The sequence below is a fragment of the Coregonus lavaretus genome, assembly GCF_964263955.1.
Source record: "Coregonus lavaretus genome assembly, chromosome: 9".
NCBI classification, from domain to species: Eukaryota; Metazoa; Chordata; class Actinopteri; order Salmoniformes; family Salmonidae; genus Coregonus; species Coregonus lavaretus.
In genome coordinates, this window is record NC_139996.1 from 15,933,482 (window position 1) to 16,005,570 (window position 72,089).

The 72,089-nt window shown below is 43.1% G+C and overlaps 2 protein-coding genes and 1 pseudogene across 3 annotated transcripts; all 3 read left to right on the forward strand.

Annotated features, from left to right (window-relative positions):
• The first annotated feature begins 5,439 nt into the window (after nucleotides 1-5,439).
• On the forward strand, nucleotides 5,440-25,581 carry LOC311135244 (dual specificity tyrosine-phosphorylation-regulated kinase 4-like). The gene is made up of 13 exons (XM_084169183.1): nucleotides 5,440-5,562; nucleotides 8,280-8,354; nucleotides 10,141-10,293; nucleotides 10,559-10,873; nucleotides 17,394-17,530; nucleotides 18,098-18,238; nucleotides 19,967-20,105; nucleotides 20,298-20,379; nucleotides 20,903-21,075; nucleotides 21,210-21,270; nucleotides 24,394-24,523; nucleotides 24,753-24,934; nucleotides 25,034-25,581. Exons 1-13 carry the CDS (start codon nucleotides 5,539-5,541, stop codon nucleotides 25,297-25,299), a joined length of 1,878 nt encoding a protein of 625 aa, XP_084025309.1. The 5' UTR covers nucleotides 5,440-5,538; the 3' UTR covers nucleotides 25,300-25,581.
• Nucleotides 25,582-31,760: 6,179 nt separating this feature from the next.
• On the forward strand, nucleotides 31,761-35,893 carry LOC311134619 (NADH dehydrogenase [ubiquinone] 1 alpha subcomplex subunit 9, mitochondrial-like). Its single transcript, XM_084168354.1, has 11 exons — nucleotides 31,761-32,039; nucleotides 32,633-32,803; nucleotides 33,033-33,130; nucleotides 33,281-33,372; nucleotides 33,651-33,792; nucleotides 33,908-34,010; nucleotides 34,367-34,437; nucleotides 34,508-34,584; nucleotides 34,981-35,076; nucleotides 35,335-35,401; nucleotides 35,593-35,893. The coding sequence occupies exons 1-11, from the start codon at nucleotides 31,985-31,987 to the stop codon at nucleotides 35,761-35,763; spliced, it is 1,143 nt and encodes a 380-aa protein (XP_084024480.1). The 5' UTR covers nucleotides 31,761-31,984; the 3' UTR covers nucleotides 35,764-35,893.
• A 699-nt stretch (nucleotides 35,894-36,592) lies between these two features.
• On the forward strand, nucleotides 36,593-43,893 carry LOC311134875 (putative polypeptide N-acetylgalactosaminyltransferase 8; annotated as a pseudogene). The gene is made up of 11 exons: nucleotides 36,593-36,898; nucleotides 38,808-39,054; nucleotides 39,289-39,455; nucleotides 39,571-39,754; nucleotides 39,852-40,049; nucleotides 41,627-41,741; nucleotides 41,928-42,113; nucleotides 42,290-42,427; nucleotides 43,042-43,137; nucleotides 43,233-43,400; nucleotides 43,759-43,893. The product of its transcript is annotated as a putative polypeptide N-acetylgalactosaminyltransferase 8 (transcript).
• The last annotated feature ends 28,196 nt before the right edge of the window (nucleotides 43,894-72,089 follow it).

Here is a 72,089-nt window from a genome sequence, read left to right on the forward strand (position 1 = left end):
CTGTGTGTTGGTAGCCTAGACCAGTCGGCTGGCACTGATATCACACATTATTGACGCTACAGTGAGTGACTAGGCCACTGGTCCACTCCCACCCCCGTTATGGAGCACTTAAACACCTGCAGTAATTATTATAGGCCTAAACAGTCAGACAGAGTTTATATCATTGATTATTATATTTTTTCATAGTTAATTGTTTGATGGCTTTGTTTGTGAGATTACTTAAATTGTATTTACTTAACTCACAGTTTACAGTACTTATTTATCTGTCATCAAAAGCACAAAGCTGCGTATGTATCTGTTAGCTCCCATACAGTGTCTTTCTCCTTTAATACATTATCCTATTTCCCTCCAATTTGGTCTGTTTGGGTGAAACTTTAGTTTTTGCTAGGAGACCAGCTTTGGCTTTCCCTGCCAGTACTGTGAAAGGCCCTTCACATGGCTAATGGGATTTGGCTTGGCTTGACCTGAGCCTGATTATTCTACAGATCTATGTCCCCAGCTACTCTGACACACGACTCTTGGCCACGGGGCCACATTGGTTTTATGGACATGAATAAAACTGACCTATAAATAGAGGGTATGGTGATTATGGTAACTAATCCTCACACGGGCACCATAAACGTATCATCACACGGGGCAACCTTATCATCACCTGTAAATGTGACCCACATCTCTCCCCGAGCTGTGCTGTCGCTTTGCTCGCTGACTAAACTGCAGATGCTGCGGCGTGCCTGCCAGCCAAGTCATTACCCTGACTCCTGCCTCTGCCAAGCGTCAGGAGACACTGATACTGTCTGTGCTGTGTCTCCTGGCGGCGCCTGGCTTCTGTTAGGGAGCCACAACAGGCTGCAGGCTGCCGGTTAGGGCCTCTGGCTCTGAGTCTGAGAGGAGGTTTGGCCAACTAGGCCCTCCCTGCCTGCTGTTCACTCCCTCCCCTCCCATGAATCCCATCCCTGCTTGATTTACTGGCTGACTAACTGATTGACTGACTGACTGACTGACTTGTGAGCTCCCACCTATAAGCCCCAGAGATCTGGGGGCCCTAGGAGTCCAGCAGTCTGTTCAAGTGTTCCTGTTTTAGTAAAGCTGTATGAGGCTGTGTGAGGAGGAAACAAAGACTGAGTGGCAGCCTTGGGTGACACTTCGGCAATGCTCCAGTAAGCCTGATGACGTTAATAGAGAATAGCAGCTTTTTCATGCAACAATAAACAATAGCTATGGTTTGATTGACATTGCCACAGACGTGCAGTACATTTTGACCATGGTAGACACATTGCTCATTGCAAGTGCGTATTGAGTACGCAGAGACCAAATAGAACAAGATAGATCTGTTTAGGTCTGCTCCTTTGCGAGGCAAGCTGTCATGTTGAGAGACCCACACACAGCACAGCATGCTGAAACAACTGCTAACTAAAGTGACGCCTGTATTTCAGGCCTTAGAAGTGATATGGTAAAAGTTATTCACACAGAGTTTCTCACCTGACCTGTAGGCCTATTGACCATCTTCTGTAACATTAAATGGGGGGTTGGTTTAGGCCTATTGCCTCTAACCTCCTATCTTTCCAAAGCACCGTCAGAGTCATCCTCTGAGTGTTCCTCTGTGGTCTGTCCTGGTATGGACTGTGCAGCCTCCAGCTGCTGCAGTGGAGGCTGGCAGCGTGGCAGGCACCAGGATAATATTTCATCTCTGCGCTGTTTGTCAGCAAGGCGGAAGCGTCCCGTGGGGCTTGCAGAAGAGCAGGTGGTAGATGGGGGGAATAGGACAGCTCTAGTGGTTCTGTCTCCAGGAGGAGGCAGAAGGCGTCAGCCAGGCCAACTGGGAGCCCTATTAGTACTCTTCCTCCGCCACATAAAGAGCCCACCTGGGAGGGAGAGGGGCCTGTCACCTGCACTCCTCCTCCCCAAGAGGCCCCTCACAGGAAGCCAGCACCAGGCCCCTGCTGCTGCATCTCCGGTTCAGAATGTGTCCCTCGTTGAGCCCTCTCCACACGTCAGCGTCCTCCTCCCTCACCAAGCACAGCAGCAGCCTCCCCTCCCTGCCTGCCTGCCTGTCTCCTGGACCAGAGAGAAGCAGGTGAGAAATTGACGAGGAAGCCCAGGGCTGATACAGATGATACAGGGAACCACCCTTCTCAGTCCAGCTTCTGTTCGACCAGTTCCACCATGTGAACTACCACAGGAAGTCTTATTAAGGAGTGCTTCAAGAACATCTACATTACCAGTGTGGCGAAGATAAGGAAGGTTTTTGTAAAACGGACAGCATCCTCCCTCTGCTCTATGGTGATCTGACCCTAATCTCTAAAAGAGCCCTCTCCAGTTGGGTGTGGTGGGTTTTAGGTGTGGCGTGGGCGTGGCAGCATGGAGGAGCTTCATAATGGGGGGAGACAGGACCTCGCCTGCCTGCTGTGGCTTTAACCTCCTTCAGGGCTGCTGGGGCAGCCAGGGACGCAGGAACAGGAGGGTCCAGCCTGAGGTACATGAGGTAATTGATGGCACAGAGGGCGTTACATAGGTGGGTTTACTGTAGAGGGTAAACTGAGGCTCTCTTATCCTCAATCACCATCTTTATCACTCTATCTCTTCTCTCTCGCTTGCTCTCTGTTTTGATATGGAGCTATTTTCAGTCTAGGCACTGTTGGTCATTTGATTAGCAACAAAAGTAAATTAAACTCTGGTAAATGTTAATGATATGTTATGTTATACATCTGGTGAATTTCCAGTGATTATGACAGGTAAATGCAGATTCCAGGAAATTGCACAGTTCTGCTTCAGCTAGCTATACATCAGTAAACTATGCTTAATCACCTGGGTGATAGAAGACACACAGCATAATGACTGTGTCTGTCTCCCTTGTGAACTCTGGCAGCTCTGTGGCTTATTTACTTGGTGTTTGATCATTAACAACATCCTCTCTGTTACTATCTGAGACATTAACAGACTCGTCTGTTGTTCAGTGGATTTTTTTCACGTTGTTGAGCAATACATGGCATTTTTAGTTTTATTACTAGACCATTGTAACGATTCAGCTCTAAACATTGCAAATTAACCGTAGTTTATAATTTGACTTCCTTTATGGACTACATTTCTCTACTAATTGTCAAGCAATGTAAATAAGGATTTTATGAACTGGGCAAAGGAAGAGATTTTAGGAAGAGGCTGAGCTGATGAGGGGGATGGGGGCGAGTGTTGATGGTCAGAAGTGCTTGAACAGGGGTGTTTAATTACAGGAGATAACAACCACAGTGCTGAAGTAGTAGGAGACACTGCTGCCTTGGTTTAGCTTATCTCATCATTATCTGCCAGTGTGGATTTTTTGTGCTCTGCTGTGATTCAAGTATTGTTTTATTATTTGGTTGACACAGAGAGCTGTGCAAGGATCTTGGTCAAATGATTATTGTCTGATGTGTAATCTAATTATAACCAATATAAATCTGTCTCATCATAAGCAATATGTGAGATTTATACTTTCCAGTCCTATTGATCAGATAACTGTGCTGTTATAAGGTGTTCTACTGATAGGAGATGAACGTTTAGTTTTAGATGTCTAGGAAGCATATTTTGACAGAACAGTAGTAATATCTCTGGAGGACAAGATTTCTGGGACTATTCTGGCGTACTCAGGGGGAAGTCACTCCTACTGCCTTAGGATGGGAGAAACCATACATTGGGATTTGAATATCAAATCAAATCAAATCAAATCAAATCAAATTTTATTGGTCACATGCGCCGAATACAACAGGTGCAGACATTACAGTGAAATGCTTACTTACAGCCCTTAACCAACAGTGCATTTATTTTAAACAAAAAAAGTAAGAATAAAACAACAACAAAAAAAGTGTTGAGAAAAAAAGAGCAGAAGTAAAAATAAAGTGACAGTAGGGAGGCTATATATACAATAGAATAAAGTGACAGTAGGGAGGCTATATATACAGGGGGGTACCGTTGCATAGTCAATGTGATAATAGATGTACATGTAAAAAAAAAAAGGATACTGGAAAAGCAACCACCAACGACAACATCCCAAATTAACCCCTGATCAATTTGCATTATTTTAAGTCCCTCACTCTCCACTTAAACCTTATTGTTTAGGACCAGAATTGATCATCCTTGGCTCAATTAAATGTTCTCCACTGTAAATTAAGCCTGGGTATGCCGAGCACGATGGCTCTGGAAGTTTTAAATCAGGAGGGACTTGAGAGCTGCCCGGTTCCAACAGGTCTGACTAAGGGTACAGGGGACTGAGTAGTAGACCTACGACATCACTGAGCCCATTGTGCTGAAGGTCGGAGCACTCTCCAGCAGGGACAGATCATCCTCTTAGCCCTGTCTGATTACTGGAGAGCCCTTGTGTTGTATAACATCTACAATCATATTCATCTGCAGCTTTCCTCATTGTGTAAGGGGATGGATTTGGTTTTGACCTGCCTCACCCCGTCTGTGATTAGTCACTCAGTCTTGGCCCCATGTCACAATGGAAAAACATCTTACACTTACATCATTGATGTTTGGGTGTGAAGGACGCCGGGTTTTGTTGTCTCCCATTACGCCAATGAAACATGCTGTTTCTAGGGTCAGCATTAGAGATGGGGTGATTTGATTGTGCACCTACAAGCCTTTATGTGCTGGTACATAATACGCCTCCATTGCAGTTCATTTCCAGCATAGGACAACTCATACTGATTATTATATATATATATATATATATATAATAATTTACTGTTGTTTGTGTCTGTCAGTGCAAACCTACAATTTCATCAAACCTTTAACACATGTGAGGGTTGAAGGGGACAAAGCTTCATGGGGGTTAATGTATGATTCAGTGTTTACAAAAAGAGTGTCTGCCCCATCTCGGGTCAACTGTGTTTATGCCTCAGTACAGAGTTTTTATTGCAATAGTCCGACCCAATAAATGTTGTAGCAATGTGTGAAAGGGTCTGTGTATGGTAAATTGGGAGGTGAGAAAAATTTGAGAGACAGCAGCATCTCTGAACACTGCAATGTGAGAAGCTCAGTAGCCTACAGCGACTGTCTGTGTAGGCTATCCACAGGGATGCAGCCTCTGCAGTAGGCTATTGGCTACTGTGCGCGCAATGGCGCACACTCACCGGGCACTACTGGATTTTAGGAGTGTTAGTCCAATGTACGTGACGATACGCAGCCTAAGCGGAAAAAAAAACATATATATCGGGGAGACCCAGCTGTCAGCTGCAGAAACCTAAACAGGTGGCCTCTTCAAAGACTCGCGCGTCAAGGCGAAAAGACTAACAGTTTACAGCTTGCTTCTTTCTCTAATCTCCTGCTGACGACAGCAATACTGACCCTATGTTTAGAAATATGACGGTTGCAGTTTGAGTTTCAGGACCCGATCAGTTTGTGTTGATTCAAGAGACAATCGCTCCTCGGTTTGACTTGGGCTGCTGAATTTTAAGAGAATCTGAACGTGACAAGCCGTCTGGACTTTTGAAGATGTGCTCGCGACTTGCATTTACCTGGAGTTTACTGTAGTTACTTTCACTCGTAAGCTACATTCAAAGCGGCATGTTTCCCGAAATTAATAACAAGGTGAGGTCAATAATCAATTTTGAGTATATATATCCATGAATCCGTTATTTATTTCAATCTTTAGGCTACAGATGTTGACAATGCAGTTTTTACAGCATTTATTTTTTCTCTCTTCTCTTGTCTTTTATTTTATCGTTTGCTTGAACATCAGAAAATTATGTATTTTTATGTCACTGAAGTCTGAAAGAACATTCATTTTGTAGTTGAAATTGTGTGGAGATTCACTTTTCTTTTCCACTTACCCACTGATTTCATATACAGAATATTATGATATGTGTTATAAAGTAAACAGTAGTAGGGGCTAAATATTATGACCCATTTAGTAGTTTGCTTATGGGTTCTCATGATTATCCGAGAAGGTATTCAAGATAAACATGATCCATGGCTATTTTAGTCTACACATGGTTAGATTCATGGTGTTGACAGAAGCTCTATAGCTTTACCATAAACAGTATCACACATGACCAAGGATAGGAAAACAGCAACTCTTTCATCCACTTTTTACAAAGAATATTAGCCTTGTTGACATCTGTCATTTATTATTTGCAACATCATTGTCACATTGATCAGCAGCCATCTATAAATCAGTCAGTGTATTTTCTCTGAATCAAGTAATAATTTGAGACTCTCAATCAGCTTTTCTTGGTGGGATTGATGCTCTCCTTTTCATGAGCAAAAATGTGTACATTTCTGTATAGCTACTAAAACTTAATCTGTTTTTGATGCTTATCAACTCAGACAGTTGTTGTTTCCATTCACTGCCAATTCAATATTTGCAATACATTCATTACCATTGGCGTTGAAGCTTTACTTTCCTCATGTTTTCTGTAACTGGTTTCATGTGAGTCTCAGAAAATACATATTAGGAATACTGTGGTCCCTTTCAAGGACCTGCATGATGTAAAAAATCCAAAAGCTCTTTCCAGTATCCAGTGAGATGTGCACTGCAACTATTGGCAGCTTCTTTGTTGCTCTGGGCATCATTGCTCTACTGACCCACCCAGACCCTGTTGACAGGTCAGGGGATGACCCCATCCCCAGCACACCTCCCTCTCGTGACCACAACCCAAGTGGAAATACAGGGTAACACATATAACACTACAAGTGACCTCAGACAAGTATTGCATGCTTAGAATGGGTGGCAGCTAGCCAAGCGTTTAAGAGCTTTGGGCCAGTAACTGAAAGGTCGCTGGTTTGAATACCTGTCTGCTGTCGGCTGAGTGCCCATTTCAAACGGATGAGCGGTTTTGTGGGATTGTATCTGCTTACAGTAAGCAGACGTACAGTACCTGTTTAGTTTAGTGCCCTACCACAGTGGCACACATCGCAGTACAACCCTCACTCTCACAATCCTCCCAGGGGGCAGCCAAGGTTGTGTTACACGTGAATCCTGCAGATTCCAAACATAGCCAATGGTGAAGGCAATCCTAGGTGGGCACTGGTGTTCTACTCCTCTAAGTCTTCTAATACAATACCATGCCATATCTTTTTATACATTGCCCTGGGTATGAATGGGAATCAAATACAGTCATATTCTCGCCAAGGAACCCATATGGGTCAGTAAGATGCAATTGGCCATTTCATAAAGAATATGGAGCATATGGATGAAAGAGATGTCTATTTAGTGAACTCATGATCTTTTAATCCAATTGTGTTATTTAGGTCAAGTCCATTCTCAATCTGCTCTGCTAACCAGCCAGCCATTGCCTAACCGTCTCTGTCTCTCTGAGTTTTACCTGTGCTCATCTGGGCTGGATGTTTCAGTCCACCCATATGGTGTCTCTCATTCAACACACTGTGTTAGTTGACACACTCCCCTCTGAGTAAGGCATGTGTAAGTCTGGCTATTCTGCCACAGTGGCACCAGAGATAATATAATCTCAGCGGCTCATATGACCCCATATAGCCCTGCATCAGACTGAATTGGGCTTTGTGAAATGAAGTGAAGGATCTCTCTGGTGCCAGGCTAAAACAGCCCTCTGCTCTCTCCATCAACACCATCATCACCACAGCCTTACACTCTTCATAGAACATCAGAGGTTAACAAGCCTATGCTCCAGTAAAGAAATGCAGCTTGTGGAAAGACTGAGGATAACGAGACCATTGTTACTGTGGTAGTTAATTGCATAAGATACTCTAATTTTGGAGAGTGTGCATCATCTTTGCTTGCATGGTAGTAATCCTACTTCACTGCCCACAGGCTGTATCTATCTGTGAGACCCACCACTGTGCTGGGCTTGAAACACCCACCAGCAACAATCAGGCTATTTATTCTCCTCATTCACAGAGATACTTTGAAGTTCATCAGTTTCGGTTACTAAAAATATGTGGTTCATAATTCAGATTCAGACCTCAATCACTTGTTATGAGTCATATTTAATCTATTTAACAAAACGTAATCTATGCAGGTGTTTATTTTAATTTTTTAATTTTACCATTATTTAACTAGGCAAGTCAGCTAAGAACAAATTCTTATTTACAATGACGGCCTACAACGGCCAAACCTGGACGACACTGGGCCAATTGTGCGTCGCCCTATGGGACTCCCAATCACGGCCGGTTGTGATACAGCCTGGAATCGAACCAGGGGGTCTGTAGTGACGCCTCAAGCACTGAGATGCAGTGCCTTAGAACGTTGCGCCACTCGGGAGGTGTAGAGAAGTTCTGTGTGTAAATGTAATGTTAAGTGAAGTCTCCCATATTCCTTTCCTCCACAGTCTTCTAGACCAGAGGCCTTCCCCCACTCACACAGACTCCAGACCCAACAGGCAACCAACCGACCCTATTCACAGGTGAGCCTTTACTCACTGGTGACCCCTGACCTGTAGAACATTTGAGCCCCTACAGACCCACTCTTTTTCAATCCTGTATCTTTCTGTCTATGCAGTGCCCTCCCCCTTCACTCCACCAAAACTCACTACCCTAGCTAACTCATGCTATTGGGAGTAAATGTTTAATGTTGTTAGTGAATGACAATTCCAGGGGATAACTTTGGCCTTCCATTTACAGTGATGAACTTAAAGCAGTCCTCACTGTCAATAGACCAGGATGTGTTTAAGAACACAGTATAGTAGCCTACACTCTTAGAAAAAGGGTTCCAAAAGGGTTCTTTGGCTGTCCCAAGAGGATAACCTTTTTTGGTTCCTGGTAGAACTATTTTGGGTTCCATGTAGAACGGATTCTGTGGAAAGGATTCTACATGGAACGCAAAAGGGTTTTACCTGGAACCAAAAAGGGTTATTCAAAGGGGACACCCGAAGAACCCTTTTAGGTTCTAGATAGCACCTTTTTTTCTAAGAGTGTACCTAATCAGCCTGCTGCTCATCTGTTGGTCTTTACAAATGCTGTTTTGAATTAAATAAAATTGTACCTACACACTGAAGAAGGCTGTAAACTCGAAACGTCTGTGTAGTAAACGTCAGTGTAGTAAACGTCTGTGTAGTAAACGTCTGTGTAGTAAACGTCTGTGTAGTAAACGTCTGTGTAGTAAACGTCTGTGTAGTAAAAAAATTAAAACATTGAATAATGAAGTAAGCTTTATGTGACATCTTTTTGAGTGCGAACCCATTACACCCCTTTGTTTGTCTGAATTTGCAGGTTTTACGCTCCAGCCAAGCTTCTGGGAGAGCACCATGGTTCTCTTTTCATTACCTAGTCAGCCTGCCCTGACTCCAGTTGTGTGCAGGCATGATACTGTATTTACCATTTGCTTGTTGTAGCAGGTGCTTGGAACTATATTTAGCCTGTGTCTCTATGCGTCATAACCAAGTTGGAAGCTACTGCAGCAGCCTGTGCACGTGTGATTAAATATCACCGCTATGTATAGACTGGGTTGGTGTTTTGGGCTGCTGTGCTTGCTGTAACCAAAGCAAACGGATAAAGAGCTACTGGTTCCACTTTACAATAACTGGCCCTAATAATACCTTTGTATTTACATGTTAGTTATATAGGCAGATACATTGCCATTGCCATGTAGGAAGTCATTAAATCTGTTACTGGCATGTACAATTTTTTAAAAATTCTTAATAAACTCATGATCCCTGTCGTAGCCTAGGTAAGAGGTCTCCTTTCCCCCATCATTAGTTTAGCTATGCCTGCAAGGCAGCCAGTGACATATGTAAACGTGCTCCTACTGCAAGCAGGATGGCAGCTAGAGAAAGGCCTGCTCCAGTTCAGGTCCCCCTCAGCAGCAGCTAGCACTGACAGACTGTCAGGGCTCAGTCTCCAGGCTTTTGTCCCGGCCTCACTCTCACCCTGCTGAGTAATTCCACCCTCAACCCTGGGGGTCCTGGTTACCCTCGCCACCACAATTAGAACGGATGTAGCACTCTCTACCTCCCTTTATTTCTCCCTCCAATTCCCCCTCTCCCTCCTTTTTCCCATCTTGTCCGTAAAATATGTGATCACATAGTCTCTTCCAACAGCCGCTGTAACTCTGACACAACTGGGGTTAGAGCACCATGAGTCTGGCAAGCGAGACTAGTTATGACGATACAATATGTTATTACACTTTTAATGTTTTCATCTGCATATTTTAAAAATCCTTTTTTTATTTGAACCCTTCTCTCTCTCTTGTAGAAGTTGAACTCGGGCATAGGGACCTTGCCCCAGCTGGAGCCCCCGGTTATACAGGTGGTTGTCAGCAATGCCAAACTCCACCACCAGCAGTCCGATAGCATCCTGCCCCACATCGCCAACAAGGAGCTGCAGAACAGCTACCAGACACACCAGGTGAGGCTACATTTCACACTGTGTCACACTATACTGTTGGCGTCCAAAAGTAGTTCACTTGACTCTAGTTGTCTATTGTAAATGCACATGATAGTAAGTCCTTGATAGTTTATACATCTTCAAGTGAAACCGCTCAGCTGACATGCAATATCCCAGTAATGTAAAAGGAAGTGAGAGCCGTTTCATCAGGGTTACGCTTAGTGACAGAGCCTAAGTGTTGAGAGGACAGATCAACTGACCTCTTGATCCCTTTTGTGATTGGCAGGATGAGAGACCAAAGCCCTCCTCCCAGTTCTCCACATGGTTCGGCTCCTCAGTGGAGAACCTGGCTGACTCTATCACCACCAAGGGTCTCAGCAACAAGCTGGAGGAGACAAAGCTTTATGAGGGACTGAGGCTGCCCATGTCTCCCACAGAGGCACTGAGGCACTTCCAGGGGCGTCTGACAGAGTTTGAGCAGGAGGAGATCATGGACTACTCAGAGATCTGGTTCCTGGGTCTGGAGACTAAGAAGATCGAGGCCTCTCACGGAATTCCTCAGAATGCAGGCTACGACGACGAGCACGGCAGCTACAACAAGGTACAGTTACATCAATGATTTGAATAGAAATGTGTCATTATTCTTGTGGTTCCTTGGGTTAAGGTGTAAGAGGATTTGTTTGTTTGTTTGCTGTGATATAACCAGTCAGACCATCAAACTGACCTCTCTCTCAACTTCACAATAAACTGCAGTGAAATTATGCTAAGGCACAAGAACAGAAGTCCCATGCACGCTAGCCAAACTGCCATGTGAGCCTAACTGACTATCCACAGGCAGTTAGTGTCTTATTCCATTCTGTATGAATGTGCTGTCACAGGGAGACTGACTGTGAACATTATTTAGACTCATGGCCCTATGCCCCCATTCATGGTAACCTCTAGGTCACACAGAACTAGTCAAGTCATGACAGATGCTCAGCTAAATAACCAAATGAAACAACACAGGAGCAGTATTATTATGAACTAACTTTTAACTAACTAACTTTTCCTAACTTTAACTAACTTTTAACTAACTAACTTGACCTAACTTTAACTAACTTGTAACTAACTAACTTCACCTAACTTTTAACTAACTAACTTTAACTAACTTTTTAACTACCTTTTAACTAACTAACTTTAACTAACTTTTTAACTAACTTTACCTGGTTTTAATTAACTTTTTAACTAACTAACTTTTCCTACTAGCACTGACTTTGCTGATAACTACTTTATTGAGGGAAAATGTACTTGCTACGACTGTGATATACTGTCTCACCTAGCGATCTTAAGATGAATGCACTAACTGTAAGTCACTCTGGATAAGAGCATCTGCTAAATGACTAAAATGTAAATGTCAATGAACTAGTGTTTGGCACTGGAAGTAGGGCAAATGTGCCTTACAGTGAGGGAAAAAAGTATTTGATCACCTGCTGATTTTGTACGTTTGCCCACTGACAAACAAATGATAATTTTCTATAATTTTAATGGTAGGTTTATTTGAACAGTGAGAGACAGAATAACAACAAAAGAATCCAGAAAAACGCATGTCACAAATGTTATAAATTGATTTGCATTTTAATTAGGGAAATAAGTATTTGACCCCCTCTCAATCAGAAAGATTTCTGGCTCCCAGGTGTCTTTTATACAGGTAACGAGCTGAGATTAGGAGCACACTCTTAAAGGGAGTGCTCCTAATCTCATCTTGTTACCTGTATAAAAGACACCTGTCCACAGAAGCAATCAATCAATCAGATTCCAAACTCTCCACCATGGCCAAGACCAAAGAGCTCTCCAAGGATGTCAGGGACAAGATTGTAGACCTACACAAGGCTGGAATGGGCTACAAGACCATCGCCAAGCAGCTTGGTGAGAAGGTGACAACAGTTGGTGCGATTATTCACAAATGGAATGGAAGAAACACAAAATAACTGTCAATCTCCCTCGGCCTGGGGCTCCATGCAAGATCTCACCTCGTGGAGTTACATTTTACATTTACGTCATTTAGCAGACGCTCTTATCCAGAGCGACTTACAAATAGGTGCATTCACCTTATAGCCAGTGGGATCACCACTATACAATGTTTTTTTTAATATTTTTTTTCTTTATGTATTTTATAGTTTTTTTATCTATATATATATTTTTTTTTATATAATTTTTTTTTTGGGGGGTTGGGGTTTGGGTTGGGTTGGGGTAAGGGGGGGGTAGAAGGATTACTTTATCCTATCCCAGGTATTCCTTAAAGAGGTGGGGTTTCAAATGTCTCCTGAAGGTGGTGAGTGACTCCGCTGTCCTGGTGTCGTGAGGGAGCTTGTTCCACCATTGGGGTGCCAGAGCAGCGAACAGTTTTGACTGGGCTGAGCGGGAACTATGCTTCCACAGAGGTAGGGGAGCCAGCAGGCCAGAGGTAGATGAACGCAATGCCCTCGTTTGGGTGTAGGGACTGATCAGAGCCTGAAGGTACGGAGGTGCCGTTCCCCTCACAGCTCCGTAGGCAAGCACCATGGTCTTGTAGCAGATGCGAGCTTCAACTGGAAGCCAGTGGAGTGTGCGGAGGAGCGGGGTGACGTGAGAGAACTTGGGAAGGTTGAACACCAGACGGGCTGCGGCATTCTGGATGAGTTGTAGGGGTTTAATGGCACAGGCAGGGAGCCCAGCCAACAGCGAGTTGCAGTAATCCAGACGGGAGATGACAAGTGCCTGGATTAGGACCTGTGCCGCTTCCTGTGTAAGGTAGGGTCGTACTCTCCGAATGTTGTAGAGCATGAACCTACAGGATCGGGTCACCGCCTTGATGTTAGCGGAGAACGACAGGGTGTTGTCCAGGGTCACGCCAAGGCTCTTCGCACTCTGGGAGGAGGACACAACGGAGTTGTCAACCGTGATGGCGAGATCATGGAACAGGCAGTCCTTCCCCGGGAGGAAGAGCAGCTCCGTCTTGCCAAGGTTCAGCTTGAGGTGGTGATCCGTCATCCATACTGATATGTCTGCCAGACATGCAGAGATGCGATTCGCCACCTGGTTGTGACTTGGTGTATAGGGAGAATAGGAGAGGGCCTAGAACTGAGCCCTGGGGGACACCAGTGGTGAGAGCACGTGGTGCGGAGACAGCTTCTCGCCACGCCACTTGGTAGGAGCGACCGGTCAGGTAGGACGCAATCCAAGAGTGAGCCGCGCCGGAGATGCCCAGCTCGGAGAGGGTGGAGAGGAGGATCTGATGGTTCACAGTATCAAAGGCAGCAGACAGGTCTAGAAGGACAAGAGCAGAGGAGAGAGAGTTAGCTTTAGCAGTGCGGAGAGCCTCCGTGACACAGAGAAGAGCAGTCTCAGTTGAATGACCAGTCTTGAAACCTGACTGGTTTGGATCAAGAAGGTCATTCTGAGAGAGATAGCAAGAGAGTTGGCTAAAGACGGCACGCTCAATAATTTTGGAGAGAAAAGAAAGAAGGGATACTGGTCTGTAGTTGTTGACATCAGAGGGATCGAGTGTTGGTTTTTTGAGAAGGGATGCAACTCTCGCTCTCTTGAAGACGGAAGGGACATAGCCAGCGGTCAAGGATGAGTTGATCAGCGAGGTGAGGTAAGGGAGAAGGTCACCGGAGATGGTCTGGAGAAGAGAGGAGGGGATAGGGTCAAGCGGGCAGGTTGTTGGGCAGCCTGCCGTCACAAGTCGCAAGATTTTATCTGGAGAGAGAGGGGAGAAAGAAGTCAAAGCATAGGGTAGGGCAGTGTGAGCAGGACTAACAGTGTCATTTGACTTAACAAACGAGGATCGGATGTCGTCAACCTTCTTTTCAAAATGGTTGACGAAGTCATCCACAGAGAGGGAGGAGGGGGGGGGGGGGGGGATTCAGCGGGGAGGAGAATGTGGCAAAGAGCTTCCTAGGGTTAGAGGCAGATGCTTGGAATTTAGAGTGGTAGAAAGTGGCCTTAGCAGCAGAAACAGATTAAGAAAATGTAGAGAGGAGGGAGTGAAAAGATGCCAGGTCCGCAGGGAGTCTAGTTTTCTTCCATTTCCGCTCAGCTGCCCGGAGCTCTGTTCTGTGAGCTCGCAATGAGTCATCAAGCCACGGAGCTGGAGGGGAGGACCGAGCCGGCCGGGAGGATAGGGGACATAGAGAGTCAAAGGATGCAGAAAGGGAGGAGAGGAGGGTTGAGGAGGCAGAATCAGGAGATTGGAGGGAGAAGGATTGAGCAGAGGGAAGAGATGATAGGATGGAAGAGGAGAGAGTAGCGGGAGAGAGAGAGCGAAGGTTGCGACGGCGCATTACCATCTGTGCAGGGGCAGAGTGAGTAGTGTTGGAGGAGAGCGAGAGAGAAAAGGATACAAAGTAGTGGTCGGAGACATGGAGGGGAGTTGCAGTGAGATTAGTAGAAGAACAGCATCTAGTAAAGATGAGGTCAAGCGTATTGCCTGCCTTGTGAGTAGGGGGGGACGGTGAGAGGGTGAGGTCAAAAGAGGAGAGGAGTGGAAAGAAGGAGGCAGAGAGAAATGAGTCAAATGTAGACGTAGGGAGGTTGAAATCCCCCAGAACTGTGAGGGGTGAGCCATCCTCAGGAAAGGAACTTATCAAGGCGTCAAGCTCATTGATGAACTCTCCAAGGTAACCTGGAGGGCGATAGATGACAAGGATATTCAGCTTAAATGGGCTAGTGACTGTGACAGCATGGAATTCAAATGAGGAGATAGACAGATGGGTCAGGGGAAAAATTGAGAATGTCCACTTGGGAGAGATGAGGATTTCTGTGCCACCACCCCGCTGACCAGATGCTCTCGGGGTATGCGAGAACACATGGTCAGACGAGGAGAGAGCAGTAGGAGTAGCAGTGTTTTCAGTGGTAATCCATGTTTCCGTCAGCGCCAAGAAGTCGAGGGACTGGAGGGTAGCATAGGCTGAGATGAACTCTGCCTTGTTGGCAGCAGAACGGCAGTTCCAGAGGCTGCCTGAGACCTGGAACTCCACGTGGGTGGTGCGTGCAGGGACCACCAGGTTAGAGAGGCAGCAGCCATGCGGTGTGAGGCGTTTGTGTAGCCTGTGCGGAGAGGAGAGAACAGGGATAGGCAGAGGCATAGTTGACAGGCTGCAGCAGATGGCTACAATAATGCAGAGGAGATCGGAATGAAATGAACTAAACATCTGGGAAAGGAGAGAGCGGGGCCTCCCTCACCACAACTCCCAAATATAACTCTCCCAACTTCCACCTCAGAAACTATAATTGTTGTAAACTACAGCGGTTCAATGTTTTCTAGGAATAGACTAACTTAGTTTATTCAGCTAGCTAACTAGGTGCAGTATTATTCCGTGAAAATCGTCCGGGCACTTAGTCATAAGACGCCACAGCCAGCTAGCATGCCGGACTCCAACAACACAGTTTAGCGCCAATACTCGGCCACAACAAACCACCAGTGTATCAACAGGCAAGCAGATCGTTCGTGTCCGTGTCTAACGTTGTGGGTTAGTCCCGACAGCTTGAGCGAGTCCGTCGTCAACTTATTCATCCAGTTAGTTAGCTAGAATAGTTAGCAAACTAGCTAGCCATTGCTTTCAGACAAAGAAGAACCCCTCCTTTCACGGCACGAACACACAGAGAGAGCCAAACTAACGTTAACTAGTCACCCATGTTCCGAATTCCTTGAACGACTCGGGCTATCAATATGTAAAAAACAAAACACAAATGTAGGTTATGACTTACCCCTAGCAGCTACTGTTAGCTAGCCAAGTGCAAAGCTAGCCACTGAATTGACTCAGCCAGTTCGCGTCTGTTCGCTCGGTCGTTCCAGCTATTGTTTACAGACGTACATAATTGAGGTGTAACATATGAAACCTTATCTAGGCACCTGTGCTTTACCCGTGTCACTCATTGTCATTTCAGACATCCCTTCTTCTACTATAGGCTGCCGCTTCTCTCTAGTTCTTTCAGTCACTCCCAACATTTGTTTCCTGGAGAAGTAGCTCTGATCATGAGTTGCAATGATCATGAAAACGGTGAGGAATCAGCCCAGAACTACACGGGAGGATCTTGTCAATGATCTCAAGGCAGCTGGGACCATAGTCACCAAGAAAACAATTGGTAACACACTACGCCGTGAAGGACTGAAATCCTGCAGCGCCCACAAGGTCCCCCTGCTCAAGAAAGCACATATACATGCCCATCTGAAGTTTGCCAATGAACATCTGAATGATTCAGAGGAGAACTGGGTGAAAGTGTTGTGGTCAGATGAGACCAAAATGGAGCTCTTTGGCATCAACTCAACTCACCGTGTTTGGAGGAGGAGGAATGCTGCCTATGACCCCAAGAACACCTTCCCCACCGTCAAACATGGAGGTGAAAACATTATGCTTTGGGGGTGTTTTTCTGCTAAGGTGGACGGTGGACGGGCCATGTATCGTCAAATCTTGGGTGAGAACCTCCTTCCCTCAGCCAGGGCATTGAAAATGGGTCGTGGATTGGTATTCTAGCATAACAATGACCCAAAACACACGGCCAAGGCAACAAAGGAGTGGCTCAAGAAGAGGCACATTAAGGTCCTGGAGTGGCCTAGCCAGTCTCCAGACCTTAATCCCATAGAAAATCTGTGGAGGGAGCTGAAGGTTCAAGTTGCCAAACGTCAGCCTCGAAACCTTAATGACTCGAAGAAGATCTGCAAAGAGGAGTGGGACAAAATCCCAAATCCCAAACCTGGTGGCCAACTACAAGAAACGTCTGACCTCTGTGATTGCCAACAAGGGTTTTGCCACCAAGTACTAAGTCATGTTTTGTAGAGGGGTCAAATACTTATTTATCTCATGAAAATTGTTGTTGTTATTCTGTCTCTCACTGTTCAAATAAACCTACCATTAAAATTATAGACTGATCATTTCTTTGTCAGTGGGCAAACGTACAAAATCAGCAGGGGATCAAATACTTTTTTCCCTCACTGTATGTAGTCATTATAAAAAAACATCAGGAAGGATGTCATTGTATCATGAGCTACCAGTTAAGTACATGCAGTGAGGCTCTTGTATTTAAAATTATTGTCCAACATACCATACACACAGTACACAAAAATATCCTATTGAATGTTCTGTCTGTTCCGTATCCAGGTTCTGCACGACCACATTGGCTTCCGCTTCGAGGTGCTGGAGGTGATTGGGAAAGGATCCTTTGGACAGGTCCTGAAATGTCTGGACCACAAGACCCACGAGCTGGTCGCCATCAAGGTCATTCGCAATAAGAAAAGGTACAAACAAAACATTTTGCTACATGCACTTGAATACGCATCCAGTGCTCAAAGACTCTGAAACAGACCTTCTTGTGTGAGGTCAGTACCGTCAGGTGACGTCAGGTCAGTTATCCAAAGGAGTTACCTCGGTATTGCTTTACCTGTCCTCTCTCAGGTGATCCAATGCAGTCTGTGTGTCAATGGAACTCCGCCTCCTCCTCTTTGACTTTGATTGATGCAGATGCCATCAGTTCTTACTGCCCTTCAATAATGCAGAAAACAAAATGGGCGCTTACCGCCTTAGGGCTGTCTTGGTCTCGCCACTGGGACCTTGTCTTGAACTAAGCCCTCTCAAAGATCCTGTTTCTCCTGGGAGAGGAGATTCTCCCTTCTTTGCAGCTGTCATAATTTTTCACATCAAAGGAAATTAAAACTGGAATTTAAAAATATTAGCTAGGAGATGTTCCATGGTCACTGCAAAACTAAAGCTTGTCAATCAAAATCAGTCACGTTTTTTTATTTTGAATGGTTAAATCCAGAATGGAGCCGTGACTGACTCTAACTAACTCTTACATTGGACTGTAGGTTTCACCACCAGGCCCTAGTGGAACTGAAGATCCTGGATGCTGTGAGGAGGAAAGACAGGGAAAACTGCCACAATGTCATCCATATGAAAGAATATTTCTACTTCCGCAACCATCTCTGCATCTCCTTCGAGCTGCTAGGGTGAGTGTAGTGTGTTGTCAAATCAAATCAAATCAAAACAAATGTTATTGGCCACATGCGCCGAATACAACAGGTGCAGACATTACAGTGAAATGCTTACTTACAGCCCTTAACCAACAGTGCATTTATTTTTAACAAAAAATTAAAAAAATAAACAACAACAAAAAAAGTGTTGAGAAAAAAAGAGCAGAAGTAAAATAAAATAACAGTAGGGAGGCTATATATACAGGGGGGTGCCGGTGCAGAGTCAATGTGCGGGGGCACCGGCTAGTTGAGGTAGTTGAAGTAATATGTACATGTGGGCAGAGTTAAAGTGACTATGCATAAATAATTAACAGAGTAGCAGCAGCATAAAAGGATTGGGTGGGGGGGCAGTGCAAATAGTCTGGGTAGCCATGATTAGCTGTTCAGGAGTCTTATGGCTTGGGGGTAGAAGCTGTTGAGAAGTCTTTTAGACCTAGACTTGGCACTCCGGTAATGCTTGCCGTGCGGTAGCAGAGAGAACAGTCTATGACTAGGGTGGCTGGAGTCTTTGACAATTTTGAGGGCTTTCCTCTGACACCGCCTGGTATAGAGGTCCTGGATGGCAGGAAGCTTGGCCCCAGTGATGTACTGGGCCGTACGCACTACCCTCTGTAGTGCCTTGCGGTCGGAGGCCAAGCAGTTGCCATACCAGGCGGTGATGCAACCAGTCAGGATGCTCTCGATGGTGCAGCTGTAGAATTTTTTGAGGATCTGAGGACCCATGCCAAATCTTTTCAGTCTCCTGAGGGGGAATAGGCTTTGTCGTGCCCTCTTCACGACTGTCTTGGTGTGTTTGGACCATGATAGTTCGTTGGTGATGTGGACACCAAGGAACTTGAAGCTCTGTATGTATAACACTATTATAAGACACCTGAAATGATGATTAAAGCAATCACACGCACAAACATACAAACATGCACACACACACACACAAACAAAATAGTCCCGGTAGAAGATAAATGGAACCCTGAGTAATTCATGTGTTAATCAAAGGTATTCAAGGTTAGGCACCTCTCCTGAGGTACAGCAACAGGACTTAAGCCCTGAACTCCCCTATTACATACACAGCTTGCTTATCACTAGTCACTTAAAATGCTACACTACTTGAGCAAAGTGAGCGTCCTACCTAGAACAATCTGCCTCAACTAGCTTTAGGTTCCCTCTGAGACAAGATCATCTTCTATACCAGGCTTGCTGACCTTTAGTAGACGTCTTGGACTGCCACCTTGCCCTGTCTAACATTACCGTCACCCAATCCCTTAGTTAATGGCTTGGTTAGAGCTCTATCTCTTTCCTCTGCCTGCTCGCGGTGTGAAGTCTCTGGTTACACCAGCCAGAGAAGTTTGTACTTCCCAGATGTATTGAGAAATACAAAGAATAACTCTCAGAGAGTCTCTCTTCTTAATGTTAAGACATTCAAGACTGTTAAGTAATCTGATTTAGCATGCAATATAATGGTGTTCACTTCGTTTTTTATATCTTATTACTAAATTGCATGGTCTTGCTAGATTTGACTGAGCTATACCATGATTTTTTTAAAAGCAGTATAGTGCTGGCCTCTAGAGGACTAATAAACTATTACATTTGAGGCCAAACCCTCCATGCAGTGGTGGGGGAAAAAAAGCAGAGAAAGACTGGGAATAGTGACAGACATTTTATCATTTGACCAGTTCTCTAAATTATTGTCTTTCTGTCTTCTTATAGAGTCAACTTGTATGAGCTGATCAAGAAGAACAACTTCCAGGGCTTCAGTCTGGCCCTGATCCGTCGTTTCACCCACTCCCTGCTCAAGTGCCTGCAGATGCTGCATAAGGAGAAGATCATCCACTGTGACCTCAAACCGGTAAGGTTCCACAAATCCCCATATGTTGTAAAGGCTCTATATGGAACAGTAACAACACAAATAATACCCAGCTGAGGAGTCAGACATGCTAATGCACAGTACCAGTGCACTGCAGAGGAAATAAGTTGGTTGCACTTTGATTGGTATCTTGGAAAATGTCGAATTGACATTGTTTCTCTTTTTTCACAAAAGGAGAACATACTTCTGTCTCAGAAAGGACAAGGAAATATCAAGGTGGTTGACTTTGGGTCCAGCTGTTATGAGCAGCAGAGAGGTGTGACTCACCTGATTAAATACCTAATTAAAAGTCTGATATTAAAATCTCCAAAGCCACAGCACTCAGAATGTTAACATTAACTCCGCTCCCTCCCTCTTTCTCCCTCTCTCTCCCTCTCTCCCTCTCTCCCTCTCTCCCTCTCTCTCTCCCTCTCTCTCTCTCCCTCTCTCTCCCTCTCTCTGTCCCTCTCTCTCTCTCTCCCTCTCTCTCTCTCTCCCGCTCTCTCTCTCCCTCTCTCTCCCTCTCTCTCCCTCTCTCTCCCTCTCTCTCTCTCTCCCGCTCTCTCTCTCCCTCTCTCTCCCTCTCTCTCTCCCTCTCCCTCTCTCTCTCTCCCGCTCTCTCTCCCTCTCTCCCTCTCTCTCTCTCCCTCTCTCTGTCCCTCTCTGTCCCTCTCTCTCCCTCTCTCTCTCTCTCCCTTTCTCTCCCTCTCTCTCCCTCTCTCTCTCTCTCTCTCTCTCCCTCTCTCTTCCTCTCTCTCTCCCTCTTTCTACTCTCTCTTTCTCCTTGTCTGCGCTTGTAGTCTACACCTACATCCAGAGTCGTTTCTACCGCTCCCCAGAGGTTATCCTGGGCCACCCCTACAGCATGGCCATCGACATGTGGAGTCTGGGCTGCATCATGGCTGAGCTCTACACCGGCTTCCCCCTATTTCCTGGGGAGAGTGAGGTGGAGCAGATTGCGTGCATCATGGAGGTACAGAACCAACCACCTGCAGACATACAGCCTCAGACCACAGCGCTAGCCAATTGGAGTATCTGATGTTGGATGTTTTTAGGAATCCATTTATCCATCACCATTCAAGAACATTCTGTTCTTTTATTTCTTAGGTACTTGGAATGCCTCCTAATGATTTTGTGCAGACAGCATCCAGGAGAAGGTTGTTTTTCGGTAATAACTTTCTATGATTTGTACAGTAAGAATGTGTTGTTTCTTTACTTCAGATATATACACTACCGTTCAAAGTTTGGGGTCACTTAGAAATATCCTTGTTTTCCATGAAAACATACATGAAATGAGTTTGAATAGGAAATATAGCAAAATGAATAGGAAATGTAGTCATTGACAAGGTTAGAAATAATGATTTTTAATTGAAATAATAATTGTGTCCTTCAAACTTTGCTTTCGTCAAAGAATCCTCCATTTGCAGCAATTACAGCCTTGCAGACCTTTGGCATTCTAGTTGTCAATTTGTTGAGGTAATCTGAAGAGATTTCACCTCATGCTTCCTGAAGCACCTCCCACAAGTTGGATTGGCTTGATGGGCACTTCTTACGTACCATACGGTCAAGCTGCTCCCACAACAGCTCAATAGGGTTGAGATCCGGTGACTGTGCTGGCCACTCCATTATAGACCGAATACCAGCTGACTGCTTCTTCCCTAAATAGTTATTGCATACTTTGGAGCTGTGCTTTGGGTGATTGTCCTGTTGTAGGAGGAAATTGGCATGGCGTCCACAGGGTATGGCATGGCGTTGCAAAATGGAGTGATAGCCTTCCTTCTTCAAGATCCCTTTTACCCTGTACAAATATCCCACTTTACCACCACCAAAGCACCCCCAGACCATCACATTGCCTCCACCATGCTTGACAGATGGCATCAAGCACTCCTCCAGCATCTTTTCATTTGGTCTGCGTCTCACAAATGTTCTTCTTTGTGATCCAAACACTTCAAACTTTGATTCGTCTGTCCATAACACTTTTCCCCAAACTTCCTCTGTCCAGTGTCTGTGTTCTTTTGCCCATTTTAATATTTTATTTTTATTGGCCAGTCTGAGATATGGCTTTTTCTTTGCAACTCTGCATAGAAGGTCAGCATCCCGGAGTCGACTCTTCACTGTTGACATTGAAACGGGTGTTATGCGGGAACTACAGTGGGGAAAAAAAGTATTTAGTCAGCCACCAATTGTGCAAGTTCTCCCACTTAAAAAGATGAGAGAGGCCTGTAATTTTCATCATAGGTACACGTCAACTATGACAGACAAAATGAGAAGAAAAAAATCCAGAAAATCACATTGTAGGATTTTTTATTAATTTATTTGCAAATTATGGTGGAAAATAAGTATTTGGTCAATAACAAAAGTTTCTCAATACTTTGTTATATACCCTTTGTTGGCAATGACACAGGTCAAACGTTTTCTGTAAGTCTTCACAAGGTTTTCACACACTGTTGCTGGTATTTTGGTCCATTCCTCCATGCAGATCTCCTCTAGAGCAGTGATGTTTTGGGGCTGTCGCTGGGCAACACGGACTTTCAACTCCCTCCAAAGATTTTCTATGGGGTTGAGATCTGGAGACTCCAGGACCTTGAAATGCTTCTTACGAAGCCACTCCTTCGTTGCCCGGGCGGTGTGTTTGGGATCATTGTCATGCTGAAAGACCCAGCCACGTTTCATCTTCAATGCCCTTGCTGATGGAAGGAGGTTTTCACTCAAAATCTCACGATACATGGCCCCATTCATTCTTTCCTTTACACGGATCAGTCGTCCTGGCCCCTTTGCAGAAAAACAGCCCCAAAGTATGATGTTTTCACTCCCAAGCTTCACAGTAGGTATGGTGTTCTTTGGATGCAACTCAGCATTCTTTGTCCTCCAAACACGACGAGTTGAGTTTTTACCAAAAAGTTATATTTTGTTTCATCTGACCATATGACATTCTCCCAATCCTCTTCTGGATGCACTCTAGCAAACTTCAGACGGGCCTGGACATGTACTGGCTTAAGCAGGGGGACACGTCTAGCACTGCAGGATTTGAGTCCCTGGCGGCGTAGTGTGTTACTGATGGTAGGCTTTGTTACTTTGGTCCCAGCTCTCTGCAGGTCATTCACTAGGTCCCCCCGTGTGGTTCTGGGATTTTTGCTCACCGTTCTTGTGATCATTTTGACCCCACGGGGTGAGATCTTGCGTGGAGCCCCAGATCGAGGGAGATTATCAGTGGTCTTGTATGTCTTCCATTTCCTAATAATTGCTCCCACAGTTGATTTCTTCAAACCAAGCTGCTTACCTATTGCAGATTCAGTCTTCCCAGCCTGGTGCAGGTCTACAATTTTGTTTCTGGTGTCCTTTGACAGCTCTTTGGTCTTGGCCATAGTGGAGTTTGGAGTGTGACTGTTTGAGGTTGTGGACAGGTGTCTTTTATACTGATAACAAGTTCAAACAGGTGCCATTAATACAGGTAACGAGTGGAGGACAGAGGAGCCTCTTAAAGAAGAAGTTACAGGTCTGTGAGAGCCAGAAATCTTGCTTGTTTGTAGGTGACCAAATACTTATTTTCCACCATAATTTGCAAATAAATTCATAAAAAATCCTACAATGTGATTTTCTGGATTTTCTTTTCTCAATTTGTCTGTCATAGTTGACGTGTACCTATGATGAAAATTACAGGCCTCTCTCATCTTTTTAAGTGGGAGAACTTGCACAATTGGTGGCTGACTAAATACTTTTTTCCCCCACTGTATTTAATGAAGATGCCAGTTGAGGACCTGTGAGGCGTCTGTTTCTCAAACTAGACACTCTAATGTATTTGTCCTCTTGCTCAGTTGTGCACCGGGGCCTCCCACTCCTCTTTCTATTCTGGTTAGAGCGCTGTTCTGTGAAGGGAGTAGTACACAGCGTTGTACGAGATCTTCAGTTTCTCGCATGGAATAGCCTTCATTTCTCAGAACAAGAATAGACTGACGAGTTTCAGAAGAAAGTTATTTGTTTCTGGCCATTTTGAGCCTGTAATCGAACCCACAATTGTTGATGCTCCAGATACTCAACTAGTCTCAAGATAATGGACCTCTGTACGCCTATGTAGATATAAAAAAATTGCTTTTCTTTCGAAAACAAGGACATTTCTAAGTGACCCCAAACTTTTGAACGGTAGTGTATACGGTATAGATGTATACAATTGCAGCAACAAAACATCTTAAGAAAGGATTAGGGCCTGAATTAATCAGATGAATCTCTGGGTTGTGTTTGAACCATGAGGTTTGGTAAGTCTCTAACTAGTGTGTTTGATGACTTGTTGCAGACTCCAAAGGAAACCCCAGAAACATCACAAACAGCAAAGGGCGGAAGAGGCGACCCAACTCCAAAGACCTGGCCAGTATTTTGAAGACCAACGATCCTCTGTTCCTGGACTTCCTTCAACACTGCCTCACGTACTACAACACTGACACACTAGAAATCTAGAATCCAGCACAAGATTATTACTCTATGCTTTCAGGGTCATGAAAAGCAGAGTTACTGTTGTCATGAGATTTCTGGTAGTGACCTGTTACACTTGTGTGGAACAGGGCAAATATAAGCACCCCCCCAAATTATTATTATTATTATTAGCTTGCTTCATCTTCTCCACACACACTCAGTATATATTTCTGTGATATCTAGGTGGGATCCAACCAAGCGTATGACACCAGACGAAGCGATGCAACATGAGTGGATCCAGGAGGCTCGTCTCAACAAGCCCCGGCCCAAAACACGTCCCATGATGAGGAAGCCCAGTGAAAGCGTGAGCAGCACAGAAAATAACTACGAGGCCACGTACCGCAAAGTATTCGCTAACAGGACAGGTAAGACCAGGCCTCTCACTTTATTTTTTCTCTAAAATCAATCTTCACAATGTGTCAGAACAATTTATGGATTAAACCACATCATTCTGTACTTTGCAGCTGAGAAGATTGGGTCCGATAGCAATGACAAGCTGAAAAGAGACCTCTCCACCAAGGCAGGGGGCAAGATGGTGACCACCGAGCGACTGCATCCCATTGGAGCTTCTGCAGAGGTGGAGTTGTGTGAGGGTGTGGCCAAGGTCAACAGGGACAACAATCAGGAGGCGAGTGAGGAGAGGCCCGTGGACATCATCATCAAGCCTCAGCTAGATGTGGGCACTGACGGAGATCAGGAGTTGTCCCAGTGTCTGCCCCCTATCATGTAGCAGCACAAGGGAGGGGGCAGGAGGGCACCACTAGGCATTATGAACTTTAACATCATCAACGAGACACAGAAGATAATGCATACTGTTGTCATGTATAGGGGACCTCCTGTTTTGTGACATTCCTGTGGTCTATGAGATTCATTCTATACATTCTATAGAGTTACCTTAGCTGTTCTGAGCCTCCCACTGAATGCACTGTCTACGTGTCATGGAGAAGAGCAAAGTTTGATAGTTTGGCAAGCTACCAATCCCGACTCAAACAAGGGTTATTGTTGATGGTTAGTTTACTGTTTAAAGGAGGCTCAGAGACAGAGACAGGATCAGTTGAGGTTACAATTCAGGAATAACCTGGCACGACAGCATTATGCTTTTCTTATGTGCATCTTTTGTGTCCCAGATCACAATCCTCAACCCCAGCTAGTGTTACCTGTTGTACATTGACTTCTTTGAAAAGGAAAAGGCGCAACGCTCGCTCACCATTAAACATTTATTGTTTTATTTAAGTTTAAAAGATTAACGTTTCGGCCTTCAATGGCCTTTATCATCTTTTCTGTATGTTGACTTCTTAAAATATATTATTTATATTTTAGGTTTACTCTTTTACTGCTGTACTTTATGTGTAGATATTCCAAACCAAAGCAGCTCTGTTGTGCAAAATGTTGCATGGCTTCGAAAACTAATTTTCTTCCTTTAGAATGGTTATTCGTTTCTGAAGGAGCGTGTGCAATAAAGGCTGAGCCAAATTAATGAATTTAGTCACTGCTGATCTTTCAACTCAGCTGTGCCCTGTAAGAAAATGTTATATTCAAACCTTTATGTCCTGCATCTTTATTAGATTGAATAATGCTATTGGAATGACATTACATATTTATAATGGTCATTATGGTGATGATTATGTTGATTATTTATATACATTTATCCAGACATAGAAATTATGTTTGTAATGGCTTGTTTTCCCTGTACATATATATACCTGCTGTGATTTTTGATGTATGTAATGCAGAAAATAATGAATGGTATATGTTACAGGTTATTGTAAAGTTTAGACAAGGTTTTACTTGTTCAGGTTTTACTTGTATTATCTATGTATGAAAAAAGCATTTTATACTTGTTTGTGTTTGTAAACATTTTTTAAAAACTATTAAACACTGAGAGACAATAATTTTATTAATAGTTTGTGCCTTGCAGTATTATAATCCTTGCACTTTAGCTCTGTATTTACCTGGGATAAAAGACTGAGATTCTCCACATAAAAAAGTTACCCAAAAAGTAATCAGATGAGAGTTGTGTAATCATTGATATACTGTAGCTTGCCAGGAAACATTCAGTGAGGGAGGCTCTGTCGCAGCCGGCCGTGACCGGGAGACTCATGGGCGGCGCACAATTGGCCCAGCGTCGTCCAGGGTAGGGGAGGGAATGGCCGGCAGGGATGTAGCTCAGTTGATAGAGCATGGCGTTTGCAATGCCAGGGTTGTGGGTTCGATTCCCACGGGGGGCCTGTATAAAAAAAAATATGTATTCACTAACTGTAAGTCGCTCTGGATAAGAGCGTCTGCTAAATGACGTAAATGTAAATGTAAATGAGTAGCTGTCACGGATTCAGCCGAGGCTGCTCCTCCTCCCTGCTCGGGCAGGCTTCGGCGTTCGTCGTCCCCGGAGTACTAGCTGCCACCGATCTATGTTTCGGTGTTTGACTTGTTGTGTCTGATTGTGTACACCTGTTCCCCATTATGTTGTAATGTATTCCCTATTTAACCCTCTGTCGTGCATTGTGTGTTGTGTGTTATTGTTTTGTGTCATCGACAGTGTACCGGTGGTTAGTTTTCGCCGTTGTTCGGAGACTGTTCATTTTACTGGCGACTTTTATTAGAGTACGATTTCCAGTAGCTCCGTGTCCTGCGTGTGACTTCGCCTACCGCATTTCACTGTCGCGGTTTCTGACAGTAGCATACTTTTTTGTTATCCCATGGCAGTTTCTAGAAGTCAACATAATGACAAAGAATATAGAGCATATAGACCAGAACATCCTGGTATTGGTGACATCATCTCTTTGTAGCTGTAAGGACAGGGTACAGTGTTTTGTGAAATGTATGCTGTCATTTCCCTTGCATCTGATAAATGACCTGGCTACACAAGCTTACAGGTAGAGTCACCATAACTTCCATCCAACCTTAAGTGGGTAAAGTTTTTAAAAAATGTAATGACAGGCCTGATGGAAAGAACATTTGTCGGTAAACATTACAAATGTCGACAAAACAAAATACGCTAGGCAAGGTGGGATCTTTTTGTGTCGCACAATTGGCCCAGCGTCGTCCAGGGTAGGGGAGGGGAGGGAATGGCCGGCAGGGATGTAGCTCAGTTGGTAGAGCATGGCGTTTGCAACGCCAGGGTTGTGGGTTCAATTCCCACGGGGGGCCAGTATGAAAAATAAAATAATGTATGCACTCACTAACTGTAAGTCGCTCTGGATAAGAGCTTCTGCTAAAATGACTCAAATGTTTTTAAAAATGTCAGTGGAAACGCTTTTTTTGCGCAAATATTGATGTAATAACCATCAATCATATCGAAGTAAACTTGGAGTCACGCGATGACATGTTGTGTGGTCCGAAAGCATGCAGTTTATTCGGCTACAGGTGAAATAAGTTATGGTGAACTTTACAGGGTGGTGAAAGTGCAAGGTGATGACAGAGTCGGTTTAGGTAACATGAAAGAGGATGGCATTGGCATTTCTGTACAGGTAGGGTGAGTCAACATGTTTTTTTCTACGCACACACGCACACAACACACACACAGAAATCAGTACCATGGACAGCCACATTATATTTAGCTTACGTTGATTGGACTAAATCGTTTTTGGTATCTTTTCGTTGTGTAAGACTAAGCATAGGTGATTAGAAGATGTTGAAATGTTGAAGTTGAAATGGTGCTGGAATAGTGGAGGCAGTGACTGTTTTCTTTGCGACTTCGATAACTCTCCGTGGTTTTAAATCAATAGTTGTTTAGTAGTCCGAACATTTTTTAAACATTCACCTGTTTGTTACATGCAATATGTTTTGTGGACTTCACCGGACAGATGTTACTCTCCGATTTTGTGAATAAACAAAGATGTAGTTGAATTTATTCTGCCACTGTCTTCTTATTATCTGAGCCTTATTCCTATAGGACTATATCACGGTGTCAGGGCATATGAGCTAACACATTATAGAGCAAACAACGCAATTATCACAACACATAGGTTGTAATAGCCTATGGCTTTTTTATTGCCTGGCTTCCCCTGTGATTTTACCCACGCACCGCCTCTGAAGGTTATGAACATGATGCTCCTTTCCAATAAATATCGAGGGTCTTTTTCTGGTAACATGATCATCGATGCTTGGCTGCCGTTTGACAAATAAAAATAAACTCACTTTTTTGTCCATAATAATCTCATCATAGGCTAAAGGCCTACCCGCACTGTATCTGCGAGATGTTGGCTAGACTAGAGCGCACGTGCCAATACCAGAGTGGGCACACTCGCTATCTAACGCAACATGTTTTGTGAGAAAATCAAATCAATTTTTATTTGCCACATGCGCTGAATACAACAGGTGTAGACATTACAGTGAAATGCTTACAAGCCCTTAACCAACAATGCAGTTTTTTAAATAAAAATATAAAATAAAAAAGTGTTAATTGAGAAAAATAAAAAATAAAAGCAAATAGCTAAAGAGCAGCAGTAAAATAAAATAGCAGTAGGGAGGCTATATACATTCAGTGCAAATAGTCCGGGTAGCCATGATTAGCTGTTCAGGAGTCTTATGGCTTGGGGATAGAAGCTGTTGAGAAGCCTTTTGGACCTAGACTTGGCGCTCCGGTACCGCTTGCCGTGCGGTAGCAGAGAGAACAGTCTATGACTAGGGTGGCTTGAGTCTTTGACAATTTTAGGGCCTTCCTCTGACACCGCCTGGTATAGAGGTCCTGGATGGCAGGAAGCTTGACCCCAGTGATGTACTGGGCCGTACGCACTAACCTCTGTAGTGCCTTGCGGTCGGAGGCCGAGCAGTTGCCATACCAGGCGGTGATGCAACCAGTCAGGATGCTCTCGATGGTGCAGCTGTAGAACTTTTTGAGGATCTGAGGACCCATGCCAAATATTTTCAGTCTCCTGAGGGGGAATAGGTTTTGTCGTGCCTTCTTCACGACTGTCTTGGTGTGTTTGGACCATGATAGTTCGTTGGTGATGTGGACACCAAGGAACTTGAAGCTCTCAACCTGTTCCACTACATCCCCGTCGATGCGAATGGGGGCGTGCTCAGTCCTCTTTTTTTTCCTGTAGTCCACAATCATCTCCTTTGTCTTGATCACGTTGAGGGAGAGGTTGTTATCCTGGCACCACACGGCCAGGTCTCTGACCTCCTCCCTATAGGCTGTCTCATCGTTGTCGGTGATCAGGCCTACCACTGTTGCGTCGTTGGCAAACTTAATGATGGTGTTGGAGTCGTGCCTGGCCATGCAGTCATGGGTGAACAGGGAGTACAGGAGGGGACTGAGCACGCACCCCTGAGGGGCCCCCGTGTTGAGGATCAGCGTGGCAGACGTGCTGTTACCTACCCTTACCACCTGGGGGCGGCCCGTCAGGAAGTCCAGGATCCAGTTGCAGAGCGAGGTGTTTAGTCCCAGGATCCTTAGCTTAGTGATGAGCTTTGAGGGCACTATGGTGTTGAACGCTGAGCTGTAGTCAATGAATAGCATTCTCACGTAGGTGTTCCTCTTGTCCAGGTGGGAAAGGGCAGTGTGGAGTGCAATAGAGATTGCATCATCTGTGGATCTGTTGGGGCGGTATGCAAATTGGAGTGGGTCTAGGGTTTCTGGGATAATGCTGTTGATGTGAGCCATGACCAGCCTTTCAAAGCACTTCATGGCTACAGACGTGAGTGCTACGGGTCGGTAGTCATTTAGGCAGGTTATCTTAGTGTCCTTGGGCACAGGGACTATGGTGGTCTGCTTGAAACATATTGGTATTACAGACTCAGTCAGGGACATGTTGAAAATGTCAGTGAAGACACTTGCCAGTTGGTCAGCACATGCTCGGAGTACACGTCCTGGTAATCCATCTGGCCCTGCGGCCTTGTGAATGTTGACCTGCATAAAAGTCTTACTCACATCGGCTACGTAGAGCGTGATCACATAGTCATCCGGAACAGCTGATGCTCTCATGCATGCTTCAGTGTTGCTTGTCTCGAAGCGAGCATAGAAGTGATTTAGCTCGTCTGGTAGGCTTGTGTCACTGAGCAGTTCGCGGCTGTGCTTCCCTTTGTAGTCTGTAATAGTTTTCAAGCCCTGCCACATCTGACGAGCGTCAGAGCCGGTGTAGTACGATTCAATCTTAGTCCTGTATTGACTCTTTGCCTGTTTGATGGTTCGTCTGAGGGCATAGTGGGATTTCTTATAAGCTTCCGGGTTAGAGTCCCGTTCCTTGAAAGCGGCAGCTCTACCCTTTAGCTCAGTGCGGATGTTGCCTGTAATCCATGGCTTCTGGTTGGGGTACGTACGGTCACTGTGGGGACGACGTCATCGATGCACTTATTGATGAAGCCAGTGACTGATGTGGTGTACTCCTCAATGCTATCTGAAGAATCCTGGAGTTGGAAATGCGATGGAAAACCATTTAACTTGTATTTTTTATTCGTTACATTTGAATTTTTCCGCAAAAGGTATTGTTATATGTACCACGTCATCACTCACAGCTTTTATCCCCAACAAGTCAATTTTATGTAAACACATCTCTGGTGAGAAAATGCGCATATTGTTTTTATACAGATTTTAGAATATTTGCATGAAAATCTGTCGCCAATGGGATGGAAACCTAGCTTAGTCACACAAAATATTGAAGAGTTACAGGATTGAATGAGAATATAAGTGGAAACAAAACATATATATAGTAGCTGTTTCAACTTGTATGTCTCAGTCTTACATCTTCATTATTCATACACAAATAAATAACAACTAAATTGGAGGTATTTTATACTTATATGGCTATGCCATGTAAACCCAACCCATTACATACTGTATAGTACTAGTTTACTTGCAGAGAAATAACTTTGTAGGCAACACAAAATAACACTGCACTGCAAGCACAAACATATTATAAGATCAGTAAGAGTTGCGTGATGATCCAAAAAATAAAATAAGTGGCCCTCTGTAGCTCAATTGGTAGAGGGTAGTGGGTTCGATCCCCGGGACCACCCATACGTAAAAATGTATGAAAAAAATGACTAAGTCGCTTTGGATAAAAGCGTCTGCTAAATGGCATGTTATTATCAATATTTGTTATTTCATTTCTTGAATTTTACACCAGCTTATAGGACAGGCTAATTTTCCATATTCAGTCCCTGGCTAGCCTATGAGGGGTGATAAAACCGGAAACATCCGGTTTTCAGGGATACTGTATTTTCAATTTATCTTAATTTCCCCCTGAAAACCGGATGTGGGGACTCCGCTCAGGCGTTTCTTTTACGCCGGATATGTTAGGTTAGTCATTGGCTGGCGGGTTATATTTCAAAATAGTGATTTCAATATAGCAAAAATACTGTTACATTGTCAACATGTTGAAATTATAACGCTCTCAAACAAACGAATCCATGAACTCACGCAAACCCAGACCCTTCTGACTTGCCGTACCAAGAAGCGCTTTCAGAGCAGAAACATGGCGGTCGCTGCGCTCGTTAGCCGTCCTGCGAGTGTCCTTCCCAGGTTTTCAAGTGAGTAATACCAAAACATGCACTTTTAGATGATAGAAATGCACTGATAAGTGAACTGTTCATAGATAGTTTAAATAATGTTTAATCTGAACACAGAATTGTTTTTAAGCGACATTGCTACCGTTTGTGACCCTGTTTGTGCTATGACCTAAGTTAGCCGGTTAGCTATCTAATTTCTAGCACCATGGCATATGCCAACCGGTAAAGAGCTAGTCCTAGCTAAATGCTACTGACAGTCCCGTATATACATTTCATGGCCAACGTATAAAACAGGAATTTGCATAACTTTCACTGGATTAATACCTCCCAGGGCCTAGCTCCCACGCTAGCTAGCGAGTTAACTTGCTAGTTAGACAGCTAGCTAGGTCGTCTGGGCAGACAGTGTTTATCAATATGGAATGGTCATGTCAGCTGTTTACTGTGGTACCAAGTTAGTGGACCTTTGTTGCATTCCAGTGACTGACACTAGTTAAAAAGGTCTCTGTCATCTCTGTCAACATCACTAATTAGTAGCTAGCTAGATTAATCAGATTTCAGTTTATGCCACTGACATTTTTGCTAAGAAGGTCTATGTTTTCTGCTCCTCCCTGCAGGTTCCTGTTCCCCTGTGGTGCTGTCAGCCGTCCCTGTGACAGTCCAGCAGAGAAAGGTCCACCATGCTGTCATCCCCAGAGGGAAAGGGGGGCGCTCCTCCTCCAGTGGGGTAGCAGCCACAGTCTTCGGAGCCACCGGCTTCCTGGGCAGATATGTTGTCAACCGCCTGGGTGAGTTTCACCATCATCAGTCCCAAAGCCTTTACATGATAATCTTTCAAATGACATGGCAGCTCTGTGGTCCTCTTCAACTTATTTCTTATGTTTATATGTGATTGTGAGGGATGCATTCATTTCTTTGGTTTTGTGACAATCCTCTTTGTTTACACTGCAGTGACTGCATACTCGTGTTTCCTATGGGGCAGTTACGTGCTTGTTGACCTGTCTGGTGGTTTTGTAGGTCGTATGGGTTCTCAGATTGTGATTCCTCACCGGTGTGACCAGTATGACCTCATGTATCTCAGGCCCATGGGGGATCTAGGACAGATCATCTTTATGGTGAGAAAAATACTATTTATCAGATGTGACGTCATTAATCACTTAACTTTCAAGTCCCTTCATCTCTTCATTTGTTAGCTAAGTGTTGGTTTTTCTCATGCCAGGTTACCCTCACGCCTCATATGTGCACTCCACCTTGCTATATTTCAGGAGTGGGATGCCAGGAACAAGGATTCTATCAGAAAAGCATTGGCTCACTCCAATGTGGTCATCAACCTGGTGGGACGAGAGTGGGAGACCAAGTATGGCCCAACTGACTGTATACACAAAACTATTCTAGAAAAATACATGGTTCCTAAAAAGAACCCACTGGTGGTGAACATTCACATAAAGAGTTGCTCCATTACTAAGTGAATCAACCTACTTTTAACTACACCAGAGGCTTGAATTACTCCTTAGTGGAGCAAAGAACCTCAAGTGCTTCCACCATTAGGCACACTTAAATTATGACTTTCTGTGAAACGTTTGTTGTACTTGGCTTTACTCAGTGTTCTGTTCTTCCTCTTTCTATCTGTAAAAGGAACTATCCCTTTGAGGACACCTACGTGAGCATCCCTCAGCAGATTGCCAAGGCCACCCGGGAGGCAGGCATCACAAAGCTGATCCATATATCTCACCTCAACGCTGACATCCGCAGCCCCTCCAAATACCTTAGGAATAAGGTACTGGCCAATGCAGAGCTCTTTTGAACTCTCTTTCAATGGTACTTGGACATATTTCTTTCTGGCATGTCATTATGCAGAAATGTCATGTAATGTGTGTGATGTAACCTTGCAGGCAGTAGGTGAGATGGCTGTGAGAGATGAATTCCCTGATGCTATCATCATGAAGCCTGCTGAGATGTTTGGAAGGGAGGACAGATTCTTCAACCATTTTGCCAGTAAGTAAGCAGAACATAGAGTTTATTTCAGTGTGGCCCAGAGTAAAAACTGTTAAAAAGTGAAATAAGATTTTATTTGTGATCTGTCAGAACGCTAAGCAGACAGTGTCCATATTTGTGGGATCATGGTGGTATAATTACACAGCCCCTGTTGACTGTATAGGACTGCAAACTATTGAGGGAGCTGTTACATGGTTGAACACTTGAATTTGCAGTGTATTGGCAAAATAAACCAAAATAAAGATTTTGTAAGGTGATGTATTTGCTCCAATTGGTCTTGATGCAATGCTATTATCGTTCAAAATGGGATGAGTTCAGTCATTGATTGAATGTTCGTTTTTTCCTTTGTTGCACAGACATGCGCTGGTTTGGGAAGGCTGTGCCTCTCATCTCCATGGGGAAGAAGACAGTGAAGCAGCCTGTTCATGTGAGTGTGTCTGTCCTCATGATGTCAGCCATGTCTGTTACTCAAGACTCACTCTGTCTGCTCTCCTCAGGTGGTGGATGTGGCCAAGGCTATCATCAACGCCATCAAAGACCCTGATGCCAATGGCAAGACATATGCACTAGTTGGGTAAGGACTTGATATGGGCTTGACTTTTGGCAGTTTTTTTAGGGATGTGTCAATTGCTTTTCCAGTCAGTTCAGGAATTGAAGTAAAATTCTATTCATTAATTTGAAACTGCTCATTATCAATGACTAGGTCAACTAGGTGAACCTAGTATAAATCATAAAAGCGATTGTTCATCTACTAGATGAGTTGCTCTATGGCATGGGTTTGTATCTTTTACTCACCCAGGGTGTGGGACTTGGCTTGAATCCAAAATAAAATATATGATTGTGTAATGGAAGTTTCATGCTCATTCATGCAGTACATTATTTAGAAGTGTCAACCAGGAGAATTTAGAAATGTATCAACCAAAATGTTTGTCAGCCTTTTGGTTAGTTTTGTTTGTTTCCCGCCACACAGACCTAACCGTTATCTCCTTCATGACCTGGTGGAGTACGTGTATGCTGTGGCACACAGGCCCTTTGTGCCCTACCCCCTCCCACGCCCTCTCTATCAGTGAGTATGCACCGGCTTCTGGTTCTGCATGGTATCCTAAGTTACACTCTGAGGAACATTTACTGTGTACTTACTATATAGGCTGACTGATGAATAGTTGAGTGCCAAGCTGTTAGTATGTTTAGAACACAAAAAGCCTTATCAAGTTTGACCAGTGGATGCGAGGTGGCAAGGAACAAGGAAGATGTTGGTTTGTTTAAATGCAATACTATCAGATACGGTATAATAAACATGTCTTGCCTTTATCTCTGGTTTCAGTCTTGTTGCAAGTTTCTTTGCAATGAACCCATTCGAACCTTGGACAACTCCTGACAAAGTAGATCGAGTAAGAAAATGCAACATAAACAGCATATTATAAACATCCTTGTAAAAAGCATATTTTATACAAATTAAGGTACATTTACATTTTCTCATGTTGTTGGGGCAACATGTTGAAGAAATATGAATGAAGGAAGTATGTTTAACCGTAAGTATTTCTTCTGGATTTGTGTGATGACCTGAATGTGTTTGTTCCAGTTCCACACCACAGATATGAAGTATCCAGGGCTTCCTGGCTTGGAGGACCTGGGAATCGTCCCTGCCTCCGTAGAGCAGAAGGCCATCGAGGTCCTGCGTCGCCATCGCCGCTTCCGCTTTTTGGAGGCTGAGTTGGCTGATACCAAGCCAGCCAAGACAGTCAACTATTGAGTAGCCCGTCTGTCTGACCGCCCAACAACACCACCACCATAGCCACAGACTGATCCTCCTATTAAACTGTGCTGTCTTCTTTTACAAATATTCTGTACATAAATAAATAAAAGATGATAGTCTAAAACTATTTTGTTATGACTGGTACTAAACTTTGATGGATTCCGTGGATCCATTAAAACAACAATAATCAATCATCTTAACACACTCCAATGTAACATAACATTGAGGAGATGTACTTTGAAACAATCTATAGAACTTTGAGTCATCAAGGTTCAGCAATCTATTCTTTCCTATAGTAACCCACTATCTGTTTTTATGGAGCCCCTTCCACAGTTCAACTGATAAGATTTCAACTGTTATGCCCACGTTTCCTTTGGCAATGATCAATGATGTTCTACATCATGTATCTGGTCTTAACATGTCTGTGTTTGTAGGCCAATATGATGTAGCCTAATTGTTATACGATCGTATGTTATCCATTCACGCTTTTCTATTTGTACTATTGATGTTTGTAAATCGACCAATGAAATCAAGCCACAGCCAGCTATGATTACAGACACGTGTGTGTCCTTTCAAACTATATAAACTAGTGAACTGCGGTGTTTGTCATTGTACCCTGATGAAGACAGCGTGGCTGTCGAAACGTTATTACATCTGAGCTGCTAAGAGTGTGCGGCTTTTCTTTTTAATGTGTAATCATGTTAACAGTAGATCTAGCTTATCAGCTCTCCATTACTGTTAATTAAGTAAATCAGTGGTGGTTCGCCTTTTTTTATAGGCACGGGGGGGGAAACGTATTCTTTGTTGATTAGATAAGGATTATTTTATGGCATTACATGAGGGAGTTGTAACGTCTTTAGAGGGCACGGTTCCCGAATCAATGTCTATGACAAAGGGACATAGAACCAGGCTGGTTGTCGACAGGTAGCAATGAAGCTCTACTACGTCCTGCGAGGAGTGGGAATCACGGTTGGAGCCATTATTCCACTCATCATGTATATTGTCTATATGAAACAGGCAGTGAGTTCCACTTCCAATACAAAAAGGCTTCACCAAAGAGAGCCTGCCAAGGATCAGAATACTATGCTGATGACGAGACTGGAGAAGATTGAAAAGAACCTCAACAAACTATGTAAGTGTTTTGAACTATGAACAGTGCCTTGCAAAAGTATTCAGCCCCCTTAGCGTTTTTCCTATTTTGTTGCATTACAACCTGTAATTTAAATGGATTTTTATTTGGATTTCATGTTATGGACATACACAAAATAGTCAAAATTGGTGAAGTGAAATGAAAAAAATAACTTGTTTCAAAAAATGGAAAAGTGGTGCGTACATATGTATTCACCCCCTTTGCTATGAAGCCCCTAAATAAGATCTGGTGCAACCCAATTACCTTCAGAAGTCACATAATTAGTTAGATTGCACACAGGTGGACTTTATTTAAGTGTCACATGATCTGTCACATGATCTCAGTATATACACCTGTTCTAAAAGGCCCCAGAGTCTGCAACACCACTAAGCAAGGGGCACCTCCAAGCAAGCAGCACCATGAAGACCAAGGAGCTTTCCAAACAGATCAGGGACAAAGTTGTGGAGAAGTACAGATCAGGGTTGGGTTATAAAAAAAATATCAGAAACTTTGAACATCCCACAGAGCACCATTAAATCCATTATAAAAAAATTGAAAGAATATGGCACCACAACAAACCTGCAAAGAGAGGGCCACCCACCAAAACTCACGGACCAGGCAGGGAGGGCATTAATCAGAGCGGTAACAAAGAGACCAAAGATGAAGCTCCACAGCGGCGATTGGAGTATCTGACCATCGGACCACTTTAAGCCGTACACTCCACAGAGCTGGGCTTTACTGAAGAGTGGTCAGAAAAAAGACATTGCTTAAAGAAAAAAATAACCAAACACGTTTGTTGTTTGCCAAAAGGCATGTGGAAGAAGGTACTCTGGTCAGATGAGACTAAAATTGAGCTTTTTGGCCATCAAGGAAAACGCTATGTCTGGCGCAAACCCAACACCTCTCATCACCCCGAGAACACCATCCCCACAGTGAAGCATGGGGGTGGCAGCATCATGCTATGGGGATGTTTTTCATCGGCAGGGACTGGGAAATTGGTCAGAATTGAAGGAATGATGGATGGCGCAAAATACAGGGAAATTCAGTCTTCCAGAGATTTGAGACTGGGACAGAGGTTCACCTCCCAGCAGGACAATGACCCTAAGCATACTGCTAAAGCAACACTTGAGTGGTTTAAGGGGAAACATTTAAATGTCTTGGAATGGCCTAGTCAAAGCCCAGACCTCAATCCAATTGAGAATCTGTGGTATGACTGTAATTGCTGCAAAAGGTGGCTCTACAAAGTATTGACTTTGGGGGGGGTGAATAGTTATGCAAGCTCAAGTTCTGTTTTTATTTTATTTCTTGTTTGTTTCACCCCAAAAAATATTTTGCATCTTCAAAATGGTAGGCATGTTTTGTAAATCAAATGATACAAACCCCCCAAAAATCCATTTTAATTCCAGGTTGTAAGGCAACAAAATAGGAAAAATGCTAAGGGGGGTGAATACTTTCGCAAGCCACTATAAGTGTTTTTATGTGTTCTCAATCGCCATCTTGACATACATTCTTTGCATTACAGTATTGTTTACTGAAGTACATGACATGACACTATGCACAGTGATTTTTTAAAAATATTTTTCTTTATAAACACATGGATTGTGACTCTTCTAATGCATTTCTGCAATATTTCTGTTATGTTGCATGGGTAATATGCAGTACTATGGTTTCATTGCTATTGGCAAGCAGCCAAAATAATCCAGTCATTGTCTGTCAATCATTAAATACAACTACCAGTGACTCAGAAATACTGTAAAATCAAGTGCTACTGAAGAACAAAAGGGAATTCATATATATTTTTGCAATATTGTTGATGTTAGTCTCTAACTGATAGATGCCACTCATGCCTATAACATTGTCGCATAGTATTCCTCAGTGGCATCAGTAATACTTGAGAGCATTTTGTTCACAGCCAAATTAATAGAATCAAAAAATCAGGAAGACCCCCCAACAAGGGAAGGAGTTGCGGTAACAGAGGCAAAGAAGATGGTGGTGCCCAAATTGTATCCCAACTCCTACCTGTTTACAAAGTGGGGTGATGACCTCTCAGAGGAGGAGCAGAGAGAGGCCGAGGCGCTGTTCCAGAGATATGGATACAACGTCTTCTTGAGTGACCAACTGCCACTCAACAGAGAGCTGCCAGATACACGAGACAACAGGTTAAACCAACTGTAATCAGGACCGTAACTTTGTTGAAAATGTATGCACTCTCTAACTGTAAGTCGCTCTGGATAAGAGCGTCTGCTAAATTACTAAAATGTAATGACTGTAACTACGCTGCTTGGTCATGACTTGATGAAATTAGGAGGACATTTAAATATTACAGTCTGATAAATGGTAAGACACAAATCACATGTGGTGGTATGCCTTCTAAATAATCTCTCAACACTCAGATGTTTGCAGAAGAAATACCCCAAGGACCTGCCCAGTATTGCTGTGGTGTTGATCTACCTGGACGAGGCCCTGTCTATCATTAAGAGGGCAATCCGCAGCATCATCAACCGAACCCCTGAACACCTGCTGAGAGAAATCATTCTGGTGGACGACCACAGCTCCAATGGTGCATCTCACGGTCACCATTCCATGACTATAACGATCTGTGTTTGTTGTGCTTTTGTTACTAGTGGAGTAAATATTTGTCTATAGTCTTAATTATGAACCTCTTCTCTCCACAGAGGACCTGGGAGAAAAGCTAGCTGCCTACATAGAGTTCATCCACAAGGACCGGCCGGGCCTTATAAAGAGGGTGAGACACAAGTATCAGATGGGTCTGACTCAAGCTCGCATCTCAGGGTGGGCACACGCCACCGCCGATACAGTGGCCGTTCTGGATGCCCACATTGAAGTCAATGTCGGATGGTAAGTGCCATGCGTGTATGGTGTTTCCCCTACATTATTTGGGCAGCATCTGTCTGCTTGTCTTTGATTTATTGATTTTTGTTGTCCACGCTTACAGGGCAGAGCCACTGCTGGCCAGGATCAAAGCAGACAGGACCACTGTGGTGACTCCGGTGTTTGACAAGGTCGGTTTTGATGACCTGCAGGTGGAGCATTACTGGGCCAGTGCACACGGCTTTGACTGGCCCCTGTGGTGCATGTACGAGTCCTTCAGACCCGAGTGGAACGAGCTCCATGATGAATCACAGCCAGGGAAGTAAGTGAAGTCCACTATGTAGCATCCAGCCCCATCACTGTGAGGCTTATTGTCTCATATGTTCTGTATTAATTAGTAGCAGTGAATAGGAATTGCAGAATAATATTATGTACACTGAACAAAAATATAAACGCAACATGTAATGTGTTGGTTTCATGAGATGAAATAAAATATCACAGAAATTTTCCATACGCACAAAAAGCGTATTTTTCTCAAATTTTGCACACAAATTTGTTTACATCCCTGTAAGTGAGCATTTCTCATTTGCCAAGATAATCTATCCACCTGACAGGTGTGGCATATAAAGAAGCTGATTAAACAGCATGATCATTACACAGGTACACCTTGTGCTAGGGACAATAAAAGGCCACTCTAAAATATGCAGTTTTGTCACACAACACAATGACACCGATGTCTCAAGTTTTAAGGGAGTGTGCAATTGGCATGCTGACTACAGGAATGTCCACCAGAGATGTTGCCAGAATTGAATGTTCATTTCTCTACCATAAGCCGCCTCAAACATCGTTTTAGAGAATTTGACATTACTTCCAACCGGCCTCACAATCACAGACCATGTGTAACCACGCCAGCCCAGGACCTCCACATCCGGCTTCTCCACCTGCGGGTTCGCCACCCTAACAGCTGAATCTGTGGGTTTGCACAACCCGAAAAAATTTATTCACAGACTGTCAGGAACCGTCTCGGGAAGCTCATCTGCCTGCTCCTCATCCTCACCTGGGTCTTGATCTGACTGCAGTTCGGCATCGTAACTGACTTCAGTGGGCAAAGGCTCACCTTTGATGGCCACTGGCACGCTGGAGAAGTGTGCTCTTCACAGATGCATCAACTGTATCGGGCGAGTGGTTTGCTGATGTCAATGTTGTGAACAGAGTGCCCCATGGTGGCGGTGGGGTTATGGTATGGGCAGGCATAAGCTACGGACAGCAAACACAATTGCATTTTATCGATGGCAATTTGAATGCACAGAGATACCATGACGAGATCCTGAGGCCCATTGTCGTGCCATTCATCTGCCGCTATCACCTCATGTTTCAGCATGACTGCATGGACCAATGTCACAAGGATCTGTACACAATTCCTGGAAGCTGAAAATGTCCCAGTTCTTCCATGGCCTGCATACTAACTAGACATGTCACCCATTGAAGAGGAGTGGGACAACATTCCACAGGCCACAATCAACAGCCTGATCAAATCAATGCGACGGAGATGTGCCACGCTGCATGTGGTAAATGGTGGTCACACCAGATACTGACTGGTTTTCTGATCCACACCCCTACCTTTTTTAAAGTTATCTGTGACCAACAAATGCATATCTGTATTCCCAGTAATGTAAAATCCATAGATTAGGGCCTAATTAATTTATTTCAATTGACTGATTTCCTTATATTTAATATATATATTTAACTCAGTAAAATAAATTAAATTGTTGCGTTTTAGATATTTTTGTAGTGTAGTATTGATTTCAATGACGTGTGTATTGTGTCTAAGTCCTACTTCTTGTAGCTTACTCGCTGGTTGGTTCCACATAATCACTCACTGAGTTTTTGTTTTAATAGGAGTCCTTCTGTCATGGGTATTTTTGTGGCACATCGACTTTTCCTTGGAGAGATTGGGGTACTTGATGGTGGAATGAAAATCTATGGAGGAGAGAATGTTGAGCTGGGGATCAGGGTAGGTTACCATGGCGTAATGGCTGTACAAATTACATTATCTGACGTCAAGTAGCTAAGGAAGTTGTCCTCAGTTGGGTATATATTAGACTTGTCATTTTACAAGCACATAGCAGAGTTCTAATGTATGTTTTGTCTCACATATCTTCAATAACATTTTGTGGTGATCTGGTCTGTTTTGTTCCAGGTGTGGCTATGTGGAGGAAGCGTTGAAGTAGTGCCTTGTTCTAAGATCGCTCACATTGAGAGGGCACACAAACCTTATGCACCTGACCTGAGTAACATAATGAGAAGGAATGCACTGAGGGTTGCTGAGATCTGGATGGATGATTACAAAAGTAATGTGAACATTGCTTGGAATCTTCCATTGAAGGTAGGGCAATAGAGATTAGGGCAATTCCATGGTAACGGAATTACACTGACTTGAATTGCCCATAAACCTCTGTGGGTCGGGCAATGAAAAAATAAGACTTTCTGTCCTATAAATAGCCTGTGGAAATCATTTTGATTGTTTTTCTAACAGTATTATTTTTGATGTATGGCTCCTAGGATCATGGGATTGATATCGGCGACGTGTCAGAGAGGAAGAAGCTCAGAGAAAAGCTTAAATGTAAGCCCTTCAAGTGGTACCTGGATAACGTGTATCCTACACTGGCCACCTGGGAGGAGCTAGTGGCCTATGGAGGAGTAAGGGTTACATTATTACTAAATCCCTCACCAGATTAATACAATGTACAGGATTATAACTTTGACAACTGTTTAACTGATATTTGCCTGGTAAATGCCAAACAATGTTTAACCAAATGTAGCAGCACCCTAAAACAAAGACTCATTATGAAAAACAGTTGTAACAATTAAATGTTCTGATTTAATGGTGAAACTGAACAATCAGGCTGCGTTTCGACAGGCAGCCCAATTCTGATATTTTTTTCCACTAATTGGTCTTTTGACCAATCACATCAGATATTTTCACATCAGATCTTTTTTCAGAGCTGATTTGTTAAAAGACCAATTCGTAAAAAAAAGAAAAATCAGAATTGAGCTGCCTGTCTAAACGCAGCCTCCGACTCATGGGCACAGATCTTCTTAGTGAACGCATAGCATACTGTCTACTGTTTCAAACTATGGCGCCAAACCTACCTGTACTGAGATGGCCTGGTTATTATTATTTATTTCCACAATGTGAAAATAAAATATCGGAGCCGGTACAGTTTGGTTCGACTGGGCACGATAGTGTGAAGAGGGTATTAGTGTACCACCAAATGTTCCTGCCTAAACACACCACCTTCTTGCCCCTCCAGCTGCAGAATGACCTCCTGCAGAGCCATTGTATTGATGAGGGGACTGTTCCTGGGAATATACCCCTTCTTTATGGATGTCATTTCTATCAACCACAGGTATGTTTGTATTCTGTGTGTCTGTCTGTGTATTATATAATTTTGTGCCAAACAACCCATTCACCACGTCTGTTGAATAATGTGCTTATCCACAGCAATGTTATTACAACACTGATGGGGAGATCTACGTGGGTGGGATTAAGTCTCACAAGTACAACAACAACCGGTGTCTAGTGGATCCTGGCACTGGAAATATACCAACGCTGCATGATTGTAAACTGGCAACGGAGAGGGTACTACACAAGCACTGGGTCTTTCAACAGGTAACCTGTAATCAGACATGTGGGTCAAGGTCATACATTTTAGAACCCCCCCCCCCCCCTCTCTCCCAGGTGTCCTACAACTACAGAGCTGATTAAAATAACCAACTCATCAACCTTTTGATTATTTGAATCAGCTGCTGTGTAGTGCTAGGGTAAAAACCAAAACGTGCACCCAGTGGGGGCCCCAGGACCGGGTTTGGGAAACCCTGTTCTAGAGCAGTGGTCACCCACCCTGGTATGGTAGAGCTACAGTCTATGCACCACACCCAAAGACAGTTTAATCAAAGCCTTATTCATAACAGCATTCACTAAACAAGCATGCAAAGTTATTTTATTTTTTATTTTTTATTTTTTTCAGGGTCAAGCCATCAAGAACACACACACAAATAGGTGTCTTGAGATTGCCCAGGGACAAGACTCATACTATATGCTGGTCATCCAACAGTGCACTGGGCAAAACTGGAGAATACAACATGTCATAAGAGAGTTCTAAAACACCCCCATGGACAAGTTGTTGGGGTCACATTCCTGAAATTCTAGATTTGACATTGAGATTTGTGTTATCTATCATTACTGTTTCAAATGATATCTTGCCAAAAGAAAATACAAAATTGATTTTATTTGAGGTATTGACAACAAACATCCAATGTAGACTATTTCACTATTCTTTCTCTTGAAAACATGACACAGTCAGAATTAAAGATTGCATTGTAAAGTAATCTTGTTGATGGTGGTTCTGATTTGCAGCTTTTAGCTGCCAATGTGTACATAATTAAATTAAAAAAACTAAGATGTACCATGCACACAACATGAATGCATACACACAAAAACAAGTACAATATTTCTGGCGGTCTTAGCATTGCTTTTTTGTCATCTTGTGACATGTTATGTCATTCATATTCACTATTCCTGGTGGTGGGGACCCTCATGGTGTCCTTGATTAGTCATGTCGGTTATTTGTACTAGGCTGAAACAAAAGCCACCACACCCTTTGGGGCGCATCTTTTCCTGCCACACTTTATGAGAAACTCACTGACCAATCAGGGAAACGATTGTTGAACTTGATGCCTCATAGCCTACCAGAGGAAGAGGTGAAAATAAGCCCACAAAGTAAGGGATTTTGGTATGTCATTGTTAGTTTGCTACATGGTGCTTATTTGATCGAATTGATGTTTCATAATGGTTAGGTTGTTACGAATGCACGTGGCATTTTTGAAACTTTGGGGGAAAAAACAGCTTTATAGCTGAGTTGTGCCTGTCTTCATAGAGGAATCATGGATATAACCCATTTTGACATTGTCATTGAGGGCTTCCACCATTTTAAAGAAGTAAACTGGGTGGGGATTCTGATGAGTTGAGAACAATCAGCCAATGAAGAAGACGTTATAACTGCCCATGTCCCAGACACTATAATGGCACAGATACAAAGATGAGTCCTCTATCAGTGTAGGTGTACCCCCGTCAGCAGTCCCCAGGAGTTAGGTGGGAAGAGTTTTTTTAATTGTAATTTTTTTAAATAGAAGGGAAAAAAATTGTTCAAGTTATTTCAATCTTAATAGGCAGGAAAACATTTACTGAGGCCACTGAAATCTTTAGTTATTATACATTGATCAGCCTACCTTTTTACTTTAGTTTCGGTGCGTGCGCATTTCTCTGTCTACCTGGCCTCTGCCTGCCCTCCCGCCCGTTGGCTCAATAGTTGATAATTTGCTCCGCAATGGTTGATCATTTGCTCAGTGGGGAAGTCCAGTTGATTGCGTTTGTGCGATACAGAGACATTTCGGAAATTAATGAGCACATTCTGTTCTGCAAGAAGCTAACGGGGAGAACTACAGGCGAGGATGTTTCTCACATTCTTGACAGCGTTTTCTCAGAGCACAATCTGGATTGGAAATCCTGTGTTCATGTGCGCACCTGGGAGAGTTAAATGATTAATTGGCCACATAAAGAAGGTATATCCCACTGTATCATTCACAGAGAGGCATTGGCCAGCAAGAAACCGACCATTTATGTTTTGAATGACGCAGTGAAAGTGTTTAACTTTATCCGAGCAGCTGCTGCTTAACACCGACGTCCGTTGGCCATCTAGAGGGAAAACGCGACAGATGATCTGCGATCTGAAGTAATGATTTTCTGTCTGAGCACTCGATCGAACCCACTACCCTGGCGTTACAAGCGCCATGCTCTACCATGCCATGCATTCACTTTGCTTTTACCGGTATTTTCAGCATTATCCACTAGGTTTGCTGCAGGTAAAAACTCCTAAGAAATGTTATTTCATTGACACAAGCTGTCTCCACTCAATCAATCAATGTCTGGTTGTGTTTGAAAATGTTATTGTTATAACAATAATTTCTCAAAATCACCTTACCTTCAAGAAAAATGTAATGAATATCAATATTCAGGTAGTTTATGCCTATTAGTTGAAGATCCTTGCCATCATCTTACTCTACATAGACAAAATGTTAAGTGTTTTATAAGTTGAGAAGCCTAGCATGTGCACAATACTAAAATGATATTTGATTCCTGGAGCATTTAATATCCAATGCTTATTTGTATGACATATTCAAAACTGTCCATGAATGGCTGTGTCAAAGTTGCGTCAATTCAAATCTGGTATTAGGAACAAAAGAGGTCAACACGACTTCTAAGATATACTAGTATTTTAATTAATGTAAAACCTTCAATGGTAAATATGATGTTTCGTATATACGGGCTCCCTGAAATACCTTGCAGGGCATTCAGAGAACTAATCCATTGTTTCAGATTGTTCTTCAAATACTCTTGACAGTTCTCAGTTCCCGCTCTCTGCTGGCCAATCAGAGTAGACGCTGAGCGTGGTTTAGACTTACTCAGCCTATCCGTTGACGCACGGGCTAGTCCCAGCCCCTTAGCGCATCCCGGTTGCCAGGCATAAGTTTATCATAACAACCTGTCATGGTGAGAAGAGCCAGCTCCCCTAGACACCATTCCTACGTCCAAGGATGGTTCACAGATCACAAAGAACCAGTATAGTCTAGTATTTGGAGACACAAATTATTATCTTATCTTACCCCCTAAAACAGCTCTTCACATCAATCACAGCTTGCCAGGTGACACAACCCACATCAGCCCAGTCTAGAATGCATTCTTTCTAAGTTAGTCATCCCATCAATTATGAGAATAATAAATCCTCCACAATCCCCCTTTTCACACCCACTGGGTGTGATTCAAAAAATAAGAAAACACAGGGTGTCATTCATTAAAATACAATACAAACAAAAAGAATCACACTTTTATTAATAGGCCATAATGATACTAAAAATAAAACCCCTCAGTCCATCCATACCCAACTTGCAAATTGTTACCAGTCACCAAGGAACTTCAAACCATCACTTAAGGAAAGACAAACATTCACAATGGTTAACTTAATTAATAAAGCATAAAACACAGGATTAATAGAACACAAAACATAAGATTATTAAAACATAAAACACAAACAGGGAAGTAAATTTTGGCCCCCTTTAGACACCCTCTAGTGTCACTCCACCAAGCCTGGTAGGTCATATCCTTCATTCCTTAGGTTGGAGTCCAGGATTGGGCCGTATATCACCATCTGTTGGGAAACCACCTTCTCCATCTCCTTTCTCACCAAACCTCAGACACAGGAAATAAGACAACATCCACAAAGAACAAGTATACCCATAGAAGCTATAACTTCACCCAGAATAGTTACAACAATAGTTTTCCATTTACCAAATATGTTATCAAACCAACCGTTTATGAGCTATCAATACCAGATTTCTCAGCCAGTTCGTTCGCCAACGTGGTGAGTCCCTCAAGCTCTTTTGTCACGGACCCGTCCGGTGCTATGTTGTTTGAGGATGAAAGTACAGCACATATATCCAAACAGAACACAAACTCCGCCACATTCAGCCAAAAGCATATCTAAAGCTATTCTATTCTGCCATGTCATTAAGCTAGTTGCCGCTGTCTGCTCAGCTAATCCCTTTATTGCATCACGAGTGTGGTTTATAAATCTTTGCTCGTTATAGTAAATATAATTCATCCAATCTACGTTTTTATTAATTGTTGACCACCAAAAAAGACTTGATTCAAACTCAGCTGCGATCTGATTCCTAGCTTTGAATTGTTCTGGAACTCCTCGAGGTACTGCTATCCCATCAATATATATATCCTTTCATCAAAGGATCCCGGGAGGAGGTCCCACTTTCTACGTGACAACTCACCAGTCTCTGACACGTTTGATTGTTTACATATGTAGGTGAGTTCACAATCAGTTATCACCATACAACCATCAGATGTCAGCACGGGCCTGGTTTTGCTCCTAAAATCCTCTGGCTGCAACAAAGAGGAGAGATTAGTCATGGTCTCTTTTAGTTGTGATATTCTCTGTGTGGGAGCAGGAGCTAAGATGCCCTACCCTGTATCCTATCTTACTAGTCCTAGAAAAACAATTAGAATCCCCTGAGACTTCAAACGGAGGCAACCTAGGTCGGAATGACTTTGTTATCGGGGGATACAGATAGTTCAAGTTACTACAAGACTCTTTCACCACATTCCCAGGTGGCTTGCATGGAGGATAAACCTGACAGAGAGTTAAAGCCTGTCAAGGGGAACGGAGTAGTTGTTAACCTTGGTTTGGCTGTCCCACAGGCATAACAGTCCTCTTTAGACATAGTTCTTGCCGTATACTAAATCCATTCCAACCACCGGTCAAGATTCCTACACCCCGTCTCCACCTGTCCTACTTTCTTCAGGTCTATAGTTTGCACTGTCTCACTACCTCCCTCAGAGAGGTTTACTCTATAGGGTGCCCCAGTTGAAGAGGATATCTCACTTGTCAGGTCTGTAACCTGTTTTTGCATAATTCAGACTTTCAGACAGTACCTACCCTTATATGGGTCGCACTGCCATTTCTGGTAATTCCCTACTTTCACAATACTACACCTGTCCCTAAACTGTGTATGGAGATTGACATATCTCCCCCCCCCCCCTCGGTATGAGCAACTACATAGTCCCAGGATGTACATGGTGACATACATATGGTGATGTCCTTCCCTAAAGTCCCTAGTACTTCCCCTTTCCCTACGTCTAGCTGTCGCCTATGCCTTCGTAGACTGTGCTCAGGTATTATTTTATCAACTTGTGTTAGGTTAACTACTACTTCTGACTGATCAGGAGGGTTTGAGTGTGTTAGGAATATGGCCCCCACAATCAGACAGCTACCTACCGTCGGGAGACCTGTGAATCCCCACCCTCGCCCTGAGAACATGTCAGAGGCCAACCCATTGCTTTACCTTCTATCGAACTCACACAGGGATGATCAGACAGGGTAAGGGAATCTTCGTTAAGGAGCCAACCCCCGAGCCCTAGTGGTGATCGGTTCTTTCTCCTAACTCTGTGTTTGTTCATCAGGTGTAACTGGGTTTACCTTTTTGCAGTGTGTGACATGCACCCAGGTGGATCTAATAGGACTTGATAGGGCCCTTCCCAACAGGCCTGCTTCCAGTTTTTCTTCTTTAGGGACTGGATCCACACCCAGTCTCCTGGTGAGATAGAGTGGGTCACCTTCTCCTTTAGTTCACCTGTGGGGCACAAAACCTCTGACATACGGGTGTGGTTAATAAACTATCTTCACACATACATGTTCAGCTCTCAATTTCTATTGTTGTTGTTTGTTTTTTTTTAAGTATTTTGTCCTCTCCTTCGTATATATTTATTATTTAATCCTATCTCTCCCCTTTTGACACATGATTTGCCCATGTGTCAATATTACCACCTACCTAAACAATCCCTTAGGTAATTTATCATCCAATTGCCATGCCTTTCATTTTTGAGATTGTCTTTTGCTTCTTTATTGCTCCTCCCACTTCCTTTGTCTTTTATGGCAGCTAAATTCGACTTTCATCCAGTTCAGAATCAATTAGTAATCCAATCATCAATTTTCTTATCTTGTAAAAACACTTATGTTTAGTTCAAACTCTGTTCTACCCAGGCTCTCCCGGGCTTGACCTGAAGACTGATTGTTGGACATGACAAGTCCATATTTAGGTCACCTAAGTCTTCTGCCTAGCAACAAAAAATAAAAACCTCTATGTTCATGATTAACCCAGTTATATCTAATAGCCCACCAAAAAAAAACCTCATCATCTTTAAATCACGACCAATGTCATATCCCTCTTTACTCTCTACCATTTGGATAACATCCCTGATGTATGTATGCCTCCTTAGAGTTCCAAATGATTTTACCATGGGCTGCCATTGCCTTACCATAGATAAGATCACTTAATTTACCCGTATGCAGTACATAATGGAGTACCCAAGCTTTACAGCAGTTTATCATTACCAAAAAGCTCATTTGTTTTTTGTTTAACGGTTTTGGCGCTTCAAGTATAGCAGTTTTCCTGGATGAGTTTAACATTCGCCCCTCCTGAGTTATAGTGTGTCCTAGGTAAATGACCTCGCTCTGCCAAAGTTGAAGTTTCTTTTTGCTCACATTGTGTCCCTGTTCTGCCAGGAAGGTTAACAATTGGATTGTATCCCTCTTACATCCCTCCTGAGTGGGATTAGCCAATAGAATATCATCTACATAAACTAACATTTGGCTTCCTTCCCTAGGTTCAAACTTTCCCAAATTCCTAGTTATAGCCTGGGCAAAGAATGTAAGACTTTCCGAGTAGCCTTGAGGCATCTTAGCGTAAGTCCATTTCCTTCCCTGAAAAGTAAAGCCAAACCACCCCTGACTATCCGGATGAACTGGGATACTAAAGAAAGCATTAGCTAAATCTATCACTGTAAAATAGGAGTTCTCTGGTTTCAATTGGTTCAGCAATGTATGTGGATCTGGTACACATGGAGCTCTGGGAATTATATTTCTATTAACCCCCTGCAAGTCCATGACCATCCTCCAGTCGGCGCTAGGTGCCGCCTTTTTAACAGGAAATACTGGAGAGTTGCATTGTGCCTCATCTCCAGGAATTATCACCCCTCCCTTAAGTAAATGCTCAAATGTACAGTGGGGGAAAAAAGTATTTAGTCAGCCACCAATTGTGCAAGTTCTCCCACTTAAAAAGATGAGAGAGGCCTGTAATTTTCATCATAGGTACACATCAACTATGACAGACAAATTGAGAAAAGAAAATCCAGAAAATCACATTGTAGTATTTTTTATGAATTTATTTGCAAATTATGGTGGAAAATAAGTATTTGGTCACCTACAAACAAGCAAGATTTCTGGCTCTCACAGACCTGTAACTTCTTCTTTAAGGGGCTCCTCTGTCCTCCACTCATTACCTGTATTAATGGCACCTGTTTGAACTTGTTATCAGTGTAAAAGACACCTGTCCACAACCTCAAACAGTCACACTCCAAACTCCACTATGGCCAAGACCAAAGAGCTGTCAAAGGACACCAGAAACAAAATTGTAGACCTGCACCAGGCTGGGAAGACTGAATCTGCAATAGGTAAGCAGCTTGGTTTGAAGAAATCAACTGTGGGAGCAATTATTAGGAAATGGAAGACATACAAGACCACTGATAATCTCCCTCGATCTGGGGCTCCACGCAAGATCTCACCCCGTGGGGTCAAAATGATCACAAGAACGGTGAGCAAAAATCCCAGAACCACACGGGGGGACCTAGTGAATGACCTGCAGAGAGCTAGGACCAAAGTAACAAAGCCTACCATCAGTAACACACTACGCCGCCAGGGACTCAAATCCTGCAGCGCCAGACGTGTCCCCCCTGCTTAAGCCAGTACATGTCCAGGCCTGTCTGAAGTTTGCTAGAGTGCATTTGGATGATCCAGAAGAGGATTGGGAGAATGTCATATGGTCAGATGAAACCAAAATAGAACTTTTTGGTAAAAACTCAACTCGTCATGTTTGGAGGACAAAGAATGCTGAGTTGCATCCAAAGAACACCATACCTACTGTGAAGCATGGGGGTGGAAACATCATGCTTTGGGGCTGTTTTTCTGCAAAGGGACCAGGACGACTGATCTGTGTAAAGGAAAGAATGAATGGGGCCATGTATCATGAGATTTTGAGTGAAAACCTCCTTCCATCAGCAAGGGCATTGAAGATGAAATGTGGCTGGGTCTTTCAGCATGACAATGATCCCAAACACACCGCCCGGGCAACAAAGGAGTGGCTTCGTAAGAAGCATTTCAAGGTCCTGGAGTGGCCTAGCCAGTCTCCAGATCTCAATCCCATAGAAAATCTTTGGAGGTAGTTGAAAGTCCGTGTTGCCCAGCGACAGCCCCAAAACATCACTGCTCTAGAGGAGATCTGCATGGAGGAATGGGCCAAAATACCAGCAACAGTGTGTGAAAACCTTGTGAAGACTTACAGAAAACGTTTGACCTGTGTCATTGCCAACAAAGGGTATATAACAAAGTATTGAGAAACTTTTGTTATTGACCAAATACTTATTTTCCACCATAATCTGCAAATAAATTCATAAAAGATCCTACAATGTGATTTTCTGGAGAAAAAAATCTCATTTTGTCTGTCATAGTTGATGTGTACCTATGATGAAAATTACAGGCCTCATCTTTTTAAGTGGGAGAACTTGCACAATTGGTGGCTGACTAAATACTTTTTTTCCCCACTGTAGGTGTTATCCCTTTTATTGCTTCTGGTTTCATAGGGTATTGCTTTTGGTATGGTCTATTATCGGATCGAGGAATCACTTGTACTGGAGCTACCCCCTTAATTAGTCCTACATCGTCTGGTCCTTGTGACCATAATTTGAACGGAATTGCTGCTAACTCAGCCTCCTGTTCCTGAGTTAAGAAAATCTCTTCCTGTCATCCGCTAAAACTTGTCTCCAGGTGGACCCCGGGCAGGGTTTTTGCTCTCCAATTCAACTTTCTTCTATATCTCCCAGTGGAGTGGCTATACTGATCCCCATTTGGTGTATTCTGCCAGTCAGTAATGTTTTCCCCCTGTTTTATCCATTTACCTAGTGATAACCATTCCTCTGAATGTTCTTTCACTAGGGCAACATGGGGGCTCCACCTTTCTCTGTACAGCCTCTGGCTCTGTGAACCAATTTTAACACAATTGTTTTTTCTGTGGTTTTTAACACTTCTTCCTCATAATCTGGGTTAGGGCCTGGGTGCTCATTACACCATACTGTACAGTGTAAGTAATCTACTGTCATCTTAGTTGATCCAATCACTAACTCATTTCCTAGGTCTATTTAGTGCTTTCGGTATGTCTGTAAGTCCCCCCCTCTTAGCAGATCCTGGCTATACCAATAGCATGGTTTTCCCTCCCCGCTCAATACCATATTATCCCTTATGACATATGCCTTCATACCCCTCAGCGTAGGCTTCACAGCTACGTTCAACCGAGTCATGGCATCCCTTCCTAGTAAATTTACTGGGCACAGGCTTGATACCAGTACAGGTATGCATACCTCTCCCCCTGAATCTTCATGTTGTAAAGTCACAGGGGCTGATAATCGCTCCATAAATTGATGGCCCGAGGCCGAGCGTACCATGATTTTTTCCCCATTAATTCTAATTATTTTGGGTATGTCGGCTACACAGATTGCTGTTCGACATGCCCCTGTGTCACACAATAATTTAATATTTTTCCCCAATATTGTTAAGGTGAGGTATGGTTTCTGTTCTCGCTGCAGAGCCAATTCAATTGTTTCCAATTCAAACACTTCCCACCCCGTATCAATGGGTTCCTCTGACCCCTCTCCTCTCTTAGGGTGCACTACACCCTCTATAGCTCTTACTACATCTCGCTGTGTCCATGCCCTATATACAGTGGGGGAAAAAAGTATTTAGTCAGCCACTAATTGTGCAAGTTCTCCCACTTAAAAAGATGAGAGAGTCCTGTAATTTTCATCATAGGTACATGTCAACTATGACAGACAAAATGAGGAAAAAAAATCAAGAAAATCACATTGTAGGATTTTTAATGAATTTATTTGCAAATTATGGTGGAAAATAAGTATTTGGTCAATAACAAAAGTTTCTCAATACTTGCTTCACAGTAGGTATGGTGTTCTTTGGATGCAACTCAGCATTCTTTGTCCTCCAAACACGACGAGTTGAGTTTTTACCAAAAAGTTATATTTTGGTTTCATCTGACCATATGACATTCTCCCAATCCTCTTCTGGATCATCCAAATGCACTCTAGCAAACTTCAGACGGGCCTGGACATGTACTGGCTTAAGCAGGGGGACACGTCTGGCACTGCAGGATTTGAGTCCCTGGCGGCGTAGTGTGTTACTGATGGTAGGCTTTGTTACTTTGGTCCCAGCTCTCTGCAGGTCATTCACTAGGTCCCCCCGTGTGGTTCTGTGATTTTTGCTCACCGTTCTTGTGATCATTTTGACCCCACAGGGTGAGATCTTGCATGGAGCCCCAGATCGAGGGAGATTATCAGTGGTCTTGTATGTCTTCCATTTCCTAATAATTGCTCCCACAGTTGATTTCTTCAAACCAAGCTGCTTACCTATTGCAGATTCAGTCTTCCCAGCCTGGTGCAGGTCTACAATTTTGTTTCTGGTGTCCTTTGACAGCTCTTTGGTCTTGGCCATAGTGGAGTTTGGAGTGTGACTTTTTGAGGTTGTGGACAGGTGTCTTTTATACTGATAACAAGTTCAAACAGGTGCCATTAATACAGGTAATGAGTGGAGGACAGAGGAGCCTCTTAAAGAAGAAGTTACAGGTCTGTGAGAGCCAGAAATCTTGCTTGTTTGTAGGTGACCGAATACTTATTTTCCACCATAATTTGCAAATAAATTCATAAAAAATCCTACAATGTGATTTTCTGGAATTTTTTTCTCAATTTGTCTGTCATAGTTGACGTGTACCTATGATGAAAATTACAGGCCTCGCTCATCTTTTTAAGTGGGAGAACTTGCACAATTGGTGGTTGACTAAATACATTTTTTCCCCACTGTACATCCAGTGTGTCTGGTGCATGCTCCTCCCCAGCCCTTGGGTTCGGCAAGGCTATCAAAGGGTACTGGTCATCCTCTTCCTCATCATCTAACCACTCTCTCTTCCCTGGCTTATTATAGTCTTCTAATCTCTTCAACTCCCTGTGTTTAAACTCTCTGTGTTTACTTTCTCTAGCTCTTCCTGCCTATTTCCTCTCTACCCTTCTATCATTACTGAATCAATGATAATAACTGCAATAACTATCAATAATAATTATAATAACTATTACGAATTATATTGTGCCCTTTTTCTGATGTTATAATTGTAGGCTATTCCATCACTTTAGTTTAAAATATAAATGTATTTATAACAAATCCAGAACCCACCACAGGCTGGCGCTATTTCCCCAGCACAACAGCCAATGCCACTTGCTTCCCCGTAACCAAAATAAATTATTGTTCTAAAATTTTCCAACTATTTTGTATTTTCCCGCTAACCCATTTCAGTTCTCTATTCAATCTCTTTAACCGTTCTCTCTGATTCGGCCCTAATTAATAAAACAAATACTTGCTATCGTTGATAAGCATACATTTAATGATGTTCCTATCATTTGAACTATGTACTGTCTCTCACCTCTCCTCCCCCTCTCCTGCTCCTTCCTACATTATGGGGGAGGCGCGGGAAACTTCCCTACAATCTTCCTTCTTAGGAAATAATGTCATTCGTACTTGTAACATATTTTCATAGACCTATCTAGAATACTACTAAAGCTATCTTATGCAACTTTTAATACACGTAAAAACTCTCTCTCTCTCCACCCATTCTCTATTGAATAAGTGAGTATTTCTATTTAACCCCAAAACACGCTACAAATAGTCCATTCAACATTACCAAACCAAATACTCCATCGTACCCATTCAATCAACACATCAGCAGTGGAATTTACACTCATAAATGCAGATTGTTACTCCATGCCTTGAAATGATAAATAGATTTCCACCAATAGCACCATTACAATGATTTCTCATCTTACCCTCTGACACAAAATGAAGTTCCCTCACTGTACTACGTTAGCTCTACCATGATAATTAGTTCAATTGAACCCTCTATTTGCTTTGTACTATATTATACATTACGTCTAAAACAACATTACTTATAGTCAGTTTATTCCACCATCACATGATCCAACAACGCCACAATCTTAAACTCATATGGGGCGGCAGGCAGCTTAGTGACCAATAGCGCCGCGCCAACAACCGAGAGGTCGCCGGTTCCAATCCCCGAGCCAACCAGCGAAAAATCTGCCGATGTGCCCTCGAGCAAGTCACTCAACCCCAACTGCTCCCATAAATCGCTCTGGACAAGAGCGTCTGCCAAATTACCAAAAATGCAAATGTAAATATTCTCTACTTTCTCACCCATGACGTACGTCTACGTTCGGGTGAGCAAGCCCATACGTATATATCGTTATACATTTATAGGTACCTCTCAAATAATCGCCCCGTGGTGTTCCCGCCCGGTTTATCATGGCTCCAAAAGCCACACTTTCGCTGTCTCCAGCCCCTCCCCTTGCAACTCTACCTTCCGTGTCCTCTGAGGAGCTGTGTTTCTTGTTTTAGTGTTTTCAATATTCTGCCGTTAATTAAGGTACTTTAGTCTATTTATTTAAATCAAATAATTCCCACCTATTTAGTTAAAGTTGGTGCACGTTTATATTTAAACGATAAACCGAATTATTTCAGTCTAATTGTTTGAAAGCAGTATTCTTACAGTGCCACACATCAAATGGTAAATCAAAACAAATAAACCAAAGTGTTTCAATTATTTAACCAATGGTTGTTATATCAAATCAAGCGCCACACATCAAATGGTAAATCAAACGAATAAACCCAAGTGTTTCAATTATTTAACCAATGGTTGTTATATCAAATCAAGCGCCACACCATATCACTTCAATTTACTTATTTAAAACTAGTATTATGCTATGTCAAACGTCAAACGTTACAATTCAATTATATCAGTTCAAACGTTTCAGTTTAGTCATACTAATTATTCATTATTTTACCTTCATATTCCCAATTGTTATTAACGGGTTATACGGTTTAAACAACCACAAACCCAACATTTATTCACAAATTATACAGTTTGGACAGCCACAGACGTCTTAATATGCAGGTTTATTATTTTTAATAACCCCTATTCACTATTTTATTTCGTCTGTGATCATTCGCGCACTACTGCATACAACAACACCCAGTGTCCCCCTGATCCTAGCCGTATCTAGCCCTCTGATACGTGTCAGTAGCGTAACACTATCTAAAATTTAAGTGCTCGTTATGATCCTAGCCGTATCTCAGAGGATATGTGCCACAACGTTACACTTTGATCAATTAATCCCTGTATCTCACAGTTCCACCATTGGTGGTCCAGAGTCATCAGTATGCTCCTTGATCCTAGCCATATCTCTCTGAATATGTGTCAAAGGAACAATACTCAACTAAAATGTTGGCGCTCCACTGATCCTAGCCATATCTTGATGGATATGTGTCAGTAGCCAACACCCTTGGCCAATATTTCCCTGTGTCCACAGTTCTCATCCCTGGTGATCCTAGCCTGGGGACTTCAGTATTTTTCTCAGAACCTAGCCATATCTCTCTGGATATGTGTCAAAGAAACAATACTCAATGGTATCAAGGTTTAACATCACATTCACCAAAGGTTTGCATGTCACAATATTGTGCTTATCTACTCATAATAGTTTCATAATTTAGTTCACTTACATCAAACAGGTGTTTCACAAAATTAATTTGGATAAAGCCAATGTGCAGAACTTTAGTTATATGACAATAGGTATCTGCTTACCTTTTTTAGTAGTCCGGACTTTTTGTGAAACACACCGTCCAATAACAGAGATGACCAAATGGGCCGGACAATACCCAGCGAAGTCCCTTTACCAGATCACGTCGGAAGTCACCAATTGTCAAAGTTGCGTCAATTCAAATCTGGTATTAGGAACAAAAGAGGTCAACACGATGTAGTGTATTGAGATTATGACGTTGTTAAATGTTTAACCAAAAGACTGTTGATTTTAGTATCAAGAGGGAAGGTTTTAGTGTAACGCCACATACAATAGACAGGAAGTGTGTTGTAGACACGGGGATTGGACAGTAGAGGGAGCCACCCACATCTTGGGAGTTTATATATACTGGGGGAAAAACGAAGGAGGGTCAGAAAGCATTGAGATTTATTTGGGACTGCTTCTCCAGATCTCCGCGGGTCTGTTAACTTATGCTGTAACCTCGTGATTTTAATAAAAGCCTTTGAACACGGTGCAGCCTAAGCAGACTCCTTGATTGACGGCAACAACTGCAAATAACCGACACTACAACGACTTCTAAGATATACTAGTATTTTAATTAATGTAAAACCTTCAATGGTAAATATGATGTTTCGTATATACGGGCTCCCTGAAATACCTCGCAGGGCATTCAGAGAACTAATCCATTGTTTCAGATTGTTCTTCAAATACTCTTGACAGTTCTCAGTTCCCGCTCTCTGCTGGCCAATCAGAGTAGACGCTGAGCGTGGTTTAGACTTACTCAGCCTATCCGTTGACGCACGGGCTAGTCCCAGACCCTTAGCGCATCCCGGTTGCCAGGCATAAGTTTATCATAACAACCTGTCATGGTGAGAAGAGCCAGCTCCCCTAGACACCATTCCTACGTCCAAGGATGGTTCACAGATCACAAAGAACCAGTATAGTCTAGTATTTGGAGACACAAATTATTATCTTATCTTACCCCCTAAAACAGCTCTTCACATCAATCACAGCTTGCCAGGTGACACAACCCACATCAGCCCAGTCTAGAATGCATTCTTTCTAAGTTAGTCATCCCATCAATTATGAGAATAATAAATCCTCCACAGCTGCAATAATACATGTCAGGTCACCCTACCAAACTTCCCTGCTAAAACGTACTGCGTGTACAGTCGTGGTCAAAAGTTTTGAGAATGACACATACTAATTTTCACAAAGTCTGCTGCCTCAGTTTTGATGATGGCAATTTGCATATACTCCAGAATGTCATGAAGAGTGATCAGAAGAACTGCAATTAATTGCAAAGTCCCTCTTTGCCATGAAAATGAACTTAATCCCCAAAAAACATTTCCACTGCATTTCAGCCCTGCCACAAAAGGACCAGCTGACATCATGTCAGTGATTTCTCTCGTTAACACAGGTGAGAGTGTTGACGAGGACAAGGCTGGAGATCACTCTGTCATGCTGATTGAGTTAGAATAACAGACTGGAAGCTTTAAAAGGAGGGTGGTGCTTGAAATCATTGTTCTTCCTCTGTTAACCATGGTTACCTGCAAGGAAACACGTGCTGTCATCATTGCTTGGCACAAAAAGGGCTTCACAGGCAAGGATATTGCTGCTAGTAAGATTGCACCTAAATCAACCATTTATCGGATCATCAAGAACTTCAAGGAGAGAGGTTCAATTGTTGTGAAGAAGGCGTCAGGGCGCCCAAGAAAGTCCAGCAAGCGCCAGGACCGTCTCCTAAAGTTGATTCAGCTGCGGGATCAGGGCACCACCAGTGCAGAGCTTGCTCAGGAATGGCAGCAGGCAAGTGTGAGTGCATCTGCACGCACAGTGAGGCGAATACATTTGGAGGATGGCCTGGTGTCAAGAAGGGCAGCAAAGAAGCCACTTCTGTCCAGGAAAAACATCAGGGACAGACTGATATTCTGCAAAAGGTACAGGGATTGGACTGCTGAGGACTGGGGTGAAGTCATTTTCTCTGAATCCCCTTTCCGATTGTTTGGGGCATCCGGAAAACACCTTGTCCGGAGAAGACAAGGTGAGCGTTACCATCAGTCCTGTGTCATGCCAACAGTAAAGCATCCTGAGACCATTCATGTGTGGGGTTGCTTCTCAGCCAAGGGAGTGGGCTCACTCACAATTTTGCCTAAGAACACAGCCATGAATAAAGAATGGTACCAACACATCCTCAGAGAGCAACTTCTCCCAACCATCCAAGAACAGTTTGGTGACGACCAATGCCTTTTCCAGCATGATGGAGCACCTTGCCATAAGGCAAAAGTGATAACTAAGTGGCTCGGGGAACAAAACATCGACATTTTGGGTCCATGGCCAGGAAACTCCCCAGACCTTAATCCCATTAACTTGTGGTCGATCCTCAAGAGGTGGGTGGACAAACAAAAACCCACAAATTCTGACAAACTCCAAGCATTGATTATGCAAGAATGGGCTGCTATCAGTCAGGATGTGGCCCAGAAGTTAATTGACAGCATGCCAGGGCGGATTGCAGAGGTCTTGAAAAATAAGGGTCAACACTGCAAATAATGACTCTTTGCATAAACTTAATGTAATTGTCAATAAAAGCCTTTGACACTTATGGAATGCTTGTAATTATACTTCAGTATACCATAGTAACATCTGACAAAAATATCACATAACACTGAAGCAGCGAACTTTGTGAAGACCAATACTTGTGTCATTCTCAAAACGTTTGACCACGACTGTAGGTCTGTCTGCTGCCTTTCAGTTTTCACAGCCTAAATGCCAATCACCAAACGTGGGAACTAATGCAAGTGGATAAAATCGACATTAGTACATGCTGTCAAAAGGCTGCATTCTACAATAGGGACTGAAGTACCAGCAACCTAATTTTGTTGAGAACATTGTACATACAACAGCGCTACCGTGCTACTCTTTTTAGTTTTCTAAACTCAGCAGAGAACATTCTCTCGCTCCATTCAGATTAGCTCTAATCTTGAGGGTCGTTTCTTTAAAACTTGCATCCAATCCCCTTGATCCCTTACATAACTAGACCAATCATATGCTTTAAAGTGCCGCAGTAGTGCGACAAGACAATGATAGAGGTTAAATTGCAGGCGCAGATGCTCTGATTTCAAAACGATTTGGAACACAGTTGAAAAGTTAACGCGCTGACTATACAATGGACTAATTAGAAAAATAAAACCAGTACTTTTCAATGCGTGAGATATGAGGTGTGGCGTGAGAAGAGGGTCAAATGCGTGTGTCTCACGGTCAAATGCGTGTGTCTCACGGTCAATGCGTGAGAATTGGCAGCTCTATAATCGGCAAACCGGATGTCATTGTTTTCATTGAGAGCGCGACAGTAAATGCCGTTGACACTGGCGGTGAATTCCGTCAACTGCCACCGTAGACGGGTCTTGCCGCCAAAGTTCAAATATTTCAATTTTTGCTGTCTGCCGTAGCATTGTTTTCTACCATATGTTGATTTAAACTGATTGTTAACTGAAATCACCATAGTAACGCATATCATCGCGCTGGCTATTTGACGCGTCAAATAACAATATGCAAACTATATGCAAATGTTGGCCAATCACAAATAAGTCGCATGTGAAGCCAGCAATATGAAAAACATGTCATTCATCATCACCAACAAAAGTCATGTCGAACCTTGACAACTTGAGAGACCGCTTTTTAAGTTTTGCCAGCCAAGTACAACCACCTTCACAACCACCCAGGAGGATCGGGTGGTTCAAAGGTAGGATACATTTTGGTAGGGATTACCTGGCAAAAGTCAACATTGACCGGCACAGCTACCTAACGTTAGCTATGTTATCGTTTGTTATTTAACAGTATGTCCGTTCCAGTAAACTAGGCCTTTCTATTGCTGTTATGTTGTGTTATGATTTCGTTGACTTTTTCTTCAAATATCGCTTGAAAATGAAGCATCATTGGACTGGACTGAACTAACTAGCTAGCTAACGATAGCAGCAGCTACCGTGGGGTGCGCGTAAATGGGCGGCGTCGTTGATGCTGAGTGTCATTATTGTCACTTTTATAACGTTTGCACCACGACCTATCAGATTTCAATCATTCAGGAGATGGAATAATGCTGGAGTCCAAAGGCGGCAAACCGGGAGAAGCCGTCTGATAAATGAGGGTTTGCCTGATCGCTGACCCTACCATACAGCAGCTGAACAGGATAGGTACACGAGGACGCACACTGCACGGTAGCTGCTTTTTTATTTACCTTTTTATTTAACTAGGCAAGTCAGCTAAGAACAAATTCTTATTTACAATGACGGCCTACACCGGCCAAACCTGGACGACACTGGGCCAATTGTGCGCCGCCCTATGGGACTCCCAATCAAGGCCGGTTGTGATACAGCCTGGAATCAAACCAGGGGGTCTGTAGTGACGCCGCAAGCACTGAGATGCAGTGCCTTAGACCGCTGCGCCACTCGGGAGTAAGCTAGATGTGAATCTATCTTGTGATTAAACAGACTTATTGAAGGTTATTTTACTGATTTAAAGATCATGGACTGTTTCCCTGTGTATATTAGGATACTTTTTATTAGATTTAAATAATGTTTCCATATCTTAGTATCTTTAGAGTATCCTGTGAGGCAGATCAAAGTCAGGAGGAGAGCAGCTTCTTTAAGGTTTTGGGGAAACATTCCCCCAGATGAATCCAAATGTAGAGGCCTTTAAGACAAGACAGGAGGAGGCTCTTCCCCTACAGCTGGACAGCATGTGTTCAGCTGCAATCAAATCAGCTGGGCTAGGGAGGTCTGCCCTGTATTTAAGATTGAAGGTATTTGATAGCTTATGTGTTAGGAAGGGTGCGATAGATTGAGCTTTATTATGTCACGTGATAAATGCCAGAGGTAATGAATTTGAAAAGAAACTGGATTTCCCTCTGTATACAAAAGTAAAAGTTTTTGAGCAACTAGTGATTTCTTCTATTTTTATGTTAAAGGAAACTGTAAGGAAGGAGACAACCTCTGAGGCAGAGACTCTGCCTATGGAGATAGGCCTACCTGTTGCCTCACCACAAGCTTCAGTGACACTAGAGGTTTGGAATGTTAAATTATCTTTTCCACTTTTATCATCAAATTATAAAGTATAATATTAGTTATAGGATTCTCATTGTAACTTAACAAGCAGAATGGCTTTATTTATTACTGTCCCTGTATTGATTTCAGTCTCTAGAGGAAATGCGGGAGATATGGCGTCTTCAAGACAAGGCCTACCATCTCTCTCTGGCTGCAGACCAGGAGAAAGTATGTATATAATATAGCTTAGTAAATCTGTTCAAATCACACATCATCGGTATTCCAACAGGAAACACTTACTTTTTCATACACAAAACAGATTAATTCAATACTTATTTTTGCCACAGGTGATGAAACGCTGTCGTTTTGAGTGTTATTTGACGTGTATCTTTTTTGACACGCAAAGACCCAAACGGCGTTCCATATTTGCGTGTCAAAAAAGATACACATCAAATAACGCTATTTGACGTGTCAAATAAGCTTCTTGACCAATCAGGACTTGAATATGACTGCACGTCACATAATAATTGAACATGTTCATTAATATTTTACGTAGTTATTATTATTATTATTTTTATTTTTTTCACCTTTATTTAACCAGGTAAGCCAGTTGAGAACAAGTTCTCATTTACAACTGCGACCTGGCCAAGATAAAGCAAAGCAGTGCGATAAAAACAACAACACAGAGTTACATATGGGGTAAAACAAAACATAAAGTCAAAAATACAACAGAAAATATATATACAGTGTGTGCAAATGTAGCAAGTTATGGAGGTAAGGCAATAAATAGGCTATAGTGCAAAATAATTACAATTAGTATTAACACTGGAATGCTAGATGTGCAAGAGATTATGTGCAAATAGAGATACTGGGGTGCAAAAGAGCAAAATAAATAACAATATAGGGATGAGGTAGTTGGGTGGGCTAATTTCAGATGGGCTGTGTACAGGTGCAGTGATCGGTAAGGTGCTCTGACAACTGATGCTTAAAGTTAGTGAGGGAGATAAGAGTCTCCAGCTTCAGAGATTTTTGCAATTCGTTCCAGTCATTGGCAGCAGAGAACTGGAAGGAATGGCGGCCAAAGGAGGTGTTGGCTTTGGGAATGACCAGTGAGATATACCTGCTGGAGCGCAGACTACGGGTGGGTGCTGCTATGGTGACCAATGAGCTAAGATAAGGTAGGGATTTACCTAGAAGTGATTTATAGATGACCTGGAGTCAGTGGGTTTGGCGACGAATATGTAGTGAGGGCCAGCCAACAAGAGCGTACAGGTCACAGTGGTGGGTAGTGTATGGGGCTTTGGAGACAAAACGGATGGCACTGTGATAGACTACATCCAATTTGCTGAGTAGAGTGTTGGAGGCTATTTCATATGTCACATCGATTCACCGATACGTATTGTAACGACCCTGGGTTTATAAGCGAGGATATCGACTCTGCCACGCGAGTATGCTTTTGGGCTAGAAGGTTGAGGGTTCGAGACCTGCTCCCTGCCTGTTTCATTACAGTATGCTATGATGCTGGTAAAGTTTTGTCTCGCGCATCTGCCGCTGCTGCACTTGAACGCAGACACACTTCCCCAAGCTCTGGGACAGTGCTGGTCATAAAAAAAGCTAGCTAGCTGATGGATGCAAACAATGTTCTTCCCCCAAAACATAGCGAAACGACAATCTGTTTCAGTAGCTATAGTTAGCTAGCTATCATCTAAAATACCCCTCATTTATATAACAGTTATTTGATTGATGGTCAGACCCACCTATGTGAAGCTATACACAATAAGGATTAGCCACAATAGTTGAATTTGCGGTTCGACTTCAAAATAAGTCTCTCATTGAAAGTGATGCAAATGAATGCAAATAGTGACATAATAGAATAGATCATGCTAAACGAGTTTTGAATGTTATATAAATTCAACAAAAGACAATTTGTTAATTTGACAAATCTGATATCACACAGTGGATGCATTAGACTTTATAATTGCATTGGCGGCATACTTATTTCACTGTACAGCCTTACCTATGGATTGTGGATCAGTGACATGGGGTATCAGTCTACTCAGTGACACGCACAGAACATTAGCGTCGTAGCTCTTATTGCGGGACTCTGAAACCACTGTGAAATGAGCCACATTTATTGTACCAGTCAACCTACAATGTGTATTGAACACTATTCCAGAGGACAAACAATACAACGTGGATGTTTTGGAGTCTGATAACTCTGAGGAGCACTTGGGTACTGAACAGACTAATACCCTATTTCATTGATCCCGAATCCGTAGGTAAGGATGTACAGTGCAATATGAATGTCAATACTTACAATGGGCTGACTGGGGAGGTGATTTCCCACAGCCAAAGTCATGCAATAAGAGCTACGACGCTAATATTTGCGTAAACTCTTCACAGTTGTGTTCAGTGGGTGTAACCGAGTAGACTGATACCCCATTTCATTGCTCCATATTCCAGCACTCCACCTTGTTTAACATTATCTAGTCTAAATATGGCATGATTCCACCAATTGTAACCATTTGCGTCACTTTCAAAGAGGGACTTTTATTTTGAGGGCGAACCGCAAATTCCACTATTGTGGCTAGTCCTTATTGTGGCTAGCTTCATAACACATAACCCGGTCTGGTCAAGCCTTACTAACCAGATGCAGTGTTGCCAACATAGAGACTTTGTCGCTATATTTAGCGAGTTTTCAGACCCCTCTAGCGACACATTTTCAAAAAAGCGACTAGCGACAAATCTAGCGACTTTTTCTGGTGTTATTGGAGACTTTTGGAGACTCTGACGTGAAAGCACGGACCGTTCTTACTCTTCTCAACGAGCAGCGGGTGCTGCCCCTCAACGAGTAGCGGGTGCTGCTGTGGGCGGGCCCCACCCCCGTTCCAAAGCCACCCCCGTCCCAAAGCACTCACAGGCGGCCCAGTCCTCGCGCAGCAGTCCCTCCCAGCTGCAGTCAGAGCAGGAGATGTTCACCCCTCCACGTCCAGACTGCAAATGAATTGCGCATGCGGGAAGCCGCCGCTGGCTGATCCCGCCCTGGCTTACATTCAGGGCGGGATGTAAAATGTAGGGTGTTTTTTACTCACTTTTTGTCTCTCCCACAACGTTATTCCTCTCTCCTACAGCGTCCATCACAATTACATGCACATGGCCAATTATGCAAATTATGTGATGACATCATTTAGCGACTTCTAGCGACTTTTAGGACAGCCAATAGCTACTTTCCTTACTGAGGAGTTGGCAACACTGGCCAGATGAAGCTAGCTGGCAGCTTATAACGTTAGCTTTGGGCAACAGGGTTATGTGGGTGGCTAGCTAGTTATTTTCGTGAACTGAAGTTCAATTTCAATAGGAGAACAACAAGTGGTTACCTAGCTAATACTTACTCACATGGATTCCTAAATCATTGCTAAGAATATTGAAAATGACTGCAGTTTCTACTGGTCATTGTTTTCAGGCTGGTTGCATTGGTGCTAGCTAGGATGATACCAAGCTAAAGTTTCAAATAACATCTGTATCAAAGATATTAGCAAATATGTTTGATTCTGCTCTTATTTCAAATGCTCACACCGACGTTTTCCCATTCGGTTGAACAAATAATGCCTTATTACCAACGCGGTATTGTAAACACATTGTGGCCGGTGTGTGTGCTTGTTTGCAGACTTGTTGTTTTTGTACAGCATTGACAGTGCTACTGATCGTAGTTGTGGCGCTTGGCTTGCACGTGCAAATTCAGCACACACAACATCTATAATAGAATTATGTTATTTGACATGTATCTTTTTTGACACGCAAAGATCCAAATGGCGTTCCATATCTTTGTTGCTTTCTTGTCCCGCTATGCCGACTGGTATGACGGTTTTTGCATCCCTTGTCTAAACGCAGCATTAGGCTATTTGAAGTGTAATTTTTATTAAAAAGTGTATAAATAGCAGTGGCGATTTTAGCATGTAAATCTTGGTGGGGCAAACAAAACAAAAAATGTGGGATGCATGCCAGCAAAGCCACTACACAACACAACACAATACATTAATTGCATTATAACGGTGACATACGGTGCCCACAAACTGTTAGGGCATACATTTTATTTTACCTTTATTTAACTAGGCAAGTCAGTTAAGAACAAATTCTTATTTACAATGACGGCCTACACCGGCCAAACCCGGACGACGCTGGGCCAATTGTGCGCCGCCCTATGGGACTCCCAATCACAGCCGGTTGTGATACAGCCTGGAATCGAACCAGGGGGTCTGTAGTCATGCCTCAAGCACTGAGATGCAGTGCCTTAGACCGCTGCGCCACTCAGTCTAAGGCACTGCATTACATAATGCTGTTCCAACAGCAGAGTCCCAACAGCAGTCCCAACACCTTACCACAGCTACACCTGGCTATCAGCGGAGCCTTGTCTGGCAGCGAAACAGTTCATTCAACCTAATTTACTGCCTTTCAAAAAAACATAGCTGATATGGCTGACTTGCTTAAACAAATGTAGTTTCTACTGACAATTGAGATGTACAAACTATGGCATAAGGGGACGACAAGCAGATAAGAGAATTCGTAATTTCGATTTAAGACATTAATAAGCGAGCTAGGACGGACGTAGTCAATATAACTATTTGTTCAGCACTTTTGAAATGTCCAGCGACAGAATTCAGAACACATGGGCCGTTCTTACAGTGTCCTCCCTGTACACCAAGTCAGAACAGTAGGATAAATAAAGGGGGCATATAAGCAGACAATGAAAGCTCTTACAATATTAAATGATTACATTTCTCTAAAACAGGTTATAGGCTACATGTGCACCACCAAGTCAGAACAGTGAGGGGAAAATATACCAAATTATTAGGGTGAGGCACATGGGCTACTAACAGCTTACTACACAACATACACTTAGTATTACTTTCTTAGCTACAGTATACATATATCCCTGGCATATTACATCATTTATACAGCAGCATATAATACATTTTTGTTGTGCTGTGCTCACTTGAACAGGAAGGTATTGTGACGGTTCTTTGTGGGCAAATCTTGTCAGCAAACTTTGTCATCAAAGTCTGGCATTCTTTGAATTGATGGTGCTTTCAAGACAACTGGGAACTCTGAAAAAAAAAAAAGTTGAATCATGATGATGTCAGTGATCATCAGGTCGTAGCTCTAGAAAGAGGCCTGAGTTCCGGATTTACAATTCCGAGTTGGATGACCGTTCAAAACGTATTTTCCCAGTCGGAGCTCGTTTTTCCCGAGTTCCCAGTTGTCTTGAACTCACTGAAGTCAGATTTCAAACTTCTAATGTAACTCTATGGCAGCACCCAAGGGGCTTGAACTTTCGAGCTCTACCCTTAGACATGGCGGTGATGTAATGTCCCCATGAGTGACAGAACACTGAGCCAATCACGGCGCAACTAAAGAACATTACTAACACCTACACTCCATATTTTCCGCTGGCTGCCCCACCACAACAGAAAGCACTGAGCTACCCTGAAAAAACCTGCATTTTGGAGTGGCCTTACTCAATAAAGCAAAAAAGAGACCATGTTTGTATGCAGCTTTATTAACTCAATGATTTTTATTTTATTTTTTACATTGTTTGCAAACTGCCAAAATAACATGCAAAACAGGCAAGCCAAAATTTAAAAAAAAAATATATATACAGTGAGGGAAAAAAGTATTTGATCCCCTGCTGATTTTGTACGTTTGCCCACTGACAAAGAAATTATCAGTCTATAATTTTAATGGTAGGTTTATTTGAACAGTGAGAGACAGAATAACAAACAAAAAATCCAGAAAAACACATGTCAAAAATTTTAGAAATTGATTTGTATTTTAATGAGGGAAATAAGTATTTGACCCAATCTCAATCAGAAAGATTTCTGCCTCCCAGGTGTCTTTTATACAGGTAACGAGCTGAGATTAGGAGCACACTCTTAAAGGGAGTTCTCCTAATCTCAGCTTGTTACCTGTATAAAAGACACCTGTCCACAGAAGCAATCAATCAATCAGATTACAAACTCTCCACCATGGCCAAGGCCAAAGAGCTCTACAAGGATGTCAGGGACAAGATTGTAGACCTACACAAGGCTGGAATGGGCTACAAGACCATCGCCAAGCAGCTTGGTGAGAAGGTGACAACAGTTGGTGCGATTATTCGCAAATGGAAGAAACACAAAAGAACTGTCAATCTCCCTCAGCCTGGGGCTCCATGCAAGATCTCACTTCGTGGAGTTGTAATGATCATGAGAACGGTGAGGAATCAGCCCAGAACTACACGGGAGGATCTTGTCAATGATCTCAAGGCAGCTGGGACCATAGTCACCAAGAAAACAATTGGTAACACACTACGCCGTGAAGGACTGAAATCCTGCAGCGCCCGCAAGGTCCCCCTGCTCAAGAAAGCACATATACAGGGCCGTCTGAAGTTTGCCAATGAACATCTGAATGATTCAGAGGAGAACTGAGTGAAAGTGTTGTGGTCACATGAGACCAAAATCCAGCTCTTTGGCATCAACTCAACTCGCCGTGTTTGGAGGAGGAGGAATGCTGCCTATGACCCCAAGAACACCATCCCCACCGTCAAACATGGAGGTGGAAACATTATGCTTTGGGGGTGTTTTTCTGCTAAGGGGACAGGACAACTTCACCGCATCAAAGGGACGATGGACGGGACCATGTACCGTCAAATCTTGGGTGAGAACCTCCTTCCCTCAGCCAGGGCATTGAAAATGGGTCGTGGATGGGTATTCCAGCATGACAATGACCCAAAACACACGGCCAAAGCAACAAAGGAGTGGCTCAAGAAGAGGCACATTAAGGTCCTGGAGTGGCCTAGCCAGTCTCCAGACCTTAATCCCATAGAAAATATGTGGAGCGAGCTGAAGGTTTGAGTTGCCAAACGTCAGCCTCGAAACCTTAATGACTTGGAGAAGATCTGCAAAGAGGAGTGGAACAAAATACCTCCTGACATGTGTGCAACCCTGGTGGCCAACTACAAGAAACGTCTGACCTCTGTGATTGCCAACAAGGGTTTTGCCACCAAGTACTAAATCATGTTTTGCAGAGGGGTCAAATACTTATTTCCCTCATTAAAATGCAAATCAATTTATAACATTTTTGATGTGTTTTTCTGGATTTTTTGTTGTTGTTATTCTGTCTCTCACTGTTCAAATAAACCTACCATTAAAATTATAGACTGATCATGTCTTTGTCAGTGGGCAAACGGACAAAATCAGCAGGGGATCAAATACTTTTTTCCCTCACTGTGTGTGTATATATATATATATATATATATATATATATATACAGCTATGGAAAAAATTAAGAGACCACTGCAAAATTATCAGTTTCTCTGGTTTTACTATTTATAGGTATGTGTTTGGGTAGAAATAACATTTTTGTTTTATTCTATAAACTACTGACAACATTTCTCCCAAATTCCCCCAAAAAAGATTGTCATTTAGAGCATTTATTTGCAGAAAATGACAACTGGTCAAAATAACAAAACAGATGCAGTGTTGTCACACCTCGAATAATGCAAAGAAAATAAGTTCATGTTCATTTTTAAACAACACAATAGTAATGTTTTAACTTAGGAAGAGTTCAGAAATCAATATTTGGTGGAATAACCCTGATTTTCAATCACAGCTCTCATGCGTCTTGGCATGCTCTCCACCAGTCTTTCACATTGGTGTTGGGTGACTTTATGCCACTCCTGGCGCAAAAATTCAAGCAGCTCGGCTTTGTTTGATGGCTTGTGACCATCCATCTTCCTCTTGATCACATTCCAGAAGTTTTCAATGGGGTTCAGGTCTGGAGATTAGGCTGGCCATGACAGGGTCTTGAGCTGGTGGTCCTCCATCCACACCTTGATTGACCTGGCTGTGTGGCATGGCGCATTGTCCTGCTGGAAAAACCAATCCTCAGGGTTGGGGAACAATGTCAGAGCAAAAGGAAGCAAGTTTTCTTCCAGGACAACCTTGTACGTGGCTTGATTCATGCGTCCTTCACAAAGACAAATCTGCCCGATTCCAGCCTTGCTGAAGGACCCCCAGATCATCACCGATCCTCCACCAAATTTCACAGTGGGTGCGAGACACTGTGGCTTGTAGGCCTCTCCAGATCTCTGTCTAACCATTAGACGACCAGGTGTTGGGCAAAGCTGAAAATTGGACTCATCAGAGAAGATGACCTTACTCCAGTCCTCTACGGTCCAATCCTTATGGTCTTTTACAACCTCAGCCTGGCTCTTCTTTGCTTCTCATTGATAAAGGACTTTTTTCTAGCTTTGCACGACTTCAGTCCTGCCCCTAGGAGCCTGTTTCGAACCGTCCTGGCCGTGCACTTCACCCCAGCTGCCGTTTCCCATTCTTTTTGTAGGTCACTTGATGTCATCCTACGGTTGTTGAGTGACATTCGAATGAGTTGGCGGTCATCCCGGTCAGTAGAGAGTCATTTTCGCCCTCTGCCGGTCTGTAGCTTTGTTGTCCCCAATGTCTGCTGCTTGATCTTGTTCTTATGAACCGCCGTCTTTGACATTTTAAGGATGGAAGCAACCTGACGCTCACTGTATCCCTCTGCCAGTAAAGCCAGAATTGAACCTTTATTTTCCTCACTCAACTTTCCTTTTCAACTCTTTTGGCATGGTCAATAGTTATTTTTTGATGAATATTACTTTTGAGGTACTATTAGCACTGTTTTTACCATCCAGCTGGTCCTATTGCAAGAGGATAGTGATGACCACAGCAGTGGTTTTTATAATTTTCCTCATTAAATAAGATTTGGTTCAGGTGATCTCCTAATCAGTACCTAATTCAGTAGAATGAGGTGTGCCTGTGTTGGAATTCAACAGACACTGGAATGGAATGGCTGTCATACATGTAGAGATGCTGATTTAAGAAGAATTTGCAGTGGTCTCTTAATTTTTTCCACAGCTGTATATACATACAGTACCAGTCAAAAGTTTGGACACACCTACTCATTCAAGGGTTTTTCTTTATTTTGACTATTTTTTACATTGTAGAATAATAGAGAAGACATCAATACTATGAAATAACACACATGGAATCATGTAGTAACCAAAAAAGTATTGATGACAGCTTTGCACACTCTTGGCATTCTCTCAACCAGCTTCACCTATAATACTTTACAACCTTCCTGAAGGAGTTCCCACATATGCTGAGCACTTGTTGGCTGCTTTTCCTTCACTCTGCCGTCCGACTCATCCCAAACCATCTCAATTGGGTTGAGGTTGGGGTATTGTGGAGGCCAGGTCATCTGATGCAGCACTCCATCACTCTCCTTCTTGGTAAAATAGCCCTTACACAGCCTGGAGGTGTGTTGGGTCATTGTCCTGTTGAAAAACAAATGATAGTCCCACTAAGCCCAAACCTGATGGGATGCCGTATCGCTGCAGAATGCTGTGGTAGCCATGCTGGTTAAGTGTGCCTTGAATTCTAAATAAATCACAGACAGTGTCACCAGCAAAGCACCCCCACACCATAACACCCCTTCCTCCATGCTTTATGGTGGGAACTACACATGCGGAGATCATCCGTTCACCCACACCGCGTCTCACAAAGACACAGTGGTTGGAACCTAAAATCTCAAATTTGGACTCATCAGACCAAATGACACATTCCCACCGGTCTAATGTCCATTACTCGTGTTTCTTGGCCCAAGCAGGTCTCTTTTTCTTATTGGTGTCCCTTAGTAGTGGTTTCTTTGCAGCAATTCGACCATGAAGGCCTGATTCACACAGTCCCCTCTGAACAGTTGATGTTGAGATGTGTCTGTTACTTGAACTCTGTGAAGCATTTATTTGGGTTGCAATTTCTGAGGCTGGTAACTCTAATGAATGTGTCCTCTGCAGCAGAGGTAACTCTGGGTCTTCCATTCCTGTGGCGGTCCTCATGAGAACCAG

What these genes read in the sequence shown, in the direction of transcription:
- LOC311134619 (XM_084168354.1), top strand. Translation starts at nt 31,985, where the DNA reads ATGGCGGTCGCTGCGCTCGTTAGCCGTCCTGCGAGTGTCCTTCCCAGG. An exon ending in ATATGTTGTCAACCGCCTGG is followed by an intron (nt 32,804 to 33,032) that starts GTGAGTTTCACC and finishes GTGGTTTTGTAG; the next exon opens with GTCGTATGGGTTCTCAGATT. An exon ending in CCAAATACCTTAGGAATAAG is followed by an intron (nt 33,793 to 33,907) that starts GTACTGGCCAAT and finishes GTAACCTTGCAG; the next exon opens with GCAGTAGGTGAGATGGCTGT.
- LOC311135244 (XM_084169183.1), top strand. Translation starts at nt 5,539, where the DNA reads ATGTTTCCCGAAATTAATAACAAG. An exon ending in AGATTGCGTGCATCATGGAG is followed by an intron (nt 21,076 to 21,209) that starts GTACAGAACCAA and finishes TTTATTTCTTAG; the next exon opens with GTACTTGGAATGCCTCCTAA. An exon ending in AGTATTCGCTAACAGGACAG is followed by an intron (nt 24,935 to 25,033) that starts GTAAGACCAGGC and finishes TGTACTTTGCAG; the next exon opens with CTGAGAAGATTGGGTCCGAT.